General features: G+C 30.0%; 6 protein-coding genes and 1 long non-coding RNA gene across 9 annotated transcripts; 3 read left to right on the top strand and 4 right to left on the bottom strand.

Annotated features, from left to right (window-relative positions):
- Positions 1 to 3,306: 3,306 nt before the first annotated feature.
- Positions 3,307 to 14,371, bottom strand: LOC123299897 (F-box/LRR-repeat protein 2). Of its 2 annotated transcripts, none has more exons than XM_044882303.1 (8): positions 14,234 to 14,371; positions 10,516 to 10,662; positions 8,179 to 8,388; positions 7,113 to 7,574; positions 5,254 to 5,445; positions 4,708 to 4,809; positions 4,432 to 4,644; positions 3,307 to 3,742 (listed from the first exon to the last, which is right to left on the bottom strand). In XM_044882303.1, exons 1-8 carry the CDS (start codon positions 14,261 to 14,263, stop codon positions 3,635 to 3,637), a joined length of 1,464 nt encoding a protein of 487 aa, XP_044738238.1. In that variant the 5' UTR covers positions 14,264 to 14,371; the 3' UTR covers positions 3,307 to 3,634. The 2 variants fall into 2 exon arrangements, with proteins under 2 accessions (XP_044738238.1, XP_044738240.1); XM_044882305.1 differs by lacking the exon at positions 14,234 to 14,371 and adding an exon at positions 13,757 to 13,867.
- Positions 14,372 to 17,603: 3,232 nt separating this feature from the next.
- LOC123301162 lies at positions 17,604 to 22,812 on the bottom strand. Its single transcript, XM_044883895.1, has 7 exons — positions 22,725 to 22,812; positions 21,631 to 21,807; positions 21,074 to 21,256; positions 20,875 to 21,003; positions 20,628 to 20,816; positions 19,758 to 19,900; positions 17,604 to 17,835 (listed from the first exon to the last, which is right to left on the bottom strand). Exons 2-7 carry the CDS (start codon positions 21,730 to 21,732, stop codon positions 17,604 to 17,606), a joined length of 978 nt encoding a protein of 325 aa, XP_044739830.1. The 5' UTR covers positions 21,733 to 21,807; positions 22,725 to 22,812.
- LOC123301161 (cyclic AMP-dependent transcription factor ATF-2) lies at positions 22,759 to 25,776 on the bottom strand. The gene is made up of 4 exons (XM_044883893.1): positions 25,632 to 25,776; positions 24,472 to 24,923; positions 23,811 to 24,420; positions 22,759 to 23,162 (listed from the first exon to the last, which is right to left on the bottom strand). The coding sequence occupies exons 1-4, from the start codon at positions 25,774 to 25,776 to the stop codon at positions 22,813 to 22,815; spliced, it is 1,557 nt and encodes a 518-aa protein (XP_044739828.1). The 3' UTR covers positions 22,759 to 22,812.
- A 71-nt stretch (positions 25,777 to 25,847) lies between these two features.
- LOC123300068 (succinate dehydrogenase assembly factor 3, mitochondrial) lies at positions 25,848 to 26,881 on the top strand. The gene is made up of 3 exons (XM_044882539.1): positions 25,848 to 25,964; positions 26,050 to 26,253; positions 26,696 to 26,881. Exons 2-3 carry the CDS (start codon positions 26,071 to 26,073, stop codon positions 26,855 to 26,857), a joined length of 345 nt encoding a protein of 114 aa, XP_044738474.1. The 5' UTR covers positions 25,848 to 25,964; positions 26,050 to 26,070; the 3' UTR covers positions 26,858 to 26,881.
- A 1,368-nt stretch (positions 26,882 to 28,249) lies between these two features.
- On the bottom strand, positions 28,250 to 31,231 carry LOC123299560 (5'-AMP-activated protein kinase catalytic subunit alpha-2). Of its 2 annotated transcripts, XM_044881790.1 has the most exons (5): positions 30,405 to 31,231; positions 29,414 to 29,990; positions 29,254 to 29,262; positions 28,879 to 29,083; positions 28,250 to 28,499 (listed from the first exon to the last, which is right to left on the bottom strand). In XM_044881790.1, the coding sequence occupies exons 1-5, from the start codon at positions 30,985 to 30,987 to the stop codon at positions 28,296 to 28,298; spliced, it is 1,578 nt and encodes a 525-aa protein (XP_044737725.1). In that variant the 5' UTR covers positions 30,988 to 31,231; the 3' UTR covers positions 28,250 to 28,295. The 2 variants fall into 2 exon arrangements, with proteins under 2 accessions (XP_044737725.1, XP_044737724.1); XM_044881789.1 differs by lacking the exon at positions 29,254 to 29,262 and having other exon boundaries at positions 30,405 to 31,223.
- Positions 31,232 to 43,730: 12,499 nt separating this feature from the next.
- On the top strand, positions 43,731 to 60,618 carry LOC123301160. Its single transcript, XM_044883892.1, has 23 exons — positions 43,731 to 43,758; positions 43,995 to 44,255; positions 44,340 to 44,455; positions 45,126 to 45,330; positions 45,873 to 46,220; positions 47,376 to 47,593; positions 47,674 to 47,737; positions 49,260 to 49,444; positions 50,221 to 50,441; positions 50,613 to 50,772; positions 52,009 to 52,256; positions 53,384 to 53,442; positions 53,504 to 53,697; positions 53,971 to 54,058; positions 55,002 to 55,078; positions 55,206 to 55,340; positions 56,570 to 56,710; positions 57,397 to 57,521; positions 57,583 to 57,718; positions 58,008 to 58,251; positions 59,438 to 59,649; positions 60,353 to 60,426; positions 60,579 to 60,618. Exons 1-23 carry the CDS (start codon positions 43,731 to 43,733, stop codon positions 60,616 to 60,618), a joined length of 3,579 nt encoding a protein of 1,192 aa, XP_044739827.1.
- A 376-nt stretch (positions 60,619 to 60,994) lies between these two features.
- Positions 60,995 to 62,038, top strand: LOC123301486. Its single transcript, XR_006535435.1, has 3 exons — positions 60,995 to 61,143; positions 61,435 to 61,570; positions 61,973 to 62,038. It is a non-coding gene; the product is annotated as an uncharacterized LOC123301486 (long non-coding RNA).
- Positions 62,039 to 62,870: the final 832 nt, after the last annotated feature.

The following is a 62,870-nucleotide window of genomic DNA, read 5'->3' as shown; positions in this document are numbered from 1 at the left end:
TCTTAGTTACATCAATTTCTATCACGCAGAGGGCATTAGCTCATTACCGCATCTTGCACGTTTTGAAGCGTTAATTATCTATACTGACAACAGCGACGAATAACGCACCTGTTCACCTTTGTATCGCCTCAAAACCTACCATACATCGACAATATCTGAAGATCAGCTAAACGGTTTAGCCTCGCTCAATATACATTGCGGTGTTGAGGTGTGTAACTGAATATCATATTATGACATAATAATATGTTCTCTTACTCGAAAAAAGAGTTTCTTGTTTTTATTGCCTTTATGACCGAACATGATGAACAAAAGTATGAACCTCCGTTGGATGATTCTTGCGCACGGGCCTGTTCCCTATTATTTTCTTTTAATTTAATCAATTTCAATAATTTATATTTTATGCAAAAACGCATATATGAACAAGTAAAAATTTATGGTAATATGACGTCATTGTCCTCACTGAAACTGCATTAGAAAAATTATTATACCATGTATATATGAAATATACATAGTATATTAAGTTTCGTCCCAAGTTTGTAACGCTTAAAAATATTGATGCTACGAAAAAAATTTTGGTATAGGTATTCATAGAATCACCTAATTAATCCATTTCCGGTTGTCCGTCCGTCCGTCCGTCCGTCTGTGGACACGATAACTCAAAAACGAAAAAAGATATCGAGCCGAAATTTTTACAGCGTACTCAGGACGTAAAAAGTGAGGTCAAGTTCGTAAATGAGCATCATAGGTCAATTGGGTCTTGGGTCCGTAGGACCCATCTTGTAAACCGTTAGAGATAGAACAAAAGTTTAAATGTAAAAAATGTTCCTTATAAAAAAATAAAAAACTTTTATTTGAAACATTTTTTTGTAAACATCACTATTTACCCACCAGGGCGTTAATTAGATGCAAATTTTATAGTATGTATTAATATAGGAATATCAGTTGTGTGTGTGTCTATTTAAAAGTGAATATCTTTTGTTATTTACGTGACGTCAAAAAAACAAACGATTGCGCATCAACACTGTCTATACATGGTATTTCAACAATCAACTCAGTCAATTGTTTGTTTTCACTTGTTGTACTTGTAAGTTTCAAACTAGTAAGTTTTTAACGAGAAATAAAATTCAAAATATTGACATTAATTTTATAATTCAGGAGGTTAGTATTCTGTAAAATGATCAAATATTTTTTATCATCATCTGTTAAAACAGAATCAAAGCATTTTGAATAATTTAACAAACTATATATTATCAATAAATTTTTCTTTCTATTTTATAAAAAGCAAACAAAATTATACTTCTGTAGTTAACAACATAACTTTCATATTACAATGTATAGAAATATTTTTCAAACACGAAAAGCTCGTTAAAGTCCATAGAAGGCTCCATATAATATAAACTAGGCTCAATATCTAGTAAAACCTAGATAATAGTAACTTATGCAACGTAATTTTATGTCCATTTTGATTCAAATATTACATTGTTGAATCGTAAATCAAATTAAGATTATTGGAATCTCAAATATATTTGAATGTTGATAACATTGATTTTGTATTTTTTCGGTTGTTTATTAATTATTAAATAATTTTTACACTAAGAAAATGCTGTAGCCTGTTTTGGATCCGCACTTTACTAACAGTTCGAACAGCATTACAGCGCCTTATTGTAAATAAGATTGCAATTTTCAAGTGAGAATACTATGTTTATTAATATTCTGTATCCTCCTTGAAGACTGGTGTTTAATAAAAGCAAATACTTTATGATCACTCTTAAAATAAAATCAGAGTTGTAAATTGCTTAGTAAAACGTTACCATTTAACTTTGTTTAACACACTGATGTATTAAACAAAGATATCAAATACATATAAGTGATAAAATCTTACTGAACTATCATGTATAACATCAAATAGATACCAACTATAACTCCAAACTAGCAGCTCTCTTTGTAAATATTACTCTTAAAATTCAAAAATAATTCAACTAATTTTACAAATTTGTCATATTTTTTTGTTAATTTCGGATTACATTTTTCATAATCATTTTCTAAAACTTCAATCGTATCATAGGCTTCAATTTCTAGCAAGTTAGTTATTATTGTTAGTTTATCATTGAAAAAAAAGACTAATCGCTCACCATGTTACCATTAAAATAAATATTGGAAAATAGTTTCAGTTACGTTCCTGAAAACATCGTTGCATCTTCATTTATCAAAATTTATATATATTTTTTTTAAATTTTAAAAAATAGTTTAAAATTAAAAATTAAGTACTATTCTTTAAAAAATTTATTGGTTAAAATAAATCAGTTGTTGGAGTAAAAGTAAATTGTGATTTAATAACATCTTTGATTTTCTCTATTATTTCCCCATTTTTCATTTTTATAAAATAATCGAGTAACATTGCCAAAAAATTTTCCTAAACTCTTATCTTATAATTTTTTTCTTGATAACAATTTGTCCGAAATAGAAAAATTTTTTTTACTATGTGTAGGTGTAGATTATCCAATACTACTTTTAATCCCTTTAAATTTAAAACATCTCGAGTCATCCAAGTTTTGTTATTAGCGATCCAAGCTCTCCAATTTTTTTTATTTTAATAGACCCTTATCTTCATAATATTGAATTGATCCAAAGTAACAGCTTCAAATTTGTTCAAGACAGCTGACACAGTGCTACTCTCTTTGTAAGGCCCTTTGTAAAATAAATTACAAGTCAAAATCGATTGAATCGGTGATTTAAATTCTTAAGATATCTACAAATTTCCAACAAATAATAATTATATAATTTAATACCCCCTAAAAAAATTTTAATAATTTCCACTGTTTTTTCCTTTCGGAAGCTATTGATCCGAATTTGATGAAAATTAGTATATAATAATTACTCTGTCTAGAGCTTTAGATCCTCCGACTTGAATCGTTGTAACGCTTCACTGAAGACATTTACAAATTTGCATACAAATCAGATGGACGGAATTTTATTCCCAAATTCTACGTCCTTTGAAATAAGAAATCTCAAATTTTAGGTTTAAATTGTTTATTCTTACATAATTACAAAAGTTTATTATTATATTTACAATATAATAATAATCTAAAAAAAGATTATTTTTTAAAGAATCACAGATATAATTGTATGAATAACAAAATAGAAATATTTTGCATTTATACGAAATTAACTTCTATAAAATCCTTGTTAAGATTTTAAAAGTTATTAGAGACAAGCGTCAAATTATTATAAAAACGAAATAATTTTTAATTATGAAACATATTTCATATAATTTCGTTTCACACTTATAAATTACAATTACGTTGCATAAGTATTTGTATCTACAATAATCCGTCTGTTAATATTGTAGCCAACAAAATACCTACAATAAAAATTACTTTCCATCGACTAATATTTATAGATCAACAATCACCAAAATGGTATCCCAGATGAGCCTTTACAAACGGTTACATATTTATGAATAAGTTCGCGTGTAATATATGTTTTTTTAGAACTAAGATGAATTAAAACGGCGCGTATGTGTGGTGTGTATATTATAATTTCTAACTTGTAGAAAAAAGTGAAACACATCAACTTAAAAACCCCGTTCCAATCTCTGGACATTTAGAAACAATATATATTCCGTTGGATATATTCATAGAATAATACAACAACGACAATATGGTTGACGAGAACCACCCGTTGACGGAGGCGGTGTCACAGGTGCGAAATATGCATGCACGGTGATATTTGGTAAATGGCTCTGCAAATGAAAAATTTTAATATTAAAATAGAAGTTTATGGATTCCATATATCTCTAAGTCAAAATAAACGCAACGCTGCAACCATTCTCAATGTTATTTCTATAACATTATATGTGAATCACAATAGGACGATCACATTCACTACATAGGACTTAATCAAGTTAATTAACATACATAAGACTACAAGTTAATTATCATGTTTATTTTTGAGAATTATTCAATTAATATGTAATGTATTATCAAATCTTTAAGAAAAAAAAATTATCTGAAAAACTCGTTTTTAGAATTACTATCCCAGATCAAACAATTTTGTCGGTATCTAAAAAATTATTAAAAAGGAACGAAGAATCTGTTCATAAACCAAACTATGATTACAAATTTTTAACTATAAATAATTGTTTTTAAATTTATGGCACGTAGCTTTTAAGTTATATAAACTTTTAGAGCAAACGTAAAATTTGGAATTTTGATTTGAAATTATTTTAAGTTTTGAACAGAATTTTTACATAAAATTCGTCTATAAAATAATAAATGATAGTACTTTTCTCTTTCATAGTTTTCGTTATATATTTATTGAAACGTATTCCCGATATGGGATGGCAATTATAAAGATGAAGGGTATAATTTTAAACCTTTTTCTACTTAGCTAAACAAAAAATAGTTTGTCTTTAAACTTGAAATAACTTACTCTAAGTCTACGAATTCCAGCTCGTGTAATTAATTGACAGTCGTATAAATCAACACGTTGTAGGTTGTGACATGTAACTAAATGTTCTAATGAACTATCTGTCACTAATGGACAATTATCCAATTCTAATCTGACTAGATTTTCAGCAGCACATGGTGACATTGCAAGTTGTCTAATACCTTCATCGGTTATTAATTCACAATGTGATAAAATCTATAATGAAAAAAAAAAATTATTGACGAAAGTTATTCAAGTATGGAATAATTTATAACTTACGAGTATTTCAAGACGAGGACATCCAATGGCTAAATGTATAAGTGTTGAATCGGTAATTAAAACGCATTCTTCTAAATCCATTTTCTCCAACAAACGACAATTCTTGAACATAATAAAAATAATATTTAAAATAATTGTTTTGTTTTCTTCTTATAGAAAGCTGAATATATAAGCAAATATCTAAATATACTTTGGAAATTTCCGTCGATACATTCCGTCGAAAGAGGAATCTATCCCTCCGTTCTAAAACTGCAAATATAATACAGGACTATAGCTTAATTAATTTCTATATTATAAATGTGTGCTATCTCTCTGAACCATTGATTCAATCTTCTACGAGCTATGCTACAAATATAAATATATTTATTGAATGTATCTCACTTTGTTTAACTCACAGGTATTCAAACTCATCGTTATAATAACTACTAATTTTATTTTGATAATTTCGCAGACTATCGCATGTTAAACATACATTCTTATCATTCATTTTAAACGCGGCAAAGAATTATAACTAAAAAAATTAATCTAAAAATGATTTATACATACTCTTGCTAACGCTTGAAATCCAGTATCAGTGAATTGTGAACAGCGTGCAACTTCTAATGTTGATAATAAATGACACTGTTGTGCAAGCATTATTAACGAGACGTCTGTTAGATGAACACACCCGGCAAGGCACAAATAATGCAGGCGTGTACAATGTTCGGCCAGTTGAACGACAGCATCATCTGTCAAATTCTATTAACGAACCATTAATACTTTTGAGTCCTGAAATCTTATTTAAATAAGAAAACTATGGGAAATCTTAAGTGCAACAAGATTTTCTTCAATTTTAATCAAGAGATAAAAGTACTCAGAAGATTATATACAGATGTACCATAAGTAGATGTAGCTTAGTATGTGACATCTCCGTACCCATAAGAGATAGTAAATCTCTGGAGATTATAGAAAAGAATTCCTTGGGACATTCTATATATATTCATCGAATAGCATCTCCTCTTGATTGAAATTGAATTTGCTTGTTGAACAATTTTAGGAATGCTGCCATGTCCTATTATGATTATTTGAAATATTTTAGCTGATGTATTTTTTTATTTCGAGAATCTATCCCGTGTCTTTTGATGTTTAATTATACAAGAACAAAAATTTATGGGAAAGAATATACTCCATTTTAACTTCATTTTATTGTTGATGTAGAAATTCAAGAAGTGGAATGTCAGTTTGAATGGACGTGTAGATATTTAGCAAATCAACAATTGATAAAATTGTTAAAGAAGTTTCTGTACAAATTTGCATAATCAAGACACATAATTATTAAAAATTCGAAACTTCCGCACACACATACACATTGTTCTCTTTTGCTTCTCATTACAATAAATACACATTCACACACACAATTAAAATTATAACTTTAAATAGTATATCTTTAATCATTATATCTTAAATACAAAACTGTGAAATGCCACTTTATACCTGTTTTTCCTTTCGGGACGACAAACGATTAATCTTAAGTGAGTTTTCCAGCCCTAAGATCTTGGAAACTAAACTTGAGGTATTTAATTTACGGAGGAAATACCACCAAGATTTAAGTCGCACTGCGTGGACCACTAAGGCACTGCGTGGACAGTTAAGATGATCAAAATTCGAAAATATAGAATATTTTGTTTTTAAATTTATATCAATGTTACAGAAAAATTTGAAACCACAGGATGTAGATTTGACGTAATTTTTATATGACAAAAAATTTTACGTAAAATTTGTAGAATCATTCTAAGATGTGACACACCAATTTCACATTGGTATGTGTAGCAAAATTTTACGTAAATTTGACATAAAATTGACATTTCTTATAATTTTGACATGTGAAATCACATAATGTTGATGTCAACTTGATATCATTAGTACGAATATCGTACTAATGAATCTATCGTAAACAAGTGTGGAATTACGTGAATCGTCTTAAATCTTAGGTATGTATGGCATAATTATATAACCAAAATTATTTATTACAAATATAACCCCCAATCACACTCTCGCAGAATATTCTCGCCAAAGTTAGACGAAGTTAAGCAGTCACTACCATAATCTCGTCTTAATTATCAAGTATCCCATTGCAAAGACTGACATCAAAGTGTCAACAATAGCAACTGAACTACACAAGTAATCACGAGAATATGGAGATGATATTCGCCTGTATTCGCGTGGATGTCTCGTATTGCCTTTGATTCGGATACAAAAAACAGTTTTTGTTAGCAGAATCGAATAAGACGAGGCAAGAACAAGTGAGACGCAACACGTATTACCTCCACATTCTCGTTCCTCGACCGACTTCTTTCTACTTAGCGAGAGTGTGGAAGGGGCTTAAAATAAATAAAAATAGTAATAATAATAAAATGAGCACTTACACTACATCCTTGTAAATTACACACTTCTAATTGTGGACAATAATTTGCAAGGCATCGCACAGCTTTATCGGTAAGTTGTAGAACACCTTTACTAATAAACGAACGTAATCGTGGACAACCGCGAGCAAGTGCTTCAACACCATTTTCAGTAATATTATCACACCAACTAATATTTATATGAGTTAAACTATTGCATCCATCCGATAATGCTTTTAACGATAAATCAGTGATTTGTATACACGAGTCTAAGTTTAATCTATGCAATTTTGAGCAATGTTTACTTAAACTCGAACACGTACTGTCTGTAATTTTTTTGCAAAACTTTAAATTCAAATCTTCTATATTTGGACAAAGTTGAGCTAATGTTTTCATTGATGAATCACCAATTGATTTACAACCATGTAATGAAAGTTGACGTAAAAAACCGCCACATCGTAATGATATATTTTCAATAATAGGTCCCTGAAAATAATTACGAAACCAATTATATTAAAACAAAAATGTTAAGTGGAGAAACTAACAGTTAAAAGTAGGTTATATTTAAAATTATGGTGATTTATATTCTTCTAGGGGTAAAAAATACTCAACTTTTATGGTTTCGACTCTCGGGAAGTCGAATTATTTTGATCGCAAATGTCGAAAAAATATTTTTAAAAGACTTTTTATATTTTTTCGAAAATGATAATAAATATGAAACAATTTTAGACCATAAATTCCAACTACTTGCATTTTCTAAAAAGGAAGTATTTCCAATACAAACAAAGTTACATACAACACTTACAAATTTGGCACCAAATTTTTTTAATATTCATTATCATTCTTGAGGAAAATGGAAATTGTTAGGCAGAATATAGACGTGGTTGCCGTGGCTTTCTTTTAAGTTACTGTATGTATAAGTAACTACCACCATTATTGAGAAAATTCGAAAAGTAATGGCAGATTTGAGATCATGTTCGGCGAAAAATAAAACTAATTTCCTGACTCTATTTCAGCAAATAGAATTAATTTTGGAAATTTTCGAACTATGATCATTCGGATTTACCATTCATTTAACAATAATACTTACTTCTACATCTTTCTGAAAGTCAAAGAGATCAATTCGTTGCCAATTAGAACCATCTAACGCTAAAATATTCCAATATCGACATACTTGAGCACATCTACACAAGGCGACCACATCCAAATATGATAAAATTCTTAAAAGTAATTCACGAGGAAGTTTTCTATTAATTAATGCATCATCGCTGTTACTCCCATCATGAAAAACTCGTGTCAACTAAAACATAAAGCTCATTTCAAATCATGTACCCAATGCTTTTCAAGTTTGCGGTTTAACGTATATTTATGTAAATATGAAAAGCACACCAAAGTGTATTTGAAACTATCTTTCAAAAATAATTTAATCAATTCAAAGTAAACGGAAAAATTGAGGCAAATCAACTTGAAAGGTTTATGTTACACTTAGACTTGCATCAAAATGACGTAGGGTAAAAAATCGTAATAAGTTGCTTTTCTTATTGATTTTTCTTTTCTTAATTACTTCAAATCATATTTTATAATGATTTTCGTTAAAACTACCGGATATTGGATCTTTATTGCACTATTAGTAGTATTTTTTCATTAATACAAAGCATGATTTGAATATAAATTGTAATCCATAAAAATGAGAAGAAACTATTGAATCAAGAAGCAGCTGCAAAATTTCTAGAGTACCTCTTATATTGATGAAAACCATCAAGAATGATGATATTCACGTTTGTAAAGAATAAGCGCCATGATTGCCAGAATTCCGTGTGACACTAGAGAGGGAGAAGAAACTTTTTGCTGTACACTTGGTTCATATATTATAGTAATAAAGCCTATGTCAAATTGTAGAGTTCAAAGTGTTATTTAAGGAAAACAAATGATTGCTTGGATGAAAAATGATCCAAGTTAAAGCATCACGAGTTTTATCTACAAGATTTAAGTAAAAAAATATTGCTATTGTACGTGGGTAAAAAAATTTAGATGAATTAAACATTGTTAATATAGTGTAATAAGAATTATGATTCATTACTTCAAATAGTATTATTTATTTAAAAAAAAAATGATAGCCAGTAATGGGGACTGTCGACAGAAGTGAAAACTTAAAACGTTGGAATAACTTGAATTTATAAATTAATTATAGTATGAATAATCAAAATTTCATAATTTGTAAATTGAAATTATTAACGTGGGTAAAAAAATAATATTTTGACTGGCTTGGGTTTTGATCGCTGGTATTTTGTATGGCAATCCAGCAGCGATCCACTGATTCACCAAGCAGGTTGAATTCAAATTGAATTTTTGAATTTAGTGTTGACCGTTTAGCGTCACGCGTGTTCAGTGCTTTTTCTCCAACCCAGGCCCGTAGCCAGACCTAACTAGTAGTACGGGACAAATAACAAAAGTCGGGCAGGATTATAAATATACAACAACAAAGAATGATATGTGAAAAAATACCGAATCATATAAGTCTAAATACACATTGTTTATCACCGATTTTAGAAATAAATAATTAAAAAACATGGATTTTCTCAACTTGGAGGCTCCAAAATAAGCGTTTCAATACGGATCATGATATTTTTCTAAAAAATTAGTTTTTTCTTGGGCAGTCTCCATCCAAACCCGTGATTGCCTCAACTTGGGTCATTTTTATCCATGCAATCATTTTTCCCTTGAATAACACTTTGAATTCTACAGTTTGACATAGGTTTGATCACTTTAATATATGGACCAAGTGTGTGTGAATTTTGCAATAAAAAATAACTTTCCTCTCTTTTGGAGTCATACGGAATCCAGGAAATCATAGTGGTTATTCTTTTAAACGTTAATATCATTAAAAATAAAAATATCGTAAATATCGAAATTTAGCGTCTACCTCTTGGTCCATATTTTTTTTAATTAAGGATTATAAAAGGCGATATTAACTCTTATTTACGTAAGTCCCTTCATCCTCTCAAGTGTGCGTAACCGCATCGAAGGAATAGTTAAGCGTGTGTGAAAAAACAAAAGTACAAACTAGCTGGCGCACGAAGACTTTGCTAGGAAATTCAAAGTTTATAGATTTAATGAAGCAGAAAGTATTTTCTCCTTGTTCTTTACTTTGCCATCATATTGTCATCAATTTAAACTTAAACACTGAATCATTACAAAGAAATTTAAAAAAACCGCTCTTTATCTTTCATTTTCGGATTTAATTTACTTTCTAATGTTATATTTTCATTAAACATAGTTTAAAACGACCACTGAGTTTGTTAAGAAGAAATTTGAAACAAAAAACAAAAAATAACGTATATCTTAACGAGTTAAATAACGATTTTTGTGGTTCCTGTACAATCAGGATAGCGAATACGATAAAGAAGCTTTCAAAAATTTTCTTTACCTGCATATAAGATTGTTTCATGGCACCTCTCGCATGCCCATTGGCACTATGGCTATGTTCTTGTTTGGCCATGGTGGGTACTGACCACCAATGTCGTCCGTGGCCGGGGGGCCACTGTTCAATTCCACCAGCACTGTGCACAACCGTCTGTATATCGAAATAATACTAAATTTTGTAACCAATTAACTTTAAAAACCACTTATTTATTATTAAAAAATAATATAAATTTTTAATAACCAATATAATTTATAAAGAAAAATAAAACGACGAAAATTTAACTAAGAAATGGAAGAAGTGCAAGAACGTTTTCTGAAAAGAAAACCCATATTTGTAATAAAATTTTGTTTTAAAAATAGTGCATTAAAATGATAATGAATGAAACATAACAAAAACTAATACGCCAGGCGCTACCAGGAATTCTGTGGACACTAAGAATTTAATCGAGATGTAGATCATTTTTTTGAGTTTTACGCCCTGTGTAATTTTTTTTTATTATTATTTGATCAATTCGCCTCCACTACTTTTTATGTGCCTAATTTCTGTTAATAAAGTTTAAAGGGCCTAGAAAGTTTTCCTAAATTGAGCTGTTTCTGAGATATTATTATTATTAGAAACCTGACAAGTAGACATTTCTCAGTATTTTATTTGCCGGCCCTAAAATAGCCTTACTCCGCGATCAAAAAATTTTTATTCGCATTTTATACGAACAGCCAAGATACTCATGATATACTCGCAATATTTTACAAGCGCAGGTGAAATACAGCAGATGGTCCATTCTGGTACGAAGAGACGAGCCTATCCTCTTTTATCTGCCACAGAAATTATTCGGTTTCGCAATAATTCAAACATAAAGTCGTAGCTTTTCACCAAATAAAAATAAATTAGGAAAAAAACTTTCAAATTTTATCCATTGAATTTAAAAATGTCCGAGGATGCTTACACTGTTTCCGACAAGAATAATGTAGTTCACGATCGAGGTCATGTTAATGTTATAAATATTTATTTAACAAATTACTTATGTACTTAGATTTAGATACATATTTGACGTATATCAATTGAAGTGAAGTTTGAAGTAATTGATATAGCAAAAGCTAGGGGTGCTAAATTTAAATTTAATCTACAGTATCGACAGTAAATAAATTTATGCGCAAAAATAGTTTAAAAACATTTTTAAAAAGGGCCTCGGGGCACTGCTTCGGTTGCTCTATTACAGCTTCGGTCGGGTCCTTCCCGTCTTCTCCACTTTAAATGTTTCATTTCTGATACACCTTTCGAAAAGCGGTGGTAGCTCAACTGGCCGAGTCTGGAAACATCAAAAATAGATTATTCAGGTCAGTCAAAAAAATACACAAAATGATCTACACCTCGAATAACCATAAAATCCCTGCTAGCGCCTGCACTATAATGAATGAAATTTAAAAAACAAAAAATAGGAAAGAAAACAAAATGAAAATTAAAACAGAAAAGATAATACCGATTTCTTTAAAAACATGATTAAATTTCTCATAATTAATGAATATTGCTTTAGATTGTGTTTTGATTGTCTTAGAATTTACCTTGAATTTTTAATAAACTTACAATAAAGGAAATCTATTTTATGTAGGAAATTACAAAATTGTATTTCCACTAAAATATGCAGTGAAAATCGTTTATAACTACATTGTTTTGCAGGCAGATACGTATTTAGAGTTAGCCTCGAATCTAGGACGAAAAACTGTTTTAGGAAAGTAATTAATGGTCATTGTTAAATACAGAAATTCTTATGTGATTTAATTATTCTTAGCTTAACTTAGCTTTATAAGGTGTAACATTAAAATCGAAACACGGAAATATCCTGAACATACATATTTACCATTGATATTCGGTCTGGTAATCTTCGCTAAAGCGTAATTAACGCAACCTTGAAACTTTTTAAGACTGAAATTATCACTGATTAAAATCAAGCCGAAAAATAATTTTGACGTTTTATTACCAATCGGTGACTTTTAAGGAAAGTAATACACAGGAACGGAATACAGGAACTTTCGGAAAGGGTATCCCCTAAATAGCTTCAAATTGATGATTTATGTTAGTTATGTACTAGATAAAGATATCTGACAGAGGTGAAAGGAGAGTTTGAAGTTTAAAATTATAAAATTTTCAATACTTTTCTTGTAAGGACAGTTCGGGCAAATCCCAATTACAAACCTCCCGCCCGCAAACCTCAACCTTTAACAAAATTTGTATTTTTTGTCTATGAGCGAGTATACATTAGGCGCTTTCAAACGCGTGCTTGAATGTCTGCACTTTAATAGAACTAGCTTGGTTCTTAAAACGTGCCATAGCAAAGCGTGCGTTTGAAAACGCCTAATGTATACTCGGTTTAATCGTTTCAACATACAGGGTATCCCAAAATTATCACATTAGAAAAGGAGAATGATATAGAGGATACAATTCTAAGAAGTTCTTTGCATTGTTTAGGTGCACTATTAACGAGATATGAGGCTTATGGTCCGGAAGGTAAACCCGGGCTATAGCTGCGTCGAAATTTTAATACCATTCAAAGATATGTTGCCATCAGCCGTTTTTTTTAAGAGTCGATCTAAAATTGATACAATTTGGCTTTACCAAGACTACATCGACGAGGCTGCATCGCGATACATGAACAAAGGACAAAGATGAACCTATCTACCACCTTGCACCAAATGTTGTCCATCATCTTCAATTGGAGGAGAGGTATGTGCTCTTAAAGTTTTTGTACCTATGGACCTATCTATCCATGTTTCGTGACGTAGCCTTGTCGAAAAATTCTCACTGGGATTATTTCAATTTTGGGGTTTTATATCACCCCAAAATTATATTTCTTGTACATCTCCCGTATCATTATTTTTATTACGTTTAGTGGTAATCGTTTATGAAGAATTAACATTCGCGTCCCGCAATAAACGAATTTCACTGTAATTTTAACACTTTTCACTATAATCAACTAAATATGCATTTACAACAACAAAAATTCTTTATCATTTTAAAGGATTTGTAAACTGATTTCGAAAAAAAATCTACGAAGTGAATTAACTTAAGAAAAATTTTCATAAACAAATAACAATAAATAAAATGAAATGATTATTACAAAATCATTACTACATTATTCTTGACTAAAAAAAGTAATGTTGTATTGTCAATGCATAATGAAATTCCATGCAATACTTGAATAAAATGTAAATTTTTATGAAATTTTCTAATTTTAAAATTATTTTCTCACATCCATTGTTGTAAAGTTTTATTAACACGGGAAGTTAACTGTTAATACAGATAATTATATAAAAAAGTTGAATACACTAAAAATTGTTTAATAATTTTTCCTTAATTTAATAAAAATCACACGTGTTTTTTTGTTTTTGATTTATTCAAACAAAGGAAATGTCCATAAACTTTTCAATCATACGTACAATAAAACGACAAGAACAAAGAACTTCAATAGATACACGAAAATTTTTTAAAAAATATTATGAATTTGATAGACTTAACTTGAAAAAATGATAAAAGTTTATGAAAATTGTTGAAAATCAAACAATAAATATATAAAAATATTTTGAATAAAGAATTATTTTGACGTATGTTGACAGCTATGGTTAGAATCAGCTGTTTTGTTTTTCAATACAAAATTACGTATCATTTAAAAAAAATGAATTGCCATTAAATAAATGAAAATTGATAGATAATTTTAATAAATACATACATCAAATTTATTCCTGTTTGCATAACTCATAGCTTAAAAAGCTATAAACACAACAAAAATTTATTAATAATACTTTTGCACATTCACTGGGTAAATAAGGCATGTAAAAATGGTCTCCATATACACTATATTATGTTTGTGTTAGAAAAGTCATAACATCGGACCTTGGTTACAAACAATTATACACCAATAAGATGTACAAATTTTGTTTACTCGTTCGACTATTGGCTGAGAAAACTATCGGTAACAAGAAAATATTTATCGTGTTCTCTTTGTCTATCTCAAGTTTTTCATGATCATGCTTTTAACAAAGGTCGATGGACAACAATTGAAGGGTAATGGATAAAAACCGAGAGTTTCACACTTTTAACCTCCATGTACATACTATAACAACAATCTAAATACAGGGTTCCAAAAAGCATCCCGCCTCCAAATAGTTTTCGCGATTACAAAACTTAAAAACTATCAACTTGTAGAGAAAACATTGCTCGGGTATAAATTGTTTTGCTTAATGGAGGAAATCTAATGTTGGTCTTGAACTGAACTGTATAGAGCTTCAACTGGAACTATAGAAAGCTCTAAAGCTCAAGCTAGAGCAATATGCGCTCTAGGTAGAGCTATCTAAGTTCAAGCTAGAGCACTCTAGTGGTATATGCTGTAGAGTAAGATTGGTATCGTGTAAATATGGCCTTTGCTAACTAAGCTAACTTTAATTATAAAGTACAAAGTATTGAGGTTATTGTCTGTAAGGATTGAAAAATAAACATTTTAGGTAGGTTTTCGACGAAAATTTATCTTCTATAAGAGATATAACAGTGGTCCCCATCTCAAAAAAGTGGTTCGAGACTCACGTTCACAAATTAGATCTTTACACCATTTCTGTTAATGATAAAAAATACGAAACTGATATGGCATGAAGATTTTTAAACATTTTAGGGCAAGACATATTTTCAAACAAAATCCGATGTGTATCAGATTAACATAGTTTCAAATACGTTTTTAATTTAAAGTAAAATAACTATAACCCATACCCCCATCTATCGATCTATCAGATCGACAGATCTATCTTTTTGAGACACTAAACTTTTGGTAAAATATATAACTTCCCTCTCTTATTTATCGTGAAAATGTCTCTTGAATGATTTTGACCAAAAGATGCACTCTTTTACATTCAAAAATTTTTATTAACAAGTTTCAATCATGTTGTCCATACAAAAAAAACTGATTCAAATTTTCCTCTAGTCGGCCATTTCATTGATTGTCGTGAAATATTAAAATTTCAGTAAACAAAATTATCCGAAATCAACAGTGGACTTTGGGAACAGATTGCCGTACTAAACTAAATTGCTAAATAAAATAATTAAATGATGTTATTAAAAACTGAAATTTGAAGTCCTTTAAGATTAAGAGAAATTTTTTTGTTTTCTTAAATCGGGCACTAAACAATTATAGAATACCGAAGTTTCGATTACACTTTTCTTTTTTGCTAAGTATTCATATTGCTTTTTTGCTAAGTATTCATATTGACTATCTGTAATACTTTAAGTACCCTGCAACTGTATTCTCTAATCTTTAGTTAGTTGTCTCACTTTTACATATTAATTAGACATATCATATTTCTCATTTTAGGATGAATTTATAGTTCTATGATTATTTCTCAGTTGACGTATATATATTTCAGTGTTCACAGTTGAATTTGATATTCATGGCCATAAAGTCTTTGACCCGTCTTTTAGTACATTGCCCGGTATGTCTGGCCGTTCGTTGTCCTGTGTAATTTTCACATTATACAATCGTAGTCCTTACCATAAAAAAAACTCAAAACTTACCCTTGTCTGTGAAAATACATTCAATACATGATAGTAATAATATTAGAGTAAATGCAAGCGAGTACGAATACAAACTGCGTATTATCAACACAAACTTGCAGTTGTAATTTTATAAAATACCATTCGTAATAATTTTCCTGTGTAACAACATAATGTGTTTCAAAATGAGATTTTCGAACACGTTGTCAAAATAATCGCTATCATTATTTGGCCTTCTTAATAATCATACAGTATTTTTTTTTTTTTTTATAATTAGAGGAGGATGATTATTTTTTATTCAAAAGTTCAAACTAGAGATGTGTACGGTTGGAGTTAATTACTGATAGTAAAGACACTGGTTGCGTCCATCCAAAATGAGCGCTCGCTATTGCTCATGTAGTTTTGTTTCAGATTGTTTAGGTTTTCATACTGTACCTTTTAGGTATTTTTGTTTATTCGACCATCAAGAAAATTTTCAAACCGTCCTCCCTAAATATTCTTCGGATCGTTCTGATCAAAAGCTCTTGAGGGCACCAAATTTTTTAACGAGTAATTTTCGAGCTACGGGCGATCAAAGCTACACATATAGTCATAGTACATAACTATCATGATAATTATAACAATACAATATTTTAGCGGTGAAAGCTTTTAATAAGAGTGACCCGAAGAATACTTGAGGGGGGGGGGGTAAGTTTCACAGAAAGCTATATCCCAATTAAATCGTGCGTGGTCCTTTTATTTGTAGTCAATTACACCTAACTAGTTAATAAAAATTGGAACACATCCCATGATTAAATAGAATTTATTTTTTTTGTAGATTGTTGCATTTTTTTAATCAGTAATATATATTGCATTTATCGATGTTGGTTGCGTTCACAAAAATCAAACAGATTAAAATTGATCGTATGGATTTGTCTAATTGGCGTTATTATTCATTGTGATTGGTTAATGTGATCGGATGTAATCATTTGGCCCGTGTTCATGATTTAAAATAAAATTAATTTTGAGTTAATAAATGATACACGACGCACACTGAGAAATTCAGACAATTGACGGAAAGCACGACTTACACGCTTTCTCTTCCATTAAAGTAGTTCTATCCCAGCAATCATATTATAAACCAATTTTTTTAGTGTTACCTTACATCTAACACTACTGTCTCACACATATACTAGGATAAATACAGATATACTACCCTCCATCAAAATAATCCTCTAAATGTAATGTTTAATCGTTTAATGTAATATTTTATGGAAACTTAATGATTAATGATTTTCACTTTTTTTAATGATTCGAAATATATCATTTTTCCAAATATCAATTTTTTGTAAAACGCCAAGTCTCCTTCACGGGAAAAATTAAAAAATTGCCATGTTTCCACGCGTCTACTATGCTACGTGTGTTAAAAATGTGATTTTGCAACTGCCTTAAGGTACAAAATTAATCAATAAAATTAGAAAACGCGTAGAAAGTAATGAATATTATTTATTATTATAAAAAAATTATTACCAAAAAATATTTTTCAATACAATTCACAAAGAACAAACAATCCATGATATTAATTATTTTCGAAAATGTTTTTTTGAACTTGGTTCTAAAACAGTAACAGTTGATACATTAGAACCATAAAATTTACTCTCTGGATTGTATATACGTTTGTTATTTAGTATTTCTAAATAACTCCAACTTGGATCTGGTTGACTCATATGATACTCAATTTTTTTTAAACTTTCAGTGAATAAAGGCGACTCAGATGGTGTTGTATATTTATCCATTGTTTCAGTAGTTCTTCCTCTAAAATAATAACAAAATTCAAAATTTATCTGTTTTAATGCTCTGTGTTAGTTAATCGTATTTTAAATTAATATTTTCTAGTAAAGCATGCTGTTTTAAAAGCTTTTGTTAATTTTGTGTAGATCACTTAATGAACTCGTCACGATATTAGGATATCGAAAAATTATTATTATAAAAGCTTTTGAGGATATTATTCTCTTTGTTATGTCTCCCATTCATAACAAAGAGACTCCAAGCTTTGACCTTAAAGCTCATCATTTTCAAAGTGAAATAAAGGTCTACTTCATTTTTTTAAATGATAATCTCCTAGATTTTTTTATTTCAGATTCAATTTTTAGCAAAAATTTTAAGTTTTTTTTTGAAATATTTTTTCACAATTTCAATTTTAAGAACTTTTATATGAGCCAATGACAAAAAAGGCCTTCCATCACGGGAAGAGAATGATTGAAAATGACATTTTTCAATATATTATGCCCGTGAGTTATTATTGATATAATCTTTTAGAACACTGTGTATTAATTAACAAAATTAGAGTATCAGGATACAAACTATTTTGCAGACACGCGGCAATTAATTTATCTTTTGATTGAAAAAAGTGCTACGGTTACGTGTGTGTAAGCTTTTTGGTGAAACTGGAAATGAATAAAATCGCAAAGTAAACATCTTATGGTATATTTTTTAATCTATATGTATCTACGATTACTACGACTTATCATTAAATAACTAGTAAAGAAAAAACTAAACATCCTGTACAAAACGAAATATTAACACAGACGTTAGTCTACGCTAGTTTACAGACGTCTACGATATAATCGTATACATATTTGTTATTGTCATATATATAATATCGAAAACAGTACAATATGTTCATTGGCCTTTCGGTATCCGTGTATGCGCCAGTGTGCAAACGTGAAATTACCACCCTATGTACATTTCTTTTTTCTCAATTTTTTTTTCCATTTACTCATACAATGTAACGATCGAAATGATGTTATTAAATTACTTGTCTTCCTGGATTACGAAAAAATTCCCAAAATTTTTAGTCTTTTAGCCATGATATAAGGTTAAAATAATTTTATATAACAATATTCCTTCTGAAGAAAGACTCGTAGACAAAAAAAATTCGTTTGTGAGTGCCTATTAAAAAATTTTTTTTCGATTTTTCCCAATGAAAAATTATTCTATTTTTTAGAAATAAAAAATTACATCAAGCTAAAAGTAATTGTAAAAAGATGCTAAGTATGAGGATGTTTGTATTATTTTCCCTGGACGCAACTAAAATTCTTTACCTTTCAATGAGGAAAAATTATTGAAAATACGCCAATAATCATATCAAAAATCAGATTTTTTTCATCGTTTTTTCAAATTTTACAAATTTTTTATTGGAAAACTGGAGGGTTTAGAGAAAAATGTCTAAGAACATTTTTTTTATTTTTTATTTAAAAAAAATTAGGTAAAACAATATCGTATCGGATTACCCAGCGGCAACCTACACTTTTACCGTTCAGGAGCATTTTTTAAACGGGAAAAATGCAAAAAATGCCAGCAAAAATTAGTCCTGCCCAATGACGGATTTTGCTAGGCCTAGATATGATATAATGTTAAATACATAACAAATGTAGATCATCACTTTGAATGCAATAGATCATAGCACTGGTGTTAATTATATTTCATATCTTCGTTTTGTCGAGCTATGAACGCTATGGAATAAGTAAAAAATTGTCTTTGATTTGTTTATTTTATGAGCTTTGTCAGAATGAAATCATACTGAGCATTCGCAAGCTTGCACAAAAGCGTTCAGTTCATTTTGTGTTCTCTTACCGGCAAACGTGACTATTGTTTTTAATTAATTTAATATTATTGTTTCTATGTTTTATAAAGATTTCCGAAAAAAAAATATATTTTCAACATAAAAGACTTACTGCTGTAAAGTTACTTTCTCAGTTCGTGGAATCTGCGTCAATTTTGCAGTATGCCTAAATGGAATTTTATCATACATAATATCAGCATTATTCGGATATAACGACCCTAAATGCGGTGGATTCTTGACACCAAAACCTTTACACTGTTAAATAAAAATCTTTTTAGAAAAAAGTATTAACGTTACGTGAGATCTTAAGAAGAAACATTTTATTTCAAATGAAAAGAGTTGTCAAAATTCAAATAATAATATTCAATATTTTTGGAGTTATTGTTGAATTAAAACTAAAACTCATCCTTAAATTTTATTTGTAAACAATAAAAGATTACATGGATTACACATAGCAAAAGAAAGAAGAGTGAAGTGAAGAAGAAATGAGCAAGTTTCAAAATCTATAAACCGGTGATATATGCCACTAAAAAAATAGCAGCAACCATATTAAGATCGATGGCGTTGTATGGAAGCCATTATATCATTATAGTTTATTATATCATTATATCATTATAGCAAATTTTATTAACTTTTGTGTAACTTCACTTCCTGTTTGTCAAATATTCGATATTCAATTGTAATGAACTTTTGTACACTTTCCATTTTTTTTTTTGCAAACAGATCGAAATATTGATTATTGGAAAAATAGAAAAATGTATCATTTTGGGGTTTCTTGAGGTATTTAAGTTTGGTCTATATTTAACTTTTTTTCACTGAAAATCATCAGTTTATCTAAAAATATTTATTTTTTATTTAAAAAAATGCAATCCAGTTGAACATGCTCTTTCTATTAACCGTGTTACAACTAAAATTATCTCAGAAAAAATGTTTCCCCATTTATGAAGATCTCAAATAAAATGAATTTATCAATATATATTACTTTAGGAATTGGTGGATCTATAAAATCATAATTAGTGAACGAATTTTTTTTCGCAATACCATTCCATTGATTTAAAGTGAACGGGTGATGATATTCACGATTTGTTGTTAAATACGGATCCATATACTTAACAAAATTTGCTTCTTCAGGAGGAAAAAATGGTTGAAAATCTTTACCCAAATCTTTTAGCTGAAAATCATTAAACAATTAGATAATATTCTTTGTATATAAATTCCTGTAAATTTACCTCACAATATGAATCTCGACTCGGACATAATTCTCTACGGAAATGTTGGTGTGGATTTTGTTTAACCGTATATTTACTCTTGGTTTCTGATAGAAGTGTTTTAAATGGTTTCGGTGGATTTCTGAAAAACTATTTCTCATAATTTATGTCAAAAATTGCCTAAGCGTACTCAATAATAATTCCTTTGAATAACACTTACTTTTTTGTCAAGCGTCGATAAATATTGAATTTTTAATGATTGTTTAGGCATACCAAAGCTAATCTGATTTGTTTCCCAATGTTTAAGCGGATAACCTATTTGATAAGTACTCGTGTGACTGTCTTTCATAATTACAGAATTTCGTGATTTCATTTCGTGTGGTACTTTTAAGTCTAAGTTGGACTAGAAGAAATAAAATAAATTATTGTTTTCGGCGTACATTTTTAAAATGAATAATAAATATTTACGACTTTTAATAATGTTTAGGGGGTTAATAAGCTAGTTCTTAAAGCACAAAAGGGAAGGATAATTAGTGTATAAAAGCTAACGTTGAGTTCTATATACATAATAAAGTCCCTAAAAATACATTTGCGTATGAATAATAAGAAGCATTAAAGTAACAGAAGTGTGCCCTATTAGCAAAAGATTTCTCTTATTTTGCATTTCTCTCAACCGGGGGGTAATTTTAAACCATCTAATAGAAAATACTTTACCGCCTAAAGAAAAAGCTATCCCCTTTACCTCCTATTTTTAATAATGGTAATATAAGCACTTACTGGTGAAAAAGGAAGATGTGGTGGTACATATAACTGACATACTTCTGACGATCTCTTATATTCGGGATTAGGACAATCAGTTTGTTTCCCGTTATGCTCCATTTTAGTATAAAAAACGTTATATAAACCGTAGCATTAAATGTTTTTTATACAATATATTCTGTTGTTTAACGTTACCTAGTATAAATAAAAAACGATTATATTGATCAATCAAGATTGCCTAGTAACCTTTATTTTTCATTTAATTCCCATAAAAACGGCATAAAAAGTGAAATTTCTCATTCTTAGTACGTTTAGAACTCAAAACAGGCAATAATTACCATCGGAAGTTTGCTCGCTTATTAAGTTATAGATCCGTAGCTGTGGGAGACAGTAATACCGAAATGGTCGAAGTTTATTTATTTTGTTTTTTTGCAGTAACAAAAAGTAATTATTAATATTAATAATTAATTTCGGTTACAGGAAAGCAATAAAATAAATTAACCTATATTATATCGGTATTATTTTCTCCCACGGTTCTATAACTTAATAAATCGACATCTCTAAAACGAATTATTTCCGAGCAACTTCCAAAGGAAATTGTTGCTTGTTTTGAAATCCTAAACATATATTTTCAGTTTGTCTATTTAAATCAGCCCTAAGACCAATTCCAAAAAACTTCCTGATTACCTCACCGTTGAAACTTTGCCTATGTGATCTTTACGTCCTGTTGAACAGGTTCTCATATACGAAAATATTATGTTTTAATGTCGGATAAAATGATTTTTCCATTTTATTCATTTATATTCCAGTTAGAATAAGAAAAGTAATTCCCGGGTCCAGTGAAAGAGTATGCCTCGCTATCGACAATTTTTCTTACGTAAGGTGTTGTCTAACAGGACTTAAAGACCAATTATACAAAGTCTGAAGGTTTTTGCGAGTTAATGGTTTTAGAGAATTGGAAGAGAAATCTCCAATCCTTAACTTGAATTAAATAAAAACACTTGTGTTCAGTTTTTAAGATTTGCGAGGAACTCTTCAATCGATATTGGTAGGGGGAGGGCGTATCAAACCGTAATTTTAAAATTAAAGCTTTAATATTTTATTATACTAACCTCAAAAAATGTAGATACATTTTAACGTCCAAAATAAGTAAATCATTCGTTGAACAATGACATTTTTTTGAAATTATCTTTATAAATTCTAATCTAGTTCTATTTTTACAATTTTATCAGATAATTTTGTATTAGTTGCAATAACTTCATGTATTTTTTTCGTTTCTGTTAAATTTTGTATTTTTTGTACCGTAACTGGAACTAAAACATTAGAAACATTATTCACTAATGTTTGTGGTATGAGAGTTGAAGATCCATTTGAATGAGTAAACATATTTCGATCCAAAAAAGTTATTGTTGGAAGTGATAATGGCTTAATGTTGGGACGAATTTTTTTCATTGTTACTGTAGTTGATTCTGATGAAGGTGTAGATTCCAGTTTGTGCTTTTGCGAGACTTGATTTGTTTTGATCAAATTTTCTATCAACGATCTATCCCCTAAAAAAATATTGAACTTGTTTAACACAGCTTATTAATTTATTCTAAATATTTATGACTAATTTCCAACAACATCGTGAATGTTTAACACTCCTAAAGAATCCCGCACAAATTAAATTTATAAATCCCTTCAGGGGCTCTTAAACAATTCTTTTTAACATGCTAATCCTAAGTGTTAATGAGCCCAAAATTTTCAAATGAACGGTTTTTGAGATATTTGGGGTCAAAGTTGAAACATAGTTAATAATACACCCTTATTGGACCGTATATGTGGTAATATTTGGCTCAGAAAGAAAATCACTGAAGGATTTATTGCGTTTTTAAAGAAACCACACAACAAGGAGTAGAGAAAAATCTTCAGCCGCTTATTTTATGGATAGAATCTTGTATCTGTGTCAAATTAGGGCATGTAAATTGTTTACTCCGCCCCATTGTGAGAGATATTTTTTATCGGTCTCTAGAATTAAGGAAAAATAAAATTAAAATCTCATCGAATTGAGGTCTTCCTGTGTCTTTTCTACTTATGTAAATAAATTTAACACATATACGGACTCGTAGGCGTTTATTTTTAACTTTAATCCTCCCCCGCTTTGAGTTTAGTTTTATATACACGCCGAAAATATTAAACTATAAATCAAGCTTCAATACCTGATGATTTTGTAACTTCACAATCGGCATGTGCAAGAAGCGCAGTCTGTAGTTTAGCCACTTCTTCTTTTAAACTTTTAATTTCATTATTTAGAATGGTATTTGTTTTCAAAAACGCTTCATTTTGTTTCACTAGACTATTAATCCACAATTTATGTTTTTTTCTAGCTCTTTCTTGAGCTGCACGATTTCTAACTTTTATTTTTTGTTGCTGTTCTTCATCCTTGCTTAAATTTGATTTCTTTTCTGTATTTTTAGTCGATTTCTTGTCTAGATTATTTTTAATGGGTCGTTGAGGTAATGTTTGTACAACCGGTGGACCAATAACCGTATACATTTGGTTTGTAGAACTAAGTATATATGGATTGTTAACTATTATTGGATTTTGAACAATTGGTGCTAGAGTTACAGCTTGAGATAAATGAGTTTGAGGTAAACGAATTACATTTGGAAGCGTATTAATTATTTGAATTGGATTATTTTTCACTGATGTTTTATTTTTTAAAATATTTGCTTTTAATTTTTGTTTGGTACTAGTTTTAGCCGTTGTATTAGTTGTTGAATCAACCGCCTTTTTAATACAGGTTTTTTTTGGAGTCGATTCATTTGTTTCATTTGTTTCATTTGAATTTTTTTGTTTTTCATTTGATTTGATTTGATTTATTAATCCGGTCATTGTAATTACTTCAATACAATCGTTTTCGATTGAATTTTGTATTTTTTCTAATTCTAAATCATGTTTTAATTCTTCAAATTGAGTATTTTTGTTATGATTTTCATTGTTTGAAACATTATTTGCATCCGCTAACGTTTCATTACGAATTGCTGGAGTTTTTAAATCGAATTCTGTACTTGATTGTATTATCATTGGTGAGTCATTCCGTTGTTGTGTTTCATTAAAATTTGAATTCATTAGTGGAAAAACATGAGGTGTATGTAAAGTATCATCGCTGGATCCATTTATATTTGGCACTACAGTCATATTACCGGATTTAACTAATTCAGTAGCACGACGAAATGTTTCTTCAAATGGATTAACATTTTGTAAATCTTGAAATAATCCAACTTCTTCGCAATTTCGAATAAATCTTGTTGGAGTTGGTGTTTGATCCGCTAATCCAAAATATAAATAATAATATGAACAAAATGAAATTGAACTTTGTAGTATCTAAATACATATTTGGACTAGAAATAATTAATACATATCTAAATAATTATTAATTACTACATATATGGAGGGCAAAGTTATAATAGTAATGAAAAATAATTGACTGATGAAGTGTTTTGGTAGCATATTTAAAAAAAAATTATGATTTTTGCTCAAACAGGAACAAAAAATGCTTAGATATGTGTAGCATTTTTTCAAAAATAATTTATTTTCTGAACAAATGTGCACAATACACAGAATCGCTGTGGCGATTAGAGAGCTAACTAAGTCATATAAACTTTGTGTTTTCGTTGGCAATCTATTGTGATTCGTCAGTCATTATATTAAACTGATAGCGATAATCGCGAAATAAATCCGTAATTTTGAAACCAAGTGTGCATGCATTGTAAAGGAAAATGAACAGGCACAAGTCACCACAATGAAATGATTTAATCGGTAAAGGACATTCAGTTATTATGGGCGTAATGTATTGGGCAATTGCATCCTCTCCTGAATTTTCTTTAGCAAATTAATTTTGTTAATGGTTAGCTGACTTTCATCACGTATAATATTCTGTGTGTATAAGCCTTTAATATCTAGGGCATAATTATGATTGTAGAATAAATAGACGAAAATCAATTTCTAACATAACCTTAATTGAAAAATTAACTCACCAACAAAAATATTAGTTTTCATTCCTAAGCCTAAATTTAAATTCATATCATGTTTTTTTGTGTGAACCATCAAATGATCTTCATTAGTAAAACTCATTTTACAACCTTCACTTTTACATGCAAAAGGTTTTTCTGGTGCATTCATTTTCATAAAAATTTTTGATAATCACTACTTAAGTAATTTTCAAATGTCAAATTGACAATTGAAGTTTAGGTTATATAAGCTGAATATCCGAAATTTACGAGTTCCGAAGTTTTAAAAAAAGTTTTTCACTTGCATTTGGAAAAAAAATTACATATATTCATGAATTTAATTTGAATATTTTATTTTAGGTACGAAATAAAGCTTAAAATTAATTATTGCGTATTATTTTCTGATCATTTATTAAAAATGTAATAATGATTTTATAATTTTCAGATCAATTTGAAGTCTTTTAATATGAGTCAAAATCTAACAACTCATACCCAAAAAGTAAAATTTTTATATAAAACTATATTGAAATTGCATCGAGGATTGCCGCAAGATATTCAGCTATTAGGAAGTATTTATGTTAGAGACGAATTCCGGAGGCACAAGAATTGTAATCAAGCTGAGGCCGCCGTATTTATCAATGAATGGACTGTAAATATATTTGATAGTTATAAGATTACAATTATTTTGACACGAAAAACATAGCTTAAAGTCTCCCCATACATAAAAGGCCGTTTGCCGAGCAGATTGTTTAGAAGATAGCTCACCATTGACTTCTCTTTTCAGACAGTTCCTTTTTCCTTAAACTTATCTCATAAATGTAATTTTTGAGTATCGTGGAGTTGTGGTGATTTTTGGTTAAAAAACTAGCTATAAATATAAAATTTAGAATTTGAATTCCTTGCCATTTCCAGGTTTTTCAGATTTTCTAGTAATAAGTCCACCATGACATATGAATCGCCCAATTTTACTTTACTTGTTCAAAGGGATTTTAATTTTCTTGAATACAAAAGATTGATTCACACTTTTAAATTCACATTCTTAGTTTTTGATTTTATTTATTTAAATATTACATGTTGATCTTTTTTTATAGGATTATGCAATTAATTTAGGGAAACAATTAGGCTTACGTGGTCCTAAGACCGCGAAGAAAATTGGCAAACCGTTGGATCCTACTTTATTAGAAGGCATGAGGGAAGATCAAATAGTACAATTATATGATTTAATGGAAGCTGCACAACCAAAAACAAAATAATTTTAATAATGAAAAATTGTTATTTATAACTAAATATTAGATAAATATATTTATTCGTACCAAACTTATTTTTATTATTTTACCAAACTTACGTACCTTACTTACCTACCAAACTTATTTAAACTAGTTACTTATATTTTGATTACTTAAAAGTTTCAAAATTGCTACATAGTCGAACTTGGATTAGCGAAAGTTCAAGGACCTGCAATCTATTTTTCGCCGATGGAGATTTCTTTCTTGTACAGGTTCAGCAAATATGGCATGTTATGTGGTGATAAATATGTATTTTAGAGTCAAATATGGGTGAGAGATTTAGATAAGAGAGAAAACTCTACTAAGCGAACGATCTACAAGGGAAAATGACTTTCTTTTATAAAGGTTCTTGTTTCTGATTTATAGAGGTTTTAGACTTTGAGAGGGTTAAAATTATGGCACCTAGCAATAACCCTCCTTTGTAGAGTTTTCTCGCTTATCCAGGCGTCACTTACCCAAATTTAAGTGTATTATCAAAATACTAAGCCTTACACACAAGGATGCAACGAAACGAACTTGTATTTAAGGATTTAGTGCGTATTATGCCAAAATTTCCGACTAAAATCTTATAGATTCTTTTATATTTTCAATAAGATAATTGCAACATTTTAATGTATTTTATCCGCGAAAGCAAATTTGGATCAATTTTGTGAGCGAAATCTTATAATGCAGGGACGCTTTTGTTCTTCATAAGCCCATTGTCAAACCATTTCTAACATCATCTAGACAACATAACGAATAAAACGACGTTTTATATAAATAAGGGCCTACACACACGCATGCCACTAATAGTTGGGTACTAGTTTCAGTCTCATGTGATTAAGCTCTCGGGCGCATGTACAATATATGCCATTTTTGGCAAGCATTATTACAACATGGTGGCCACTGTTTTTCCACAATAACGAACAGGGAAAATCGTAATATTAAATATGACTCAATAATTCACTCAAAAATTTCTTATAATTTTTATATATCTTTGTTACGAAACTACTAAAATTCTCTGATTTTTCTTTTCTTTTATGGATTTCCTTGATTTTTCCAATAGAATTTGACTAACATTTCCAGATTTTCCAGTAATGTGGCCATCATGTACAATAAATGTTAATATAATGCGTATGCGTCCGATAACCAACATCAGACAGACTTCAATTTCAGAATAGGGTTCACTTCAAACATAATTTCGGATGCAAAGCGAACATAGCTTAGAAAACAGACGCTGTAAAATAACGGGTATTGAAATTTAAAAAAGAATTCTAAACAAAATCTGGACATTTTTGATTTAAATATATTTTATACAATATAATTTTCTATTAACAATATAATAATAAAATTGAAAGTAAAATTTCTACTTAGAAAGAAGATTTCAAATAAAATTTGCACATATCTAGATTAAATAAATTTTGTTTTAGCGTGCCAATTGTATAATTAATGCAGCACACATTTCAAAGAATTCCATTGTATGATGACCGCCACATGGAACAGTATTTGTTACAGGTGCAATGGGTAATGCAAATTGATTTGGTGCTGGAAAACCGTTTTCATTAGTAGCATCGATCGCTTCCTCGTTACTAAGGGATTTAAAATCTAATAAATAACTCTTGTAATCAACCTGGAAAATAAGTATACTGTTAGATGTATGAAACAGATGTAGATATTTGACTGAGAGATGGTAACAAATTTCACTCAAAGACTTTCTGACGAAGAATTGTAATTTATGACATTATAGAAAAAAGTATCTATCGTCTTAAATATATATATATTTTTTTTTTGTAGTTTTAAGTGAAATGAAATCTTTCGAAAGAGAGAGAGAAAGAGTATAGATTTGTGTGCATATACGTACACTTATAAATTCATGCTCACTCTCTTTTATTCGGTTTCTTTTCGTTTTTAACATTCTATCTATATAAATTTTTATTTTAATACAAATATATCCTTATTTTTAATCTTCCTCGGAAAAAGGCTAATTTGTATGTTAATTGTATACTTACTTGATATAATTGTAAAGACATTTTAATATATTTATCATTTTTGTTATTTTTATGGCGAACTCGAACGTGATATGGATTAATTATTTTCCATTCAAAATCTAAAGCTTTCATGGCTCGATATACTTCCATCATTATGTCATTTGGTTTACTCTGCGATCGTATTCCTAAATGCCATTTTGCACGTTTTACAGGTGTTCCACGATTTCTACAAAAAAAATTCAGTTTTTACTAAATTAATGTAATAATTATTATTGTGGTTATACAGACAAGGTCTTTTGTTTCTTTTTCTACTTTTTCTTTAGGATTTCATTGACAGTGAATTTTAGTGATTTGGCTAATGATTGGCCAGTAAAATTTTAACGATCCATGGTAAACTTTGAACAACTAATCTCCAAGTTCTTTCATTATTATCTAACACTGTAACTTTAGAAAAATACAAATGAAGATTGATATGAGTAATGAGAAGACTTTTGAACACCCTTTGATGAAGTGTAAATACTAATTCGATTATAGGAGAAAACAAGTTAAACTTTACCTATCAATAACTCGATCTCTGAGGGGTGCAATTCTTTCTGGGTGTGGACGAATTGGCGATGGGCTAGTGTCATGAACAGGCGGTACATTAACAGGTGGCGGACTACCAGCAACATAAAAATCTTTTAATTCTGCTTTAGCAGCTTCATCAGCAATTCTTTTATTATCGATAATTAAATGATAAGCAATCGCCAATTGATCGTGAGGATCGCCACTTAAAAGTGCACTGTGTACTTCATTTTCTTTGACTCCAAATTTATCACAAACTTCAGCGACAGCGTCTGTATCAATAACAGAAGAATCTTGTTCAACGGGTGACGGGAATAAATATGCGGGGCATTCTTTTTGGAACCATTCATGTTTTTTAATATCTTCAATGCTTGCACGTTTCATTGGATCAATTTGTAACATTTGGCATAATAAACTAACCACACTTTTATTAAGATATTCGGGAATTGGAAATATTCCTGATTTAATTTTTCTGAATAATGTGGGAACATGTTCATCATCAAATGGTAACGTGCCGCACAATAAAGCATATAATATTACTCCACATGACCAAATGTCTACTTCTGGACCTAGAAAAATTAAGGAACATATTTAAATAAAGTTTTTTGTGAAAGCATTTTCGAGAGTCCATTTTAAATAGAAGAAAAATGCTCTTTTTAAAAGCGATTATTTCGAAGCATCTGCTCCTACATAATTTCTAGTAAATATTTGTATTTATTTAGAATCACGACTTTTTAAAATTAAGATTTAATCTGTTTTTTCTTGAAAATGTTAATTTATGAAAAATAAATTATTATAATACGCTTTTATAAAATAGTAACATAATACAATATCCCATCTCAACGAAATTGGACTTTGTTTATCGTTCGGCCCAACCGTTCAACGTAGGAAGGGATTAACTTTAATTTAATTTTTAAATCGTGAGATCCCAATAGTAGTAATAGATTTAATTCGTCTTTTCAATAATAAAATTTTTAACAAACCTGCATAAAGTTTGCCAGAAATAACTTCTGGTGCAGCATAGTTAGGTGATCCACAACTAGTGCGGAGAAATTCCCCATCTTGCATCATGTTAGACAATCCAAAATCAGCAATTTTTACATGCATATTATGATCAAGTAATAAATTTTCAGGTTTCAAATCACGATGGACAATCATATGTCGGTGACAATAATCAACACCGGATATAATTTGTTGAAAGAATCGTCTTGCCTCATGTTCTTGTAATTTACCATTTTTAACAATATAATCAAATAATTCTCCACCAGATACATATTCCATTATCATAAATATATCAGTTGGTGTACTAATTACTTGGTAAAGTTTAATAATATGTGGATGTCGAAATAATTTTAAATTTTGAATTTCACGGCGTATTTTACCAACCACATCAAGACTTTTAATTTTCTGACGATTTAATATTTTTACCGCAACCTTATGTTTTGTTAATTGATGTTCACCAATTTTTACTTTACCAAAAGTTCCAACGCCTAATGTTTGGCCTAAAGTATAATGGCCAATTTTCACAAGAGGTTGAGGTGTTGATTGATTATTTTTTTCTGACATTTTGATTTGAAGATGAATATAAGCTTAGTTTCAGTATTTCTAAAATTACACTTATTAGATCTACATTATATTTTATTTAACAGCAATTTGACGAAACTTATATATCTATTAATACAAATTAACCGATCGCAAATTTCACATTTCTAATATGATTAATTAAATAATCTATTTATTTCAAATACACTTGTTTTTTATATTCATATAAAACTCGAATTGTTTGAATAAAGTTAGCAAAACAGCAATATTTAGTATAAATCTTCCTATTTTCTTTCAATGACAAGCAGTGAAGTCGCAATATGATTATTTTTGACATTGAATTCAAACTCGATTTGCGCATGCTTTAATATTGTTGAATTAACTGATTCAAAATTAAGCGGGTATAAAAAACTAATTTTATTATTTTCATCTAGCCTTTACAGAGAGACCAATAATAATCAAAATATTGGATTTATTGATAAATTATAGTAAAATTTAGTTTCTAAATTTTTATTTGGTATATTACTACGAAATAGCGTGCAAATTTGTAAATAAATTAAACCAACAAAGTGGGAAGAAAATTTACCGATTTACGCGACTTAGATTAATACTTATGCCGGTTTTCCACTAAATAGACAAACAAAAACAAAACACAAACTCGTATCGAATAAAACAAAAACAAGATTTATGCGTTTGTTCAAGAGTTCAGTTTTAGATTTTGTTTTTCAAGTTCTAGAAAACACAAACACGACATGATGAAATTACGAGTAAACGATTTTTTTTGCTACGCAAATTGGATTAAGTTGTATATCAGTTGCTAGACTTTTTTCAATTTTAGGCAAAATTTAAATAAGTAACCCATACCCCATTTATCCATGCAATTCCAGTTTTGTATTGATACAAATGGCACATCAAATTTAAGAATAACAATTTCCTTCTTGTAAGATTAATTTTACAAGAAGGAAAATTAACTTTCTTCCTCGTGGATATATCTGCTGTTATTACGTAGCATTTGTGTGGTCGTTATGGAACTTATTTCTTTTATCCTTTCACCCCCCTTAACACTATCGGATAGGTTTCGTACGAAATTAGAATGAATATAATCTTACTATTTGAAGCTACCTATAATTATGACTAACTCTTTATATTTTGAAAAAAGTGAAAGAAAATGGAAACTGGCAGTTTTGCTCTTATTTGCGTCCTCAGGAGAAAACAATGATATTTACGAAAATGTTTCAAAAAAAAAAATTGAGTTTTTCATAAGGAACATTTTTACATTTAAAAATTGTCAAACTGACTTTTTATGTCTCGGGTCTTAAATTTCAGTTCGATATCTCTTTTAATTTTTGAGTTACCATGTTCAAGAACAGCCTTACAAAAAGATACTAATATTCGCAAAAAATTTACATATACAGAATACACACATAACAAGTTTTGATAAACTTTCTTCGGTCAATAGTTGACCACGTATAGTGGCTCTTACTTGGCGAATTTTTCGTGTACAAACAACGCCGTCGAATTTTGTTAAAAATGCATCTATCCATGATGTAAGTAAAAGCTAAGATGTGCTCGATTCGATTGTAGATGATACTCATGCTACCACAATTGGCCTTATTGAATATCACCTTTTTTAGTTGGTGAGAATCTACCGCTCGCCCTTTGTCCCTTTGGAGGCCCTTTACAAAAAACTTGCATGTATCATTTTTTTATTAATAATACTTTTTGTATAATCTTCGTGAATCTATCGTCTGCATTTTTATCGAATATGAACGCCCTCATCAAACAGTTTTCTTTAGCGTGGGATCTACGTGACCCCCAATGCGCGGGCCCTATATAGTATTTTACTTTGGTAAGATCAACTGAACTAATTACCGCAATCGACCAGTTGCCCACCCCTGATATACGCATATACCAACAACAAAAATTTTTTATAAAATATCTTTATGACGAAAGTATTAAAGACAATAAATTAGTAAAACCAAAGATGAATAATAGGAAAATAAAAAATAACTGATAAGTTTAAAAGGGAAATAATGGTTTACCACATCTCAACAGGCTACAAAAAATTTTTTTGTAATCATGTAATTTTTAGTAATGATTGTTTGCTTGAAGTGATTGCTAATTAAAAATATGGTGCTTTTTATTTATTTGGGCGTAATGTAAGTAATATCTTGTATTTTATTTTCTATTACATCACGTGTTCGCAATTTGGACAAAATTTTCTATTACGGCAACTAATCTGTATGAATAAAGGGTTTGATAAATAATTCAAGAAACCATCATTAACTCATAAGATCAAAATAAATTTTAATAACCGAAAAAAACAATACCACTGAGAATAATAAGCCGTGTAATTGAGGGCGTTATTTTCCAAGATTTTGAGTAGGTATAAAGAAGAGCCTGGCGTACGCTAATTATTGGTTTAGGCTTTTTTATTTAATAAAATTTTCCGACGGAAAATATCATTCTATTTAATATTAAATGTCGAATGAGCATCTGAAACTTCAAATTCGGTTCAGTGGTACAGCCGAAACCCAAGTTTTGATAACCGGGAAAATTTCTTATTCAATTGCAAACTTTCAAACTTGTTTATCTTTGAAGATAAACAGATTACTCCCATTGAATATCCCATAGAATAAAAGTTGTGGATAATCAAATTTCACGGTATATATGACTGAATTTGAAAATTGAGGTGTCTTTATAATGTGAAATTTTATTCTCTACAACTTTTATTCTATGAGTTTTTCAACAGGAGGAATCTGCTTCAAAGATGTATGGAAAGTCGCAAAATATAAGTTTACAATTAAATGAGCAATTGTCCCAGTTTTTCACCTTTGATTTCGGCTGTAATATTGAATCGATTTTGAAGTCTTAGATGATCATTCGACGTTTCCGTTGCCTGCCCTGGTGGAAAAAATATTTGAAGAAAGAATAAGAAGTTCTGAAAAAGTCTTAGGAACTTTGAATTTCTCAACGTTTTCGGACTAATCTAATTCAGAGTTATTCAGAGTTCTTAATACTTTTTTAAAGTTTCTAAGACTTTTTCAGAGTTTCCTAAGACTTATTAAGACTTATTATTTTTTCAAATATTTTTTCCACCAGGGTGTACCGTTTTCGGCTCCCAAAAGTTATGCAGCTTTCCTGGGATTGGGAAAACTCGGATTACACGTATTTAGGATCAAATAAAGGTATTCATTTTTTAGCTTTTTAAATTTCGAATTTACTATCGTTTTTCGAGAATGTGTCACAAGACCACTAATTGAAGCTATCTGTAAACTTCCAACTCCCTATCTTTTATAGATTTGGAGAAAATGTTTTGTTATATCTCTAACGTTATTACAAGATGGATCTTTTTTCATTTGATTAAATGAGCAAAAAATGCACTAGTTTAAAATTGGCATACCTCGGTCAATTTTGGAGCTCGAAAGTCGAACAGAAACAAAAAGGTGCACAATTACTTCAGCAAGAACTTTTAATTGTTTATTTGATGAATAGTTTTTTGGGAATTTGTAAAAACTTCAAATGTCGCATTTATTTGGCAAAGTTATGCACACATCCTGTAATTGCGCAAACTACCGATTACACGCATTTGGGACCAAATGAAGGTATTAAAACGATTTCCAGCTAGCTGGAAATTAATTCCTCGAATTGCTTTTTATGGATTCTACGTGATTAGCCTAAATTTAAAATTAAATCTTTTTACAGATGTATTTTTTTGATCAGTAAAGTACAAGCACAAAATACTTCAAACTTCTTGGCGCTTTTAAATTTGGATGATCAAAACATTACATGTATAACATCAGATAGTCAAAAAGCAATGACAATTATTTATCCACTGGAAGACGCAAATCAAGTGAAAGGTAATTTTATGATAATTTTTACCTTTAGCTATTTACAGTTTCAAATACTATAAAAAGGACACGGGCTCCTTACTTATCATTTAAGCCAACATATAGACATTCAACACTTTTTAAGTAACGATTTTACCGATTTTCTTAGTGCAATGATGCCTTAGGTTTCCTAAATAACGTAAAATACTTTTATAAAAATATTCTTTTGTTATAGAAAAAGAAAATAAAAGAATATTAGTTGTCGGTGGTACATCATTAGAGCGTCAGTCAAATTTAAAGAATACCCAAATTCCACCAACAATGATTTTCGATGAAAGATGGAATGGTAATGTCATTTAGAGCTTCATTTAAATAAAACCACCTCTGATTTAAAAAAAAAACAAACTAACTTACGTATATGGTTTCACATCTATTGCTATTGGCACTCCGAGCAACAATTATATGCCTGTTTATATGGTTTTTTATTATTATACCATGTATATATGAAATATACATAGCATATTAAGTTTAGTCCAAAGTTTGTAACGCTTAAAAATAATGATGCTAGGAAAAAAATTTTGTCATAGGTGTTCATAAAATCACCTAATTAGTCCATTTCCGGCTGTCCGTCCGTCCTACCGTCCGACCGTCCGTCCGACCGTCCGTCCGTCCGTCCGTCTGTGGACACGATAACTCAAAAACGAAAAAAGATATCGAGCTGAAATTTTAACAGCGTACTCAGGACGTAAAAAGTGAGGTCAAGTTCGTAAATGAGCATCATAGGTCAATTGGGTCTTGGGTCTGTAGGACCCATCTTGTAAACCGTTAGAGATAGAACAAAAGTTTAAATGTAAAAAATGTTCCTTATCAAAAACTAAACAACTTTTGTTTGAAACATTTTTTCGTAAATATCACTGTTTACCCGTGAGGGCGCCAGTAATGCGAAAATTTTATAATATGTGCTATACTTGGTTATCAGTTATGTATGTGTCACATGTTTGTATGTGTAATGTGGTAAAGAAATCAACACTGACTATATATGGTATTTCAACAATTAACTCAGTCAATTGTTTGTTTTCACTTGTTTTTAAGTATATTACGGGCTGTACAAGATTATGACAAAATATAAATACAATTTAATTTAAATAACAATTAATATACAATCATATGATTTGTGGATAGTATTTGTATTTACATTTTCAATGTATCTCTGCGTCAAAAAATTTGCACTGGTTTTCCCATTCTAAGTGATATATATGTACTGTTATAGTAATATCAATTAGAATAGTAAAAGCCGTGCATTTTGTGACGATGAGATACTTGTTATATACGCAGCACTAATGTAATGCGAACCCATAACATTTTCCCCTACCAAAAAATGCCCTACGTCTGTAAATATGTTTTCACTTCAAAAAGGAAAAAATCTAAGAAAATTTTTTGTGCTTCGAAAAATTTCTTTTGTATTGTTTTTTGTAAGTTTTAACTGCTAAGCCTCCTGCATGACTTAGGAGACTTAATAATATATATTTTTCTTCAATATTGCACACAGCTTCTCAACAAGATAAATGCGGTTCAGATAAAAACTTACATGCTTAATTCGCTTAATTCTTATTTTGCTGTTATAATTGCACATAGAAATCCAATTATTTTGAAAAAAAACTAATTATAAATTGTTATGTATAGATTTTAATAATAGCAGGAGCGAATATACCTTCCGTAGTAACAAAGATCTTATTTTACCAATGTCTATTCGTGGTAATGGCTCGATGGACCTATATTTTTTTTATGAAAAAATTCCCGTTTGTAAATTATCAATTTTGGAAAGTAGAAGTGAAATGTATTTCTATAATGATGGAAGACTACTAGAAACGAAGTCTGTAAGTATTATTAATAAGTAAGTTTCCTTTAAAAATCCGATTCGAATATATACTTTATTAAACTATAATCCCACGGATTTTCTAATTTAATATAAAACTCATAGACCATACTGTACATAATGAATGCTCAGGAAAAATTGTAAAACCTATAGCCAATAATCCTATTAATCCAGTCGATATATTAAAAAATATTTGCGAAAAAATGCCGAGAAAACTATTTATCTATCTATGCTATTTTTCAAATGAATTTATTTGTTTACAAATAATTGTTTAAAAAAAAATTTTCTCCTAAATCTTGTAGCTGATACCTTAAAGAACAAAATTAGCTTTAAAACGTTTCATTTGGTTTAATAGTTTTTGCACAATTCTATTTTGCACTAGATGTAAGAAAAAATGTGATTGAATTTCAGCAGGCCGCAAGGTCTGAGTTTTTATCCGATCGCAATTTCAATGACGGGTATCGAAAGAGAAAAATGTCAATTTTTTTCAGAAATTTTGTTGCCTATAACCGTATTCAATATTAACTACAGTTATGGTGGTTTAAAAAACGGCGAAAGTTCCTTAGTTGCAAAATTAATGATCTCAACGAATTTTCAACTTAACGAGATGCGGTTTTAAATTTGAAAATATGTTAATTTTAATTGATTTTTGTTTAGATTCATTTAACAATGCATAAATGGACTACATTTATGCTAAAATTTAGCAATACCGACAAAAGAAACATGTCACTTACTTATAAATTGGAAAATGGAAAAGAAGAATTATTTGGAAATGGCACATTGCCAAACGAATTTCAAGTGTCGAAAGTAGAAATAGTCACCAAAAATACTGGCTACAATTTGGCGAGAATTCACGAATGTAAGTTTGCCTATTTCATCCCTATACCATTTAGGGGTGTCAAATTTTCAGCTCCCCTTTTTAAAGTTGAAATATCATAGAAATAATCCATAGTATGGATAGATCTAATCCGCCTTTAAAATTTTGACTTTCCGAAAATTTTGCCCACCCTAAAATTGTGACACTCTAGGCAACTGCTTCACGTTCCTAAGCTTTAATCCAGTACTGGTAATCGCTTTTATAAATGATTGAGAGATATAACTGATAATATAATAATGCTTGTTATTTTCTGTTTTAGTTGAATACTTATACTGGAATGTAGAGGCGAATCAAAAAATTACAATAAACAGTACAAATAGTGAAACTTGTTTTACAATTTATACAGCTCTTTGTTCTATATGTGGTCTAACATTCAGTTATAATGGACAAACTATGGCAAAAATTTCTAAACCAAATAAAGTATGACAAACTTAATATTATACCTACCAATTTTAGTATTATTAGTCCAGTCTATAAGTAGGAAAAGAAACTATTGTTTTGTGCTCTTGAAGCCGTTTATAGCCGTTTGTTATATGAAAATCAATGTAATAATATGTAATATCATTAAATTATATACTTACACGCGCTATAATCGTCGTATTCAAAGAACTCGTATTATTATTGTATTTAAATTTATTTTCGAGAGGCTCCTTCCAATAAATACAAACCAGGGGCCCGTAAATCGTATGCTATGCTACTGATCTCACTACACAACAGCAAATATGTACGGGCATAATTTAAAAAATGCACCTCTAAATCTCCACCAGAGAATATGGTGGCTTTCAACTGTTGAACAATAGGTTTTCGTTCTTTGATACTATAATAATTACATATTTTTAACCCACAGTCAAACCTGTACAAATTAATCCTACTGCAAATGTTATATCCATTTCATGCTTGTCTAGCTATCTTAGGAAAAAATAACAATAAATAATAGAAAATATTCTATATTTCTACTCAATCTAAAAGATTGAAACCTAATTAATTAGTTTCCTGCGTTATGTCGGGGCCAATTTTGAAATAAAAACGAACATCTCTTTAAAAGACCTCGCAAAAATTAAATGTAATCTGCATTTCGGTCAAACTTTTTCAAATTTTGGGAAATGAGAGTTTTAGTCATTCTGAATAAAAGTTCCCATGGTCACAAGTCATGAAAATGACAGGATTTCAAGTTATCGCTAAATTAAAGTTGGAAAATGTACGTATATATGTATTGATTTTAACGCTGGAATTCATATTATTGATCCACTGAACATTTAACACTGCTTCTTCTTTGAATTTCGTAACATATTTAAAAAAAACATGAATTACAAAAAAACAACACTCTTGCATTAAAAAACACACGTATGCATGTAGTTATACATATCTGTATATGTATTTGCCTATCAGTACACACATAGGTATATATTATACAAATGAGTACATTTTCCAACTTTTATTTAGCTATAACATGAAATCCTGTCATTTTCATGACTTGTGACCATGAGCACTTTTCTTTAGAATGAAGAAGCCACAAAATGTACGTTTATATGTATTGATCTTAACGCTAAAATTCATGTTATTGATCCACTGAACATTTAACACTGCTTCTTCTTCGAATTTCGTAACATATTCTTCAAAAAAGCTAGAATTAAAAACAACTCTTGCATTAAAAAACACACGTATGCATGTAGTTATACATTTCTGTATATGTATTTGCCTATACACACATAGGCATATATTATACAAATGAGTACATTTTCCAACTTTTATTTCGCTATAACATGAAATCCTGTCATTTTCATGACTTGTGACCATGAGCACTTTTCTTTAGAATGAAGAAGCCACAAAATGTACGTTTATATGTATTGATCTTAACGCTGGAATTCATATTATTGATCCACTGAACATTTAACACTGCTTCTTCTTCGAATTTCGTAACATATTCTTCAAAAACGCAAGAATTAAAAAACAACACTCTTGCATTAAAAAACACACGTATGCATGTAGTTATACATATCTGTATATGTTTTTGCCTATACACACATAGGCATTTGTTATACAAATGAGTACATTTTCCAACTTTAATTTAGCTATAACATGAAATCCTGTCATTTTCATGACTTGTGACCATGAGCACTTTTCTTTAGAATGACTTAAACCAAAATTTGAAAAAGTTTGACCGAAATGCAGATTATATCTAATTTGTGCGAGGTCTTTTGTAAACTAACGTTTAACTATCTGTTCATTGCTTGTAACGTACCAAAGGAAGTTGATAAAGTTACAAACAGAAAATTGTATAACTTTTGATATCAACGTAAACATCATAGTATATCAAAAAGTTCCTGATATTATCTTTTCCTTGTAACCAGGGCCGGATTAACCCTCGACGGGGCCCTAGGCAACATCAGTTTGGGGGCCCTTTTTTTCACGTCCGTTTCCTTCTTTTTTCGATTAAAAAATACAAACTTATATCTTTCATACAAATTTTTATTGTCACAATGTAATATAAATGTAAAATCAATAAAATTACTATCTACATTTTAAACATGTCGTTTTCTACATTTGTTTTCGGCAAATTCATCAATTATATCATCAACATCGATTTTGTTCAATAAATCTGACTCAATGCAAAGTATACCTAACATCTTGAGTCGCTCTTGTCGCGTTGTAGCTCTTTCAGCAGCTTTGATTATTTTTAATTGCGAGAAGGATCGTTCGGCAGAACAATTTGTGATCATTAATGTTAAAAAGAGCTATTTCTGTATTAGGAAATACATCGGCTAATCGATCTTTCATTAGAATCTTATACAAATGACTATGAGTTTTTTGTGCATCAGTGTATCTGGAATTTTATGTTTGTAAGAAAATTTTAGAAGTCTTTTTCATTTTTCGGGGGCCCCCTAAAATCGGGGACCTCAGGCAACTGCCTATTCTGCCTAGTTGTTAATCCGCCCTGCTTGTAACCATCAAACGTTTTTAAAAGTTTAACACATATTTTTACGATTTTTAAATTGTTGGCCAAGTTTTAAATGAATGTTTGGTACGGCTGGGTATGTACAATATTTCATTTGCTTATAGAATGATCCATTGTGGAAAATAAATACTCTTTGTTTAAAAAACAACAACAAAAATTTTGATATTGACATAAAAACTTGGACGACTGAAAAAACAAACTACAAAGAATTGTTTTGGGCAATATCTTTAAACGCAATATCAGGTAATATTTCTTACTCATGTTGAAACTTCTCTCTATAGCGTTTAAAAAAATATTTTTCAGAGTTCAAATCATTCTCTATAAAATACAAAGGCGATTCGGAAGGTTTCAAAAAGTTAATACATGATAATCAATTCAGCTGCCAAATAATTGGAGAACCGAAAGAAATTCGAATCAACTCACCCCAAAGGGTTTCAGGTAATTTTCTCAACAAATATTTCATTTATCCCGATACCAATGGGAACGCGATAAGTCCTAATGCCAGTGGGAATTTTCAATTAAATTGAGCCATTAATTTTAAGGAAGTAACATTTAAATAAAAGAGTATTTAATAAAAAAACAAGTGAAAATAAACAATTGACAGAGTTAATTATTGAAATACCCTATTTCGTTTTTCAAAAATCACACGACGTTTTTTTGTCTAATGCATGCCCTCGCGGGAAATATCTACGAAAAAATGTTTCAAACAAAAATTTTATGAAAAAATGTTGTTTATTTATTTATAAGAAACATTCTTTACATTTTAACTTTTGTTCTATTTGTTACGGTTTATATTTTCGAAAATTTTCGATAGTCAAAAAATTGTTGTCGTTGTATTGGTTTTTTAGACTCTTCTAATTTATAAAAAGTACTGCCATTCAACTTTTTCTATACAGGGTATTTCAACAATTAACTCAGTTAATTGTTTGTTTTAACTTGTTATTAAATTAATTTTTAGATGATGTTGAAGAATGCCCTTCTCCTGTTACTTTTGGGCCTAATTGCTCGATCTCATGTGAAAGATTGTATACCGGAACTTGTTTTGGGACTAGATTATTTACGTCAACTAGTCAAGTATGTCCCGCAGGATATACGGGCTTATATTGTAAAAAAGGTAAGGATATTTCGCAGAGCATATAAATTTTTCTTGCAGTTTTAAAACATTGTTTCTGTTTTTTTCTTCTTCTTAGAGTGTAATGAAATTGACAATTCAAAAAATCATTTTGGTCAAAATTGTAAACACAAGTGTGGCAAATGTAAAGAAAAATGCAACAGTATTACTGGAAATTGTGAGTCAAATAGAGCAATGGAAAAATGTGAAAGCGGATATGCAGGAGATAAATGCGATATAAGTATGTATTATTAACTAAAATTATTATCAAAGTGTGAAATATTTTGATTTTTATCCAAATATTTTTCCCACTATTTGTTTAAACGATAACGAAACCCAGGTACATTTTTTAAACGAAAACTAGAATATTCAAAGAATATTTATTCATTAGGCATACACAATTTTACAGTATACCACTATTTCGATTTTCACCTAGGCATATAACTATCACGAGTATGACGAGTACATGCGTTAAGGAATGCATCTAAGTAAGAGGTATTATAGATGTTATATGAAATTGCAAAAGTGGCAAGCTTTTAAGCAGTTCTTCTGTTGTGTGCCTGCAGAGAGTAAGGGTCAACACATGTAGATAATACCTCTCACTTAAATGCATTGCTTAACGCATGTATTCTGTCATACTTGTGATATTTATATGCCTAGATGTAAATCGAACTAGTGGTATATCAATTTAAGTTAAGTATACTACTTATCAACATATACACTGTAATCACTAGTAAGGGTTTGTTCATAAAGGACGTCACGCTTTTTCTGGAAATTTTTGACTCCTCCCCCCTCCTTACCCCCTTTGCCACAAATGGTCACAGCAGCAAAGATCGCTCAATGCAGACAAATTATACAAGAATAAAAAATAAGTAACATTCGCAGGTGTATTATAGTCAGTTTAAAATAAAATTTTTGAATGAGTTAAAAAGTACAGTTCCAAAAAAGCAATATTAAATAAATGGGATGTCGCATTGCAACCCCCCCCCCCCCCACGCTATTGCGTGACGTTTTTTATGGACAACCTTTAACGACTTGCTAAGCCTCTCATACTTGCCATATAAAACTAGTGTGTAAATTTTCGTTAGACTTTTCGCTACTTTTTCGCTATATACATTTTATTTGAGTATTCGCTGCGAGCACAACCGAATTGAGTACCACCTCTCGATTTTGATTTCTAAGCTTTCAAGAAAAACGATTTGTATGAAAAGTTTATTACGTGCCTACTAGATTGATTTATACTGGTCGGTCTTGGAAAATTTGCCTAAATATTACAAATGAAATTAATTTCAGCGGTTTTTACTAATTTGAATTGGAGGTCTGGTACATACATTGTTTAAAAATCAATTAATACCTTTTGTTTTACAGATGAATACCCTACAGTGTATAATAAACCTGCACTAAATGTAATTAATTCGTCATCTATTGAAGTGATAATTAAAAATATATCATATTTTGGTTTTAAAAAGCCTCATCAATATCAACTTCAATATAGGGTAAGTTCAATATAAGATAATTTTTATTGCGAGAATATCTTGGGCTTCTTGAACTCTTTTTGGCAATCATTCGCTTTCGCGTAAGCAGTAGAAATATTTTTGTTGATAATTTCGTCTTAGGTTTATGTAAACAATTCAAAAATTTTGTAAGAATCCTTAGAATTTTCACTATTGTTTATGTGATGTATTGTATTATAATTTTTTGGTTCTTTACTTAAGATTCGAGCTGAAAGCTACTATAACAAAAATTGGAACACATACAATAAAACTTTCAACATGTCATATGATAAAAGTATTATTTTAAGTAATTTAAAAGCTGCAACACAATATGATGTGCGAATTATACTCTTGGATGCGGAAGGGAACGGCAATTTATCAGAGTCAGTTCCTTTTAATACTGAAAAGACACCATGTACAGGTATATGTAATTTTTATTTATTGAATTTTAATACGTTTGATCTAGAATAGAGCCAGTACCTTATGTAGCAAACTAAATACTAAAACAAGTTGTGGGCGTGGGGTGGGTCTGGTGCGACCCACTTATTTTTTCATCCACTGGCATATTATAAACGAAATTAGAATTTTAAAAAGAAAAAATGTTAACGAAGTAGCAAAATTTAAATGGCAATCTCGCCACGCAAAAAGACCCGTTTGCGAACCATAAGTGACACGGAGAGAATATTGATTTTTATTTTTTATCGAGCGTATATCACGATTTTTTGGTATCCAAGTCTAATTTAGCCCTATTTTATCGGACCCGAAAAAGGTTTGTTTTGTCAAAGATCCCCACTATCACCTTCAAAGAGAGGTTCATAAATTTTCGTGTATGCCACCGAAAATTCATTAATGTAAATAATATTAATCTCTATTAAATTTTTGTTACAGATATTACTGAAATCAATATTAAAAGTTTTGCAGAAGATTATGTAAGTGTTGCTTTTACAAATATATCTGTACGATTCAATTTAGACGATTATAATTGTCCACTTAATTTATACGATTACGTTTGTAATGGAGTAAGATATCATGCTTTTAATGAGACGACTGTGTATATAGGAAATCTAAAACATTACGAAAGTTATCCAATTTATGTTAAAAAGGATGGAGTAACACTATTCACATATTGTCATAAAACAGAAGCATCAGGTAATTATAAATAATTAATTAATTTGAATTTGCGCAAAATTTCTTTTAGATATTTGAACTTTTAACATTTTTTGTATTAATTAGATCCCAGTGAAGTACAAAATTTAAAAATAATAGATGCAACGGATTCATCAATTTCATTATCATGGATGGTACCAAAATATCCTAATGGTATACTTCAATACGTCGTGGAATATAATGTAAGTCATAAAATTTCACTTTTTGCAAATACTATTTTTGGGAAGATAGGGAAGAAAAGGAATGCTATTTTGATATAAATTTCGAATTTGTATATGACGTCGGTTTTCTAAATAGATGTTGGCAGCTAATAAAAATCAATTCGCATGAAAATCCGTGTTTTTATAACGGACTAAGAAGTATAAAATAATTTTTAGTTTAAAATCAATTACAAAATTCCACACGGGCATAAAAAAAGCGAGTTAATAAAAACATGTTTAAAAAAAGGATAGCCAGTCATGGGGATTGTCGACGGGATTGAAAACTTCGTTTCATAACCGTTGTTTTCAATGTGACATGTATAGAGCGTGACATGTGACGATGACACGAGTTCCATGATTTTTGTTCACCCAAAAAAGTGCTCAACGTGCCCAATGAAGCTTTCACTTCAAAAAAGGCTTTATTACAGAAGATCTCGAAAAAGGTATTGAGAGTTATTGCCCACAGATGTGACCACTTACACTGAGTAATTTGAATTCAAAGTTGAAGGGAAAGAGGGCAATTGAAAAATTAAATATAAAAATAATGCTGACAAATTTTTCATAAAATTCACCAAAATCAATACCACTCATTCGTTTCATAAATGTTAATAGTATTATAATAGGATAATAAAGTATAAAAAATTGGTTTTAGCTTTATAAATATAACTTTTGTAAGGAATATCTTGGATTTGATGAAAGGCCAAGTTTGGCAATAACAACAAATAATACAAGCATAACATTGCAAAAGTTACTTCCATATACTGAATATCAGATTACGGTAAGCGCAATCACTGGCGAAAACATGAAGAGCAGGAGAATATACGAATGGGCCAACACTTCAGAGAGTGCTCAATTGGGTAATCAAACAGTATTTATTTTATTTACAAATTTAGAACCATCATTTGAAATCTTACTCTTCGCTAAAAACCATTGGATTTGGACAAATCAGAAGTTTTAAAAAAGCAAATACCTACTTGATTGTCTTCAAACCATATGTTCAAAATTTGTGTCATCTTATCGAGGTTGAAAGTCAAATCAAAATTATGATTGATATTTTATGAACTTAGAGAGCTTTTATGAACTTTATGGACATAGTAATGATGCGCATGAGCATAGTTAAAACCATTTTTGACCATACTTGCAAGACATTAGTAAGATGAAGACGGCAAATTAAAATAATAAGATCAAAATAGTGTGCAGTCTCTGTTCGTTGCATCGCTGTCTTGTGTAACAGCTAACAGTTTACTCAAGTTCAAAAAAAGTCACAAAATATGATATGACGAAAATTTAGTTGAATTTTCTTTACAAAATTATTTTAGTGAATTTATTACAATTACCATACAAGTTATGTTTTTTGTATATTTTTAATTGCATCCTTGTTCTCTTTGCTTATTCACAGACGATATTTCCGAAATTTGGGTAGACACAACGAGGCCCTCAGCTTACGAAATACAAGGAAATATAAAGCTTCAAGTAAATTCCTGTGAGAAAATCAAAGGCACATTTTGTTATAAAATAATATGTAATGGAACCAATGTTTGGGATTTAAGAGGTTTTGTACAAGATGGTAATTTTACTTCCAACAACAATATTAGTCATAATGTATTGGTTACGGAATTCTTATTTGGAGCAAAACACAGATTGATTCCCTTCTCAAAGTACAATTTGAATGTAACAATATTTCGATGTCAAAATCCTCGTAGTAGTTACAAAATGATTTCAACAACGTACCAAACATCAGCACAAGGTACGGAAATAGTTCTTTATTCATAAAAATTGTCATTTGTTTTGATGAAACGGCCCTAAAACGTCAATTGGTTTAAAGATAGTAAATGGAAGGACATTTTTAAATTTTAATAACAGCAATTGATTGAGACGGCGCGCCGCGGCCTCAGTCGACTATGCATTTATATCCATAGTATATCTACATACATGAAACACACAAAATTTTAAAACTGAAAGTAAACACTAAAAATATAACTTGTCTTTGAATTATTTTGATCAAATGAAAAAAAAAATCTTTGGTATAAAAAAGTAAGCCCTAGATTGCAAGTAATGCAGTTGTGAGCTCCTTTCTAATTTGGCTTCCTGATTAGGTAGCAGTTTGTAAGCCAAATTCGGGAGGACCTCGCAATGGCGTCACTTGCGGTAAGTGAGGTATTCAAATAAAGCCCACGTTTGGGAAATAACGCAGTTATGAAGTCCTCCCAACTTTGACTTCCTGATTAGGTAGCAGTTTGGAAGCCAAATAAGAGGGAACCTCGCAACTGCGTTACTTGTGTTAAGTGAGGCATTCAAATCAGGCCCACGTTTGAGAAGTAACGCAGTTGCGAGGTCCTCCCTTATTTGGCTTCCAAACTGCTATCTAATCAGGAAAAGTCGGGGGGACTTCGCAACTGCGACAGTTTCCAAACAAGGTCTTTATTTGAATGCCTCACAAATTAGAGATGGTTGTAATGACGCGTCAGAGATTGGCTTTCTTTTGGTGGCTACGTACTAAAGGCTATATATGTTGTACACCCAATTATAAATTTACTCAAATCGAGTTGTGTGTGAATGATGAGATTTGTTCGTTGCTATCATTCGTTAGTTCATGGGCTAATCGTTCCTGGTGGTACTAATAGAAAATAAAATAATAATTGAAAAACTTTTTTTTTGTCTAGAATGGGGGCTTAAAGCCTATTGAATGATAATTTTTAAAACATACCTATTAATTGTTTACTTGTCTATAATACGGTTTCTTTTCACTTAGATATTTGTAATGAGCATATTTTTGCTTGACTGTTTTTTCAAGTTTTTGGTAGGTACGCGGCCATAAATTTAATGATGTTTTATTAAGCCTACATATTTTAATATAAATACATGAAAATTAAGCTTTTCAATTATTTTATACTTTTTTCAGCACCTCCTCCAATAATATTTGCGGAAATATATGCCAATGACCAAAGTAAGATACATTTGCGATGGAAACAACCATATCCTCCTTTTGGTGAACTTGAGATGTATATTTTACGTAATCCAAGATTTAATTCAATAGAAATAATTGAAAAACCAAAACCATGTAAACTTTGGGAAGGTTATATATGCCACGAATATTCAAGAACTAAATATTGGCCCCAGGTAAATTGGAAATCATATAAGTATATACCTACAATTATGAGCACAAAAATTTTTCTCATGCATTCTGCATAAAATTTTAGATTGCGATCAAAAACAAAGGTGTTGAGACATTCAGTCCATATACCTTCTTCAAGCGTTGCGATGGTAAGTCATATACAGTGATGTTGATGTATATATAAGTGGAAATATCTAAACGTGACTGGGATTAATAAAAATAATCCAATTTTTAGATCAGTTCGAAAATAGCTTCCGTTGCGTAATTGTTACGCACAGAGTTTAATTTGAGTTTATAATTATTTTTATTGGTACTAGTAGATTGTGTATTTAGTTATGTTAAGTGATAGGTCTATTTCAAAATAATTGTTTAACCGCGGTGGCTGAGACATAGGTGCCGTCAGGATTATATTCAAGGGGATTCATTTACATCTATACTTGGGTTGATTAAAACAATCGACTATTATCTTTTATTTTCAATACCGAAAAGATTGTTGCTAAGCAATTCTAGAAATTGATCTCCAAATATGATCTGTTAATATTAATACGAAGGTCCTTCTAATCAAAGTTTTCATTTTTACCTCAACACATTATGAAAAAATTCATATCTTGCCATTTATTGAACGTACAGCAAATCTCAACACATATTTTTATAGGAAGTTGAACTACAAAAGATGTTTAATTTTTTACAAGGAACATTTTTTACATTTAAACATTTTTACAAAATGGTTCCTACGGACCCAAGACTCAATTGACCTATGTTGCTCATTTACGAACACGACCTCACTTTTTTCAAAAGCAGCGTTCAGCTTGGTATCTCTTTTCGTTTTTGAGTTATCGTGTTTAGACACATTCTCGGATGGACAGCCGGAAACAGACAAATTAGGTGATTTTATGAGCACCTATACCAAAACTTAGTTTGTGGCATCAATATTTTTAGGCATTACAAAATTGGGACTAAACTTAGTATATCTGGATATTACATATATAAAAGGTATAAAAATACGATTTTAAATCATTTTATTGGGCAATATTTCTAAAAACTTTCGAAAAGAGTTTTCGAAAGCTTTTAAAACTATTTCAAAATAGACACAAGTAAGACAAAGTGTCTGGCGATAAGCAAACAAAAGCCAAATGTGAATTAAGAATTCATATCACCATGGCAGAACAAGTGAACCAACATGTATACCTTGGAGCTCTTATAGTTGTAGAAGGTTGATGTGCACATATAATTAGGACGAATTGAGCGTATTAACTGTACGTTTAATTAATGGTGAGGCATGAATTTTTTGTATGGGACTGAGGTGGAAAAGAGTAGAGAAGGACTATCAATTTTTAATTTTTTTTGAGTATTTTCCTTTAAGACAGGGGAGTGTAAGCGCATCACCAGAGCGCATGGACTAAACAATCATTTCTGGTTTTTGGAGATATTAAGTATCAGGTGTTTTAAAATGTCATATTTTGTTAGGATATTTTAAAAGTAAGGGAGCCTCTTTTACACACATTTTACAGTAACCTTCTGTTTATAATAAAAGAAGAATGTTTTTCCGAAGAAATTTTTATTAAAATACTTATTTTTTGAAAAGCATAAGATACGGAAAACGTATTACATTTTTTGATTAGGCTAAGTTTATAATAATACATAAAGTTTATATTACAATAATTTATTTAGATGGCATTCCATCAGAACCTAGAAATTTAAGCGTAAGTTTAGGCAACAATATGCAATTAGAAGTGACATGGCTGCATCCACTGTATCCTAGAAGCAGTACACTTTCTATATTTGATTTAAAATTGGATAACAAAACTATTGAGAAGAAATCTTTTGGAAATAAAAAAGAATATAAATACCCGATCGTAAGTAAAAAAAAAAATTGCATGTTTTTATATAGTACTAGCTTGATACCCGTCCGCTTCACTGGGCTTAAAAGTAACAACCACTGCTTTATGGCCCCCAGTTCTTTTGATCTCATTTATCTCCCTTTCATAACACTCGAAGGGATTGTTTTACACAGCTAAAATATACGCAAAGTTTTCAATTTTTTTAAGTGTAAAATTGCTCAAGAAAAGATGCCCAAGAATATATTTAAATTCATTTATTATTTTACATTTTTACCGAAATCTTTAGTTTATGGTTCAAAATGATGCTCATAGATGCAGCAATAAAATGTCAGATTAAATTAAATTAAAAAAAATATATCTTTATAAACTATAGCTCATGTTTTATTGTGATGTATGAGCTATATTGTTCTACAGTTTCATTCAAATCCATTCGGTAGTTTTTGCGTGAAAGCGTAACATGATGCAATACAACCTAGCAATACTCTTGCAAGTCACATAATACAAACCACAAAAGTCTTTCAGTTAAATTCGGCCGGGAATATTTTGAGATCCAGAAAATTAATATACGACCCACGGCCAGAATGTAGGATATCGCTTTGGTTATTATATCATATACGCCATGATATCCAACTTTTTCATCCAGGATCATAATATATAAGTTTTTCTGTAAAAATTATTATATTTAAGAAAAAAGTCACTTGTACATCTTTTATATAGATACTTATTTCTAAATAATTATTTTTTAAATTAAAAAGTATCGCAGGTTTATTAATTTTCATTTTTATTTCAAGACAAATTGGGCTAACTATTGTGGGAAATCTATATCTATATCAATATCTGCTGTAAAGGAAAATAATCAAGAAATATATAGTGTTCCAGCATCTACTTATTATTTACTACCGTCGTGTGAGAATTTGATAGTTGAAATTCCAGACACTGAAGTGTTAAAAAAATTTCTGAACAATTCATTAATAATAAGGATTCCAACAGAAAATTATACGCAATACACCAGGTAATTATGGGAATGTCAAAGAAAGAAATTCAAATGTAAAAAATCGACCATCACCTACTATTTCAAATCGGATGAAGATATCGGGAGTTTGCACTCAGTTTATTTGTTCGGTAGTGATGAATTATGAAATTACGTACCTCGAGTAGTATAATTGTATTATTTTTTTTTCAGTAATTTAGTTATATTAGCCAGGTCAGAAAATGCAGATAAAATTCCCAATTTTAAGTTCGATAACTGTTCGTCGTTTGTTAAATATCAAAATTTAATATTTAATAAAATAACCAAACAAGTTGTAAAAGTTAAGAATGCTGAACGTTGTTGGAATATATCGGTAAGTTAGTTTTATATATTTTACCTAGATTACAATATAGTAGCAGAAACGATGCAATGATGTTCGAAATTTGAACAGTAAGTCAGATTTGAACACGGTTTTCGAATTTAGACCGTTTTTAGTGTTTCGTTTCTGCGACTAACATATTACCATACAAAGTTCAAAATTATTCGTGGTCTACAAACCACGAAGACACCCACCTTCTGAATTAACATTAAAATCAACAAGCCACGTGCATCTTTGTGAAAGCATTGAACAGTATCTTATTATTATTTTCATAAATTATTTAATCCAATTAATTTAAATAAGAATATTTCGACTTGTATCGTCTAAGATTACAGTTTTTGATAAAAAACCAGTCCTTCCAGGTCAAAATCGGCAAAAACTAAAATATGGTCAAAATTTTCGAGGTTTTTCTTATTTTTCGGCATAATTGGATCATTTGCCGAGGTCGAAAACTTGGATTTAACATAACCTTTACATTGCAAACAGTATTTAAAACTTTTTAGTTATGATTATAAGACGGTAATTTCGCAATCTTGTAATTTCATTGAGGGAATTAATATCAAGACATCGGCTCAGGCGTTTGGTCTCTAGTGCGCCACATGGGAGGAACGCACATACATTATTTTCACAATATGACGTCTGGTGGTCGTCATATTGCATTTTCATTACTATCATATCTTCACTAGCACTCGCAAGATTAAGACAAATCGGTTGACAGCAGAATCATCAAAATTGGCCTACGCGTTTGATCTCTAGTGCGCCACATAGGAACACATATACATTATTTTCACTTTATTGCGTCTGTTGGTCGCCATATTGAATTTTCATAAGTGCAATGGAGCATTCGAAAGGTAAAGACAAATCGATTGACGTCAAAATCATCAAAATCGGACCACGCGTTTGGTCCTTAGTGTTCCACGTAGGAACACACATTTTCACAATATGGCGTCTGGTGGTTGCCATATTGAATTTTCATTATTGCCATATCTTCAGTTCAGTAGCACTTCTAAGGTTAAGACAAATCGATTGACGTCTGAATCATCAAAATCGGCGCACGCGTTTGGTCTCTATTGAGCCATATAGAAACGCACATATTTAGCTGATAAACACATTACCACTCTTTTGCGTTGCGTTGGGTAAAAAGTAAGGCAAAATTTAAGCTGTTCAAAATTTACCAATTTACAAACAAATTACAGATCCCAGTTAATGAGATTGTTGACGTTCTTTCAGGTAAAGCAAAATCGTATAGAAGAGTGGATAATTTATAATAAGACCAACCATACACTTAAAGAAACATCATCCATTAATGTGGATTTATTTATTATGAATTCACGTGATCAATCTTATCATTATGTGATAAGAGACTTTAAATTAAAAGCTGATGTTTCACCAAGTGATGATAAAAGTAACTTAATGATATGGGCATTGATTTTAGTTATAATTATCATTATTTTGGTGTTAACTACTATTTGGTACAGGTAAGAACTGTTATGTGGGATAAAGTGCAGTAGTATCCCGAATGCAATGAACTGAATCACTCTATAGTTTCTCGACAGATATTGATTACTATCAACGTATGAGATAAAATATATGTATTTATATAAAATATTAGTATAAAATTTACATTCTGATCCATGTAAATTGGTTTTCAAGTAAAATAGAAATAACATTTTTTAGTGTTTCTGTTGACTATTGTGTTTTGTGTATTAAATCACATTTTACCTCAATAATTGCTCATTGGTGCCCATTTTGTCATGAAATATCGGTTAAAACATAAAATATTGGGGGTGGTGGTAAAGTTTGAAAAAACACACCATCATATACCTTGAATCATACAATTATAATGTATTATTCATACTTGATAATAGATACCTACGCAAAATGGAAAAAAGACGCCTCATTGATCTAGGGTCAATATAATATCAATTACTGCTGTAATTGGACGCTCAGCATGTTTGTCAGACAATCTTCTGAGGTTTCCAATGTTTTAATTACATAGATTATTTTATGTTTGATCTCTAGAGTAAAGATAACGTAAAGATCCTAGATAGATTAAGGTGTGGTTCATTGTACATTATGATCTTGTTGCATTGACCATAAGTTTATATCATTCTCAAAAAATATTGTGTGAAAACAAGTGAAATTTTAAAAAACCCCGACAAATTAATTGGATACGGAATCCTAAACTCGCACTTGAAACAGCCTCCGAACCAAAAAAAGGAGTGTTATAAGTTTGACCGCTATGTGTGTCTGTCTGTCTGTCTGTGACATCGTGGCGCCTAAACGAATGAACCGATTTTTTTTGTTTCGATTGAAAGGTAATTTAATATAGAATGTTTTTAGCTGTGTTTCAAGTGCGAGTTTAAGGTTCCGTACCAGAACCAACTAAAAAAAAGGCGATGATCTTCAAAATCGGTTTAGCTTGTAGAAAGCTTTAAGGAAAAAGGTAATTTAATAGAGAGTGTTCTTAGATATGTTTCACGTGCGAGCTTAGAATTCCGTACCCGAAAAATTTGTTGGGGGTTTTTTATATTATGTAAATTTCACTTGCCATTAAAGTGATCGTATCTTTTAGAATTAATCGAAAGCCATTTCTTTTTTACAGGAGAAATATTCCTACCAAAATTAATGAATTTTTATCCAAATTAAATTCTCAATTTGAAGGTAAATACTAACGTTAATATTATTCTATAATTCAATTAATAAAACAACTTTATAATTTTAGATAATCAATCATATAATTCACAAATGATTCCCTTAACACAAAGTGTAAAAACATTATCGCTGCCACGTAATACACTGGATGTTAAGAAATTTATTGATGCAAAGAAAATTATTGCAAATCCTATTCATATTTCAAGTTTTAAGCAATACGTTAAAGAAGCACTTGAAACAGGCGAATTAGAACGACAGCATAAGGTCAGATAAAATTTAGTAATAAACTAATATTAAAGTGTTTTGCAGAAGTATTATTATATAATGCCGTAAACCATAAATATGATTGGCGTAGACATTGGGTTCCTAATTATGACTGTATACTAACTAATGAATCTCCAAATACCTTTCTGTACATCATCTATATGCAAACGTGAGAAGCAAAAACCAAATATCACCTACAAAATAATACACTGTACAGAATTTGAAAATATAAAATAAATATATTTTATTCTTACTTAATATTATGTTTTACAGTTATTTGTACGAGGCCAAACAAAACCATGGAATTATGGCGTACGGCCAGAAAATAAACATAAGAATCGATATTCAAATTTAATTGCATGTTAGTATATCATATTTTTTTTACGTTATTGGATCACTAGTTCAAAATTAACTTGATATTTCATATAAAATTCTAAAGCTCTATAAAAACATTGGCTTCCAACCTGGTTATGATTTAGCCGAGATATTTTCTAACTAGCTATATATCATTTTCAGTGATATTTCAGTTAAGTTATATGTATATATCTGAAGAATATGTATAGTTAGTTATATATACAGGCACTATTTCCAATTTCAAATAAAAATCCTCGCAAAGAGTCGTTTATAGGTAAAAGCAGAATTATTTTCTATAGATATTATTGTCTACTTTTTACTTCAGCTTATTTTCTACTTTTTACTAGCTACAATTTAAGGTATTATTTATTTATATTATGGAATGTTATCTGCGCTTCCACCAGAACTATTAATTAATTATATTATGATATAATGATTTTATAATATAAATAATTCATATAGTTCTGGTGGAAGCGCAGATAACATTTCAAATTATTAATTGCTGAAGAATCCGATCAGGATAATCGGATAAACTTATTAAATTATTATTGTAAGGCCATCGGTCCCTGATAAGTGTGAAGTTTTAAATCTTCCCGTTTTGAAGTGGGTGAAAATCACGTTCAAAGATTCCGTTACATAGATTAGTTAAGGAGTAATTAAGGGTGGATACTTTAGAAATGAACACACTGTATATAGTCTTATGAGAAAATTATAACGCACAAAAATATTTATTCCACTCCTTCCTTGTGTCTCCCAGTAAACAAAAAGAGCCATTTTTAGTGGTAAACAACCCCTCTCCCCCGCCCTTCTTATCTCTATACTCTGTGATTTATGAACGATCTTAATTAAGATTAAATTTGTGATAATTAGAAAATTATTTGTCTCTACGTAATTATGAATAATTATTGTTTTTGTTGTATTCAATGAAATAATACTTTTCAAATTTGTAGATGATGAAACACGTGTGATATTACAAAAAATTGATGATGATCCATTTTCTGATTACATAAATGCAAATTACATCGATGTAAGTAAATCTAGAGTTGAAAAACAAACAAAATAAAGATATTTAAAAAAATTAATTACCTATAAGTATTTCGATTAAAAAAATTTGACATTTTTCTAAATTTTACATAACAATTTCTTCTGTGTAGGGTTATGAACATGAAAGAGCTTATATAGCCACTCAAGGACCAAAAGCACAAACACTTAATGATTTCTGGCGTATGATTTGGCAAGAAGGATCGATATTTATTATTATGTTAGCAAATATTCGAGAATCGGGTAAAGTATGTATGGATCATTCTCAATTTTACTGCTATAAAAAATTAACCCTGACGTTCAGAAAAAGTTTTTATTAGACTGATAGATCTTTTCTAGATTTGCTAAAATCTTAGTTTACGTGGACAACAGTCATTCACTTACAAATTAATAATCATAAGAATAAACCAAAACTCCCATAAATTGATGTAAGATCAAAATATTTATTAATTGTTTGACTAAAATAAGTAACTTCCCTAGAAAAAACGAAGATAACTACGCATCAGCCAAGAATTGATCCTGAGATTATCATAAAGTGTCGAGCCTGACTAAAGACTGACTTACTGAAATTGTGTGTTCAAATATCTGACATTTATAGTATACAGGGTTGTTCGTCTTTATTTAGATCGTAGAACCCAAAAAGAAAATAATAAACAGGACGTTCTATTAAAAAAATACAACTTTTCCCATCTCCATCTATTCCTGAAAATTTTTGTAAAAATCAAGTCTTTTAGCGATAATCGTGTCATATAGCGTGAACAACCCTGTATAAAAGAAAAGATACACTATCCGGAAACAATTTAGGTACTTAATTTGAAACAAAAGGTTATATCAAATGGGAGGGATGAGAACCTGGTTAAGCCAAACGGTGTCGTATTTTATACCGACGGAGAAGTTAGAAAGGAGGGTGGGTTGTGGGATCTTCTCTGAAAAACTCGATCTGCGTCTATCATTTCGGCTATCGGATCACTGAAGCGTGTATCAAGCGGCAGTGATGGCTATTCATGAGGAGAGGAGAGAAAAGGCCAATCTTAGATGGAGGAAAGAACGTACTTGTGGTACTACAAGACAGATATGTTCCGAGTACAATCGTATGCGTTCCGATGATTTTATATTACTTCCAAGGGCCTCTATTAGAAAAGTTGTTGCATGATGAACGCTTGGGCCTGGCAGAGTATCGCAACTACTGCAGGAGCTGTCACAGTGGTGAGAAGGAGGAGACAATGTCTCATCTTCTCTGTCTCTACCCAGCTCTTGCCATGAGGAGATAGACTTACTTGAGCCAGCCTCTCTTTGACGACCTCTCCGACCTAAAGTCTGTCTTCACTCCTGCTGTTCTTAAACAGCTCCAAATCGTTCATGGAGTAGTGACTGGGGATGGGTCAACTCCTTTTTGGTATCACAACGAATCCTATGGTCTAATACTAACAGAATATATACTAACAGTTAGTTACATTTAATAATTTTGATTTTTAAGAAAAAATGTGAGCAATATTGGCCAAATATTAACCAAGAAATTGTTTATGGGGACATAAGTGTAATCCAAGAAGATAGTACTATGTATGCTGATTATGTTTGCAGAAAGTTTAAAGTTACTTTAAACGGTGAATCACGACAGGTATTTATTGAACTATTAAATCTTTAAGCCTTTTAAATTACTTTGAAAATATTCAAAGTGGTAATACAAATATGATCAGAAAAAATTTAGCAGTTTAAAGTTGGATCCAGGGCGCAGACCAATCATAATTACAATTAATTAATTTTGATACAAAACTTTTATGAATTATTCAGTCTCCATATGGGAGAACAACTTCTCCTCTGATTATATTTGAACCGTTTTTGAGATATTGACTTTTATACTTGACAGTGGTGAGGGGTAATGCGACAACATCAGACAACATAGCTTTTAAGATTTCTGGAGAGCTCAGATTTAGATTTAGATTTATTTCACACGTTCCCTTCAAAATTCTGCCTATCAACAATGCTTTCCTAAGAGAAAGAAAAACTGAATCCTACCTGAAATTAAATTATTAAAATCGTAAAAAGCGTTGTAAAGCTTATTTTTTTGGTATGTTATTTGGATTCCTTAGGGGAGTGTGAAACTGAAAAGTCCTAACAAATTTTAGGACTTTTTCCAGTTGTTCACGTATTGCGCAGGTTGTACCCCTTAAGGGATCCAAATAACATACCAAAAAAAAGCAGCTTTACATCGCGTTTTGCGATTTTAGATTTTTTTCTTTTTTTGTAAGATTTTACTGGCGAAAATGTAGTTGTTTAATATTTGTTATATATTTTTTTTTCTAGGTAGAACAATTCCATTTCGTTTCTTGGCCAGATCATGGTGTGCCAATGTATGCAAAATCCTTATTACCATTAGCAAGAAAACTTCATAGCATTCCATATGAAACTCCCATTGTAATTCATTGCAGGTAAAGTATTAAAATAACTTATTTGTTCTGCTATTAATTCGAATTAACATTTTATTTCCAGTGCGGGAGTTGGACGAACGGGTACAATTATTTTGAGTGATATCATGTTTCGAATGGCAAGTAAAGTAGAGCAAGTAGATGTTTTGTATTATTTAAAACAAATACGAGATCAACGCCCAAATTTAGTCGATAACAGTGTAAGTTGTATTTAATTTTAAATTTCTTTAAATGCGTTTACATGAAAACAAAAATGGAGAATTTGTCCCCGCTCCGAAGCGGAAATATAAATTAATGGAATTTTTCAAAAATTTTAGTATCGATTTTCTATTTAGCCCTGTGAGGGACCCAATGTGCGCTGATTAGATTAATGTTATGAAGGATATTATGAAGAGCTTCTTAAATATTTCTTCTCGAATATGATAGTTTTTCTCCTCCTTTTTTTCCTCCTTTTTTTCAAGTTCCTATAAATATTTGTTTGTTCTTTAGGATCAATATATACTGGTACATTTAATTATTATTGAAGGTTTGTTAACACAACAAACAAATATTCCGTGTGAAAAATTAGAACAGAGATTTGAAACTCTATTAGAAGGAGACTATATAGCAAAACAAATGGCGCAAATTGATGAATGTAGATGGATGAATTATGGAATGTCAAAACCATCTCAGCGTGTAACTTTCAATGATAATACAAAAGAAAAGAATCGCTTTTCTGACATTGTTCCAATATGTAAGTTAGTTGGGATATTTTTGGACAAAGAGTATGAAACATATATATATATAGTCAACATAATTAATTATTAGTTACAAGCGTCTTAAAAATCTTAAAAATTAATCTTTTCTTTGAAACATCACAGAATGAAACTCAATTCTAAGATAATTTATATTGATTACCATTAATTCCAATTCAAAATTCGATCGTTTCAATTTTTGAATTGATTTCAATGGACTGCAAAAAACAACATATCCGAGATGTCTGCCAATATATAAGGAATTCATAGCTCGAATTACTAGAGGCACAATTTTTTTTCGTTGTAATTGGAGCCAAAAATTTATTTTTTCGAATTTTTACGATTTTTATAAGAGGTTATTTACGAAGTAACAATTTTATACTCTGTTTATGTATATATAATATATATCAAGGTATATTAAGTTTAGTCCCAAGTTTGTAACGCTTAAAAATATTGATGCTACGAGAGCAAAATTTTGGTATATGAGTTAATAAAATCACCTAATTAGCCCATTTTCGGTTGACTGTCTGTTCTTCTGGCCGTCTGTTAACGACAACTTAAAAACGAAAAGAGATATCTGTGCTGTAAATTTTATAGCACGCTCTGAACGAAAAAAGTGGGGCTAAGTTCGTAAATGAGCAACATAGGTAAACAAAAATAATGCAAGCACAGATATTCAACACATTCTATACCGGGTATTTCAACAATTAACTCAGTCAATTGTTTGCTTTCACTTGTTTGTTTTCAATTTTAATTGAAATTTTGATTTTTTTTTAAATTATGAATATTGCATTTATTTGAACATATTGTCTTCTCATGTTTAAGTAAAATTCATTGGATTTGACCACCGGGAAGCTGATGAGATCCATAATTTGGAATGAATTTTTAACTACCTACCAATATAATAAAAATTAAAAGAAAATTAGAGAAATAATTTTGTCTCGAATTTTTACAATTTTCTAAAGGAAGACTCTTGTAAAAATAGGTCTCTGATTCTTTTTCATAATAAATTTTCTATTAAGTTTCTCGATAAAACTTAGGTACGATTCCTTTTAGTTCCGCCCAATTTCAATTCACTCGTAGATCTATTTGCACAGTGGTGTATAGATCAATAGACGCCACTTTCCTCTCTCACTCTTCAGTTTATTATAATCTTAATATTAAGTTTGTTTAACATTATTGCAGATACTAATGATTTAATATACCTTACACCTCAAAGGGATGAGGAAGGTTCTGAATATATAAATGCTGTATTTGTCGATGGTTATAGACGTAAAGAAAAATTTATTGTTACGCAACAGCCTTTACCAAATACCTTGGGAGATTTTTGGAGATTAGTTGTGGAACAAGATATCAAATTCATTGTGTCATTAAATAAATTCAATCCAAACAATGAAGTATGTATGAAATAATACAAAGAATCATTTTCAATTTCATTACGTAGGAACAGTGAGTGAACCTTATTAATTAATGGAGTTGGAATGTAGGAGTACCAATTGCACTTTCCACTCAAAATTAACAAAAATTAAAGTCGGTTTATATTGAATATTATTTAATAGTTCAATGAGACTACATTTCTAAAAGGAAAAAATTAATGTATCCTTGAAAATTTCCACAATTTTTTATTAGATTGTAAAAACTTTGTAAAAAGAATTCGACCTCTGAGGGGCGAACCTAACCCCCTTTTTGGGCAAGTAGTTGGGGGATTTTAATCAGTTTTTATAAATTACAAAAAAAGTATGCATTATATTAAAAAAAAGTTCGATTAAAAGTTCTAGTTGAGGTATTTGTGCACATTTCGTGTTTTTTCGACTTTCTAGCTCCAAAGTTGACCGAGATAAACGATTACGTGAAAAAAAACAACACTTTTTTTTTTTAATTTTGGAGAAAATGGATTTTCCAATTATGCAATTTTTCACTTCTGTCGACAATCTACGTGACTGCCTATCTTTTTCGGCAGGCGTAACGAGCAACGACTACTTGCCAAGGTCAAGGGACAAGGGATATAAATATATATAAACCATTATTTTCTTGCATTCTTATAGAAAGTGAATGGACTCTTATCAAAAATTTTCTTATAATTTTGTAAAAATTTTCTAGACAGTAGCTGACATTTGCCCACCAGTAAATTGTGAAATATGTCCAATGCCGTATTTAAAAATTAAGTACATTAGAAAAACAAACTGTGCATTTTATTGTTTAATTATTGTACAAATCAATTGTAATTCTCAATTTATAGTGAGTTAATTAATTTTTTTTTTTAAATCGAATGCATCAATAAGGAATAAATTTATACCTAACAATTTTTCTAATTTTAATTAAACAGTCTCGATGCTTTTACAACATTGCTAATAATTACAAATTAATCAAAATTTACCATAAAGCTAAATGACCCTGCACAAATCCAAGAAAACAAAAATTACCAAATAATAAATGAGAGAGGATACTGCCAGTTAGTTTCTATGTGTCCTTGTCATAGTCATATGCCATAATCATATGATGCATAGAGATATTGTGTAATGTAAATAATATCTAGCCAATATAGATAAGACAAGGACACATAGGAACGATCTGGCAGTCTTTTCTCTCATTCAGCGTATTGCAAATTTTGGGCCATGTCGTTCTTTATGTATAATATTCTATGGTTCCTAATATTTCTATAATTTTCTACTTTCACCTCAATGTACTACATCAAAAAGAACAAATTTTATATATTATGTAAATGCATATTTTTAGAACGCATCACAGGATGATTTTTGTGTGCAAATTATTCAATTGAAACAGTGGTGTGCATTAGCACCTTTGCCAAAACTCAGTAAAAGAGATGTTATTCAATTTTGGCAAGATGTGAATAAAATTTGTGAAGATAACACAACATTAGTAACTTGCTAGTAAGTTTTTATATTTACCAATTTGCAATTTTAGCTTTTAATTTTTGCAGTTTCATTACTAAACTACAAAAAGAGAATCATTACACGCTTGAGATTTAATTTCGTTGCCAGTTTTGGTTGCAATTTGGTGGTAAAAACTAGTTTGCAATTAAAAGTTTTAATTTTATGTTAAATTTTTTTCACTTTAAGTTTTTATTTAAAGTTCATTTTTTACGCAGTTTCCCAATTTCTTAAATTTGTTTTTTTTTAAAGTATTCTTTTACTAAAATTAAATAATGTATTTGTTTATAGTGATGGAGCATTGGCTAGTGGTTTATTTACAGCTTTATCATTTATCATCGAACAAATAGATTTTGAACATGAATGTGATATTTCATTGGCTGTTCGAACAATTCGACATAATCGACCCAATTTTGTTCGTTCGGAAGTAAGAACTTTTTAACTTTTCAATTCAAATTCCTGTCAAATCAGTCTTTTTATCCAAAACAAATGATATCTGAAATTTTTTTCTATATCTAACCTATCTACAGAAAATATATTTTTCTTGTCGTTAAAACGGTTCATTTAAGGATTAGATCTAAATTTGGAATCATTTTCGGTGTGGATTCTAGCAGGATCTGCAGGTAGGCCATTTCTTATGTTTTTTGACGTGGAATCAATTTTTTATGATTTTTCGAAACACGTTAAAGACCGATCAGATGAGCCTGAAACCAAAAATCGATTTTATAAATCAAAAACATGAGAAATGACCTATATCCCGAGTAAGAATTCCAAGCATTTTCTGTTATGTTTGTATTATGATATATTTTAATAAAATTATTTTTTTCAGGAACAATTTAAATACTTATATGAGATTGCAATAAGTTATGTCGACAGTTTTAGCACATACTCGAATTTCCAAACATAAAATTTTTACTTTTAATTGCATATTTTTGGATAAAATATTTTAAAGAATCTATCCAAAATTATAATTAAATTAAATAATAATTTTTAGAAGTTATTGTACGATTTTAATAAAATTTATTAATGAAATGAAATAGTGTAATAATTTATTTAATTAAAATGTTTGAATTTTGTTATTATAATCTTGAAATTTGCTTCATGTCAAACAAAAGACACTTATGCTTAGAATCCGACCTTTAATCATATATTTAAATAAAATTGTATAATTATTAGAAATAGAAATTAGCATTTATATAATTATATATTAACAATTATATTTACCTACATAAAAAAATAATTTCCTAGAAATATAAGACATACAAATAGTTTTTTATTTTTTTTTGTAAATCAATTTTTTCCTAATCACATTTCCTAATATCCATTCTTAGATTATTTCTGTAATTATAACAATAGCAAAGTAAAAGTGATAGTTTTAGGCAATTTTGCTGCATTGTGGTTAAATAATTGCATATATTTAGAAAGTAGGTACAAAGGTAAGTTATTTTTGGAAAACAAGTATTTAAGATTAGTTAAATAAGCTTAAATACCTTAACTCGAAGTCTTACAGAAAACTTTCTCCATCTTTAAAACATTGGGCATTCCTTAAGTGCAAGCGATGGTAAGATTTCTGTAGGCTGAAAAAGTTTAATCCAAGCCCATGAAATAGACCTTTTTATTTCAATTTACAATTCATTATTGTTTCGAATAAACAGTAATAAAAAACTGTCCGAAACAAAAGGTAATCGTCTTTTAAAATGAAAAAGTCTCTCGATTTTGGATGGGTT

This window comes from Chrysoperla carnea, chromosome 5 (assembly GCF_905475395.1).
Source record: "Chrysoperla carnea chromosome 5, inChrCarn1.1, whole genome shotgun sequence".
In the NCBI taxonomy this organism is placed as follows: domain Eukaryota; kingdom Metazoa; phylum Arthropoda; class Insecta; order Neuroptera; family Chrysopidae; genus Chrysoperla; species Chrysoperla carnea.
Note: the sequence above shows the minus strand (reverse complement) of the source record. Positions and strands in the feature narration are given on the sequence as shown.

Excerpts from the sequence above, each read along its gene's own strand:
- LOC123299897 (XM_044882303.1), bottom strand. The coding sequence starts at position 14,263 with ATGAGTTATGCAAACAGGAATAAATTTGAT. Across the intron at positions 8,389-10,515 it reads TGAAACAATCTTATATGCAG|TTGACACGAGTTTTTCATGA; the intron begins GTAAAGAAAATT and ends TTTATGTTTTAG. Across the intron at positions 3,743-4,431 it reads CTGGAATTCGTAGACTTAGA|AGCCATTTACCAAATATCAC; the intron begins GTAAGTTATTTC and ends TTTCATTTGCAG.
- LOC123301162 (XM_044883895.1), bottom strand. The coding sequence starts at position 21,732 with ATGGAGCATAACGGGAAACAAACTGATTGTCCTAATCCCGAATATAAG. Across the intron at positions 21,257-21,630 it reads CACATCTTCCTTTTTCACCA|TCCAACTTAGACTTAAAAGT; the intron begins GTAAGTGCTTAT and ends TATTTCTTCTAG. Across the intron at positions 17,836-19,757 it reads GAGAAAGTAACTTTACAGCA|AGGAAGAACTACTGAAACAA; the intron begins GTAAGTCTTTTA and ends TTATTATTTTAG.
- LOC123301161 (XM_044883893.1), bottom strand. The coding sequence starts at position 25,776 with ATGAATGCACCAGAAAAACCTTTTGCATGTAAAAGTGAAGGTTGTAAA. Across the intron at positions 24,924-25,631 it reads GAAAACTAATATTTTTGTTG|CGGATCAAACACCAACTCCA; the intron begins GTGAGTTAATTT and ends ATTTTGGATTAG. Across the intron at positions 23,163-23,810 it reads TGAAGTTACAAAATCATCAG|GGGATAGATCGTTGATAGAA; the intron begins GTATTGAAGCTT and ends ATATTTTTTTAG.
- LOC123300068 (XM_044882539.1), top strand. The coding sequence starts at position 26,071 with ATGAGTCAAAATCTAACAACTCATACCCAAAAAGTAAAATTTTTATAT. Across the intron at positions 26,254-26,695 it reads TATTTATCAATGAATGGACT|GATTATGCAATTAATTTAGG; the intron begins GTAAATATATTT and ends CTTTTTTTATAG.
- LOC123299560 (XM_044881790.1), bottom strand. The coding sequence starts at position 30,987 with ATGTCAGAAAAAAATAATCAATCAACACCTCAACCTCTTGTGAAAATT. Across the intron at positions 29,991-30,404 it reads TTCTGGCAAACTTTATGCAG|GTCCAGAAGTAGACATTTGG; the intron begins GTTTGTTAAAAA and ends TAATTTTTCTAG. Across the intron at positions 28,500-28,878 it reads TGTCTTTACAATTATATCAA|GTTGATTACAAGAGTTATTT; the intron begins GTAAGTATACAA and ends CTTATTTTCCAG.
- LOC123301160 (XM_044883892.1), top strand. The coding sequence starts at position 43,731 with ATGGCAATCTCGCCACGCAAAAAGACCC. Across the intron at positions 43,759-43,994 it reads CTCGCCACGCAAAAAGACCC|ATATTACTGAAATCAATATT; the intron begins GTTTGCGAACCA and ends TTTTTGTTACAG. Across the intron at positions 50,773-52,008 it reads AACGTTGTTGGAATATATCG|GTAAAGCAAAATCGTATAGA; the intron begins GTAAGTTAGTTT and ends ACGTTCTTTCAG.